The 72,089-nt window shown below is 45.5% G+C and overlaps 1 long non-coding RNA gene across 1 annotated transcript; it reads right to left on the bottom strand.

Annotated features, from left to right (window-relative positions):
- Positions 1–45,678: 45,678 nt before the first annotated feature.
- On the bottom strand, positions 45,679–49,065 carry LOC116782755. Its single transcript, XR_004355341.1, has 3 exons — positions 49,052–49,065; positions 47,847–48,186; positions 45,679–46,304 (listed from the first exon to the last, which is right to left on the bottom strand). It is a non-coding gene; the product is annotated as an uncharacterized LOC116782755 (long non-coding RNA).
- Positions 49,066–72,089: the final 23,024 nt, after the last annotated feature.

Below are 72,089 nucleotides of genomic sequence, written 5' to 3'. Positions count from 1 at the left end.
ATTTCTTTTAGTGAAATACAGATTTCAAAGGAGATCCTGATTACAAGGGAGAAGATCATGTTTCAGGTAACATGGGCTCCCTCTAATATCCTCTTTCATTCCCCTGTCTTCTGCAATCCTCTCTTCCATCCAGTTCTGGTTTTTTATATGTCCTCTGCCAATCTCTTCTCCCAGGGGGTCTGTTCCTGCTCCTGGGGAGTCAAATTTCAGTCTTTCCATTGACATGGATGACATTACATCGAGCCTCATGTCCTCTTTTGGGGGAGAAGGAGAGGCAGTAAAGCTCTCCTGTATTTAACAGGTTAAATGCTAACTCTGGTTTTCTGTAGCTGCCATTTCTGGCTTTCTGTTTCTTCAGGAGAGCTAGGGAGGGGCAGGGAAGGAAGAGACAGAATTACTGAAAAAACCCACGCACCAGACTTTTCAGCACAGTTTGGGAAGGAAAGGGGATGGAATAAGAGAGAGATCCTAATGTTAATATGCATTGGGTGCTCACAAGAGTGGTGGGTGTGGACTGGAGCACTCAGTAGCTGGTGAGATAATAGATTAGGCAGATTGTTTGCCTTGAGATGGATAGATGGAAAAGAGCAGAAAAGACTTAAGGAGGGGCTGGAGCAGAAGGGTGTGTGGTAAGCAATGGAAAGAAAAGTTCAAGTAAGTTGCAGAGAAGATGGAGGCAGGAGTTGGGATGAGGGGGGACAGACAGGGGATGCAGGGGAAAAAAATGGGAACAAAGCCATGGGACTTAATCCAGCTTCTATTAAAGTTGACAGTATTACTCTTTAGAGATAGTAGGCTTGGCTCATAGGAAGATTTTGAAATAGGACAGAAGGAGAAAAGGAGGACTGGTAGACAAAGGACAGACAAAAAGAAAGAGCAAGGAGAGAGAATATGCTAAAATGGAACTAGAAAATGAACACTGGAATGCATGCTTTGTATATTGGAGATATGCTGGAAAAGGGGAGGGAGATTGAAACCAGAGCAAAGAAAAATGCATGAGATCATTTTGTGATTTCAGATTTACATCCTGGGGGATAGGAGAGCCCTGGCTGTGGAGCTGAGGCCTTGAGAAAAACCTGTGGCAGATGTGAAGATGTGCAGGGGAGAACATAACTGCAAACTATAAAATTTATTATTTTATGCAGATACTTCCCTCTTAAGCTTTATGGCCCAGAAATGGAGAGGGCTAGCAGAGCATGCTGGGGGAATGAGTAGGGAAGATGTGAAGTAGCAAGTAAAAGAGCTAATGACCGGATGGTTTGCTACAGATCTGTATCTTGGTGTTGATTGACTTCGACATCTAAGGAAATGAAAGCTTCAGCTGAAGCTCTTCTTGAAGCTGGGGCACTATGAGGTCTGTCTCATAGTATTTTCTATGGCATAAGGGTTCCCTGCCAACAAAGCATGACCTCATGCTTCAGTCTTCTCCCTGGGGAGAGCACGAATACCCGTCTGCTTGTTCCCATGATACCTGCAGACGTCAGGTATCTCTGACTGTGCCTTGAATCCCTATGTGTTCTTGGGTCCCACAGATTTACTCTCACCTTGTATGAGGGTAAAACACAGCCAAATGCCAGTACCCCATCTCCTCCAGCCCCAGGTTCTGGTTTCCAGGAGAGGGAAATGTGCACATGGGACATGAGACAAGCTCCACCAGGTACCCTGCTGTGTGCCACCTCCAAGTTTGCTTAGCCCAGCAGGTGAGTGCAGTTGGAAATACCAACTCCTTGGTCAAACCTGGGTGAGCTGGACCGATGGATTCAAAACTGGGCAAGGGAGATCCAGGCATTCATACATGCACAGGGTAAAATCACATGGGCTTTTTTTCTCCTGGAAACCAGACTTGGAGCAAGATTCTTGATCAGGAATCCTTTCCAGAAAAAAAAGACATCAATGGGCTGTCAAGGGAGGGAAAGCTGCATGTGGGTCCCACACCTATACCTGAGAGAAAACAGGTCCCAAGACTCAGAGGGGTTCATGGTACGTGACTGCCTGAATATCCCCAGGGCAGGCACCAAGAGACCTGCCTGCTGCAGGGTTGGGGAGATTCTTGTAGTGAGCAAGTTAGGATGAGGCAAAATTGATTCAAAGTGAGCGAGACCCATGCCTAGGGGCAACCCACTGGGTTTGCTCCAGTGCTTCCCCACTCCCCAGGACTAAACCAGAACACCTGAGCATGAAGGCTCTGGCTTCTACTCACTGCAGTCATATACAGAGTCCCACAGGGAAAACTGCCGCTGGGGTGGGCCAGACCTCCTCAAACATCCACAGCTGGGCTGTCAATGAGAGAAATACCACCTCATCCCCTGGACCAGCAATGCAACCGGAGTCCCTGTGGGAGGAAACCTGTCGTAATGAGGTTTTCCATGTGCTCTGTCTTCTTGCCTGTGCATTTTCATGACATGAGCAGTGTCTGGTGAGATTATCTTATTTTTCTCCTCACCATGATAGCAGGCATTGATGAAGTGGTCTCTATGGCTTTACTGCCAGCGGTCCCTGTGCTCAGCCTGAAGCTTAAAGCACCTCTCCAGCCGAAAGAGAGGGTCTTAGACAAACAGAATCTCAAGATTTAAGGAACCTAGTAGGTTTATGGCAACACATTTTGAAGAAAGAAATACACTCAGATAAATATATTCCATTACATGTGTTGGTTGAAACCTTGGTGTGGTGCTGAGAGTGTTCAGTGTATACAAATCATGGTTATACACTTCCCAAAGCAAATTCCTAAGCCTCTTTTTCTTGTAATATCCCTTTCCCACCCCATCTGAAAGGCATAGCCCCTGAAAGTGGCAGAAAACGGCTACCCCCACTCTTTAGGGTTTGATACTGTGTCCAGTTCTGGGCTCCTCAGTACAAGACAGACAAGGAGCTACTGGAGAGAGTCCAATGAAGACCAAAAAGATAATGAGGGATCTGGAGTATTTCTCTTATGAGGAGAGACTGAGGAAACTGAGCCTGTTTAGTCTAGAGAAGAAAAGACAGAGAGAGGATCTCATCATCTCAAAGGCTGGTGTCAGAGGCTGGTGCTGGATTCTTTTCAGTGGTGCCCAGCTATAGGACAAGAAATAATGGCCATAAATTAAAACACAAGAAGTTTTACCTCAAGATGAGGAAGAACTTCTTCACTTTGAGGGTTGCAGAGCACTGGCACAGACTGCCTGGGGAGGTCATGGAGTCTCCCTCTCTGGAGACATTCCAAACCCACCTGCTCCAGGTGACCCTGCCTTGACAGGGGGGACTGGAGGATCTCCAGAGGTCCCTTCCAATCCCAACAATTCTGTAATTCTGTGATCTCAGCCCTAGAGAGTTTGCCATAAGGTAGGATATGGGAAATATCAGGTCTTTTTAAGTTGGGAATTAAAGATGCATGGGGTTTTGGCCACAGCCATCTACAGTTTTAGATCCCTTGATTTCTCTCTTCCTGGCCATTGCAACTGTATATGCAGCACAAATTCCCCGAGGCTGGAGGATTTTTTTTTTTTTTGTTTCATTTTCAATCCTGGTGCATTTTGTTCGCTGTTCCCCAGTCTGTTTATTGATTCTCAGGTTTTTTTCATGACTCTAAGTGCCTCTTACTTTGTACTGCTTCCTTTCCTCCCTCCCCCCAAAACATACCAGCCTGCATTCTCTTAGGCTGAATCTCAATTTATTTACTGCCTTTTGGGGAGCATTTTTCTCTTCCTAAGGCTTGCTGAAAGAGAGCTGTCCATTAAGGTTTTTTTCCCACTGCAGAGAAGCCTGTTTTCTCATGGTGTTTCTGGCAGATGTGAAACTGTTGAAGACAAAATGTACTTCTTTTTCATCAGTACACTTTTGAATCATTCAGGCTGAAGCAAATGAGAGCTGTGTGCAGGCAGATGGAGAAAGGGTCCCCGAGTTCTTTTCAACTGTGGGACGGGACATATCAGTTTAGCAAATTGTTGCTAGCGTCTGTTTCTGCATGGGGCAGTTCTCTAGCCCCAAATAATCCCCTCTGAATGCCAGGGCTGGCTGTGCTGTTTGGCTGCTGATCTGTCACTTCCCAGCACTTGAATAACTGCTACAAAGCAGCTATTCCAGAAGCAACATTGCTGAGAGATGAATGAATTTATTTAAGCTTTCTACATTATTGCTGAAAAAGTATGGGACTAATGCATGAAATTTGCTCTGTTTTGATACCCATGATAAGGAGTAAGAGAAACCTTTGCCAATATTTTACTTTCTTATCAAAAAAATCAATAAAAGTGCTTCCTGGTAAATAGCATGTTTGACATGTGGCCTGTCTGTCGGGGTATTGGAAAGGCTGATAAATACCCAGTATCCGGACTACTGTGCTTCCCTGGAAGATGAACAGCTTGGGGGACAGAAGGGGTTGTGCAGCTCTGCAGTGTGCTGTGTCTTTGTCCTCAGCATCTGCTGAGGTGCTGCAAGTCTTAAAACATTGATCCTGCTTCTCCCCCTGTACTCTCTCTGTTTCCATTCTTTGGATCAGTAAAGGGAACCCTGCACAACCCCAGCCATACTCAATGTGGTACTGACCCATCAAGGGCTTTTCTGAAGGCTAGTGCAGATCCTTAGTGCAGGACTAATAAATTATGATTTATTCATGATCCTAAATCTGTTTTCATATCCAGCTAACACTTCTCAGCCACCCTCCTTCAACCCCCTCCTCATCACTCCACCCATTTCCTACAAAGCCCTGTGTTACTTGCCCTGAAGTCAATGCAAACCTGAAGGTACAGCTCTGATGGCAGGGACCTACACTGTCATCACGCTTGGTTATGCAGGTCCAGGTATGTTCAGTATTACTTTACTCCTCTCATGTAGTGCTCTGCAATGTGTCTTCTTCTTTACTGTTTTTGATTAAGGTATGCTGAAAAAAACAGAAGTGATTGGATTGCTCTCCCCTGATTATCCTCCTGCTAACATAATTCATTGTCATTTAGAACATAATTTGCTGCTAGGGACGTGATTAGCTTGGATTAAGACACCATTAAATAAACAAGGCTGGGTAAGAGCAAGATGGCTGCAAAAAAAGACAGAGTTGCTGTGCATCAGCTCACATCTTGTAATGAGTCATGACTGAAAAAGAAACACCTGAAAATTTCTTAAAGGCGGAGGGATGTCCCAAAGCAATCTATCCATTATTTTAGAGTTACTTTGTGTGATCAGTGGTCTTAAAAACACTAAGTATATAGTGATGGACTGAGGAGTGCCTGCCTACCTCCCACACAATCTCCTTCTTGTCTTCCTCATCCTCCTAACCCGGTGAGTGCTGGTGCAGCGCTGACTGGATGTGAACACCCAAAAGCTTAGCTGAAGCCATGGTTCTCAGTCTTTGTCCTACATGTCCCATAAAATGTGAATGTTTAGGGAAATCCAAGTCTCATGCTTTTTGGCACCCTTCTCTAGGGTATGTAGAGGCTGAAGGGGAAATCTATTGACTGAACAACGCTGTGAAGTTAAGGAAGCCATTGCTTCCACCCACAAGTTGAAGGGTGAGTTCTGCTTCAAGAGCTTCTGGTATTCATGTTTCTATTATATCCAAGAAGAATATTAAAATTTGCATTTTTCCAGTGGCTGCAGAGATACCTTAAAACATCAAGGCAAAGGTACCATGGCTGCGACCACCAACAGAATACTGTTAACTAAACGTAGGACCAGATCTCTATGTTGCACATCAAATGAGAGTTATAACATTTTCTGTGTGTCCTTAGTAAGGCCTAAGGACAGATTTAGCCAGGAAGCAGAATGCATTACTGTAAAAACTAGTCTTTCAGTTCTTCTCAGCCTGAATCTCTCTGAGCCCAGCTCTGCCTCCCTTACAATAAAAAAAGTAACGTGGTTTTGAATTGTTAAGAACAGGTGCTTCCAAGTAAAATTGTCTGTGTCAAGAATAATATAAGTGGGCTCCCAAGCATTTATTTTGCAAGTTACCTGACCTGCTACCTTTTCTTTGCATTAATTTGGCTGTTAAATTTGATCCACAACTTCACTGAGAATAGATCTCTTGAAATTGCAACTCTGCCCAAAACTCAGGAGCTGCATAAGAAAGCATTTAAAAGCTACAGGTTCTGACTGTGGTCCATGAATTGTGACAGCTAAGCTTTCTTCAGCATGTGTAGAAATTCAGAAACTTAAACATAGAATTGGCTGATTTACCAACTTAGTACAGTTAACCGTGTGGATTAGTCTTTTTTGCAAATGTTTTTGTGGAGAAACATAACAAGCAGAGGAACTTTGTACTGTAATTTGGCAAAGCGTGCCTGAGCTGCAGTGAAATTTGCTCAGTATATATTTTCCCAGTTTGAAAAGTTCTGCTTTTAAAAAGCCTAAAAGAACTCAGTGGTATCGTTTGTTGACCCACGTGAAAGAGGTGACCTGCTGAGGTCTGTTGACTTTCCTGGAATAGCTGAAGTAGGCTGGCAGAGGGACAGTGACCTGTAGGCCAAGGCTTTTGGTGGAATATAATCTTTCTGTGTTGACTTTTGTGTGACATTAAAGGTGATAGTGACATTCATTTACATTCTTCTGTTAAGTAAGCAAACGGTTCTTGTGTTGCCTTAGCCCTGTGCAGCACAGCCACAGGTACTTTGGGTATGTGCAAGGATGTGAAAAGCATGACTACCATGCCTTGGAAGGACAAGGGATAGAGTGCTTATTAGGAGTTATAAAAAAACCCGGCAAAGTCTGGATCCCTCAAAACTTGAACAGGTGAAATTCTTTCCATACAACTGTGTCTACTTCCAACAGCAGCCTAGGGAATTAAATGCTAAAGGAAAAAAATCAAAATGTAATGTAATGAAAACCTTGAGAGGAAACTGTATCTGTGAAGCATATGGTAGACATTTGGTGTGACCCTTCACTTGTTAGCATTGCACAGGAGCCTTGTGAAGCACTCTAGCAACCCAGAAATGTAGCATTTTGTAGTACAAATCTATCCTGAAAAGGGTCTGGTTAACTTCACCCTCAATTGTTTTGCTTCCCAAGTGTACCCAAACTGGGTCAGCTGAATTTAATGATAGAATAAGGTGTTATGACTTCACTGCTCTTTCTCTAAACCAGATCCAGCTACACTTTGGAAATGTGAGCTGTGCTGGCCTTTGCTTTATAAACAGGAGCACTCAGTGGATTCTAGCTGTAACAACTTGACTTTTGGGGGAAGCGAGCCAGAAATCATCCATCCTGATGAAAGGGCCAGTAGGATTTGCAGCATCTAAACAGTGGGAACAGAGCACACTCAGCACGCTGTGAGAATGTGCAGGTCCACAGCAGTCCCTCCAGAGCCTTGGTTACATTAGAAGGAAACCTGCAGGCAAGCAGGGAGCCTTGGGATATACCAATCTGCTCCAAGCCTGGTAGGCTTGCTGTTCCAGTTTTTTCATACCCACTAATGCCTTTCATTAACAGCAAAAACAAAAGTCCAGAGAAGATCATGCATTTACATGGAAGTCCATATATGCCTATGTATCTCAGAACAGAGAGCCAGGGACCTGTACTTTCTCATTATGAAGTTTTCTGCAATATTGTAAATTGCTCTAATTTTCCTTCAGAATTATCCCTTAGAAGAGCAGAAGTGGCGACCGTAGAGAGGAAAACCAGAAAGCTTTGCAGAACTTTGCTCTCTGAGACTCTACTTTTTCACTCATATTCCCAGGTAGGGAAGTCTCAGGTTTTCTGAGCCACAAAGGTGGTGAAGTGTTTTATAGCAGCTTTTACCCAGCCCAGAACTGAAGCCCTGACTCACCTCTGATCCTCTGTAGCTGCAGAAACCAAAATATCAGATCCCACAGCACCAGGAATTCCAGGAGTTTGTCGTCTGGGTCAGAAATTAACCATCACAGTGTTGGCTCCTCTCATATTCAAAATCTTGTTATCTGATCCCGATCCAGTATACCTGTCACAAAAGAGAGCCACTAGCCAGAAAGCTAAGTGATTCACTTAAAATATCTGAGCCACTAAAGGGTGGGAGCTGGGAGGTGATGAGGGGTGGCTTTTTGAACCATTGCCCACCCCTAAGGATCAGGTTGCTGTTTCCAGTCCACTTCAGACCAAGAAATATTTCACATTTTTGTCACATGGGGAGTACGCTCTTCCCTTGTCATGCCCTTGAAACTAAAAGGGGTCCATCAGAGAACCAACACTTGGTCCCAGGTGAGAGGAAGCAAACTTCTGTGATTACTTGTTACTGGGTTTGATGCAAAGTCATACAGCAAAACTCAACAGCCCAGCGAAGGGCTCAGCTGCAGAGCCACGTACTCCACACCCAACCTCCAAACTTCACATACACCTTGAGGAGTTGTTACTATGTCTCACTATACAGAGAATGCTCCCCTCAGTGTCTTTGCTCACAGAACTGAATCCCACATGCATCGCCTCTATATGCCCCTATGGTAAATAAGTGCAACTTGCTTCTCTAACTTCTGAATTAAATGGGCTTCCTGGCCTGTGCTGCATCACAGCTCAGCGCTTTCCTGCATATCTGGGTGGCACAGTGCATATTTTGGGATGTGTTGCTTCTGTTAGAGTCAGATCCCTTTTCTCAATGGAGCATTTTAAGCTATTCCCCCCAGTGACATCATGACTTCTCCACTTCCACAGCCACAAAGGCGCATATTGATAGGCGTGACATTTTCCTTTAATGCTTTCATTGTTTCCAGTGGTTTATTTGGGTTGTTGTTGGAAGCCAGAAAAACAAGACAAAAGGCAAAGTATGTCAAGAAGGAGACCTGGCCTGCATGCAAGTATGTTGTGAGAGGGAATCTCTGGGGCAATTTTTAGGGAATTTGCTTTCCACGGGCTTCTCCCCAGTGACTCAGGATTACAGTGTCATCCAAGCCCCCTGGAGCTGCCACCTCCTTACTGCAGCTTGCTGCTGTCCGATGCTTGGGTTTCAGTGCACTGTGCAGGGATCTGAGATGGGGGTTTTAGAGCCTTTGAGGAAAGATTTGTGTCAGCTGCACAGAACATCGTACTTATGGGAGCTTCTGAAGTGGTGCCAATTTTGCTTTGTGAGCTGCTCAGGGCTGTGACAAAACGTCCTCGAGGGACATTCGTGCATGTGGTACAGGGCACAGCACAGGAGGGGAATGCTGCCCTCTGCGCCATGTACCTTCCTGAAGCGTTAGCAGAGGTCAAAGTGGACCCTGGTTTTGCTTCTTGAAATATTGATCCAAGTACCATATTGCTGTCCTTTCAGAGAAATTTGGCAGGGTAGGAGTATGGAGTCTCCTGAACATGTTAATTTTCAGGAATGAGGTGGCTGATTAGCGCAGTTGGTGGAGATGAGCTCTTGTGCTACATGTGAGGATCCTTGTAAGCTGCAACTCCTTCCACAGCGAGGTAAATTGTTTCCACATAGTAATGAGCACTTCTGTGCTTGAATCTTTTGGAGTTTTCTGACTGTCTTATTTGCCTCTTTCCTATTTGCTTCTTTAGATGCTTTTTTTTCCCCGAGAATTACCCACAGCACTTCCAGTTAGCTGTTGTCCAGAATGATGTGTTAGTTTATAGATAGATAAACTGACTGTTACATATTTCATTAAATATTCCTTAAGAGTTCCTTTGTGTCCAAGGGAGTTTGCAGACATCCATATAGACCCCTCTTAAAAGTTAATTTGTCTGGCAGTCTGGACAAAACAATACTCCAAGGGTTAATAAGCATGAAATGAATGGCTTGGTAAACCAAGGCTAAATGATCATTTGGAGAAAAGAGGAGCTACTATTCTATTACGTGCTGTTGATGTTAAACCTGAGCAAACCTGCTACCTAAGTGAAGAAGAGCCCAGAAGAGAGGGGCCCCTAGCTCTTGCTGCTCAACAGTCTCTGGCTTTGTCTCACATGAAGCTTGAACTGCTTGACAAAGTCGTGAGCTCTGCTAGCCCTTGTTCTCAGAGGAGCCCTGTGGGTTTTTTAATTTTTTTTTTAATTATTTATTTGGGGGTCTGTTTTGATTTTCTGTTTGTTTGGGGGTTTGTTTTGTTTTGTTTTGTTGTTGGAGGGATCGTGTGTTTTGAGCTTTTTTCCCCACAAATTAAGACCCAGGTAATTAAGATGTGGCTTTCAAGCACCATGAGGGCTTGCCAGTGCAATCTCTGGTGAACAGGGCAGACTGCAGAACACAGTGGAAGCTGCTCACCCAGGCTTACCAGAACCCAAGAGCCACTGGAAGTGCTGGGGAGACCACGGAATTCTTCTGGGGCTTTGCTTTGCCCTTTTCTTTAAATGTTGGGGGGCAGGGGGAGGAGGGGGTGTTCTCCTTTTTTGTTTTTTAGTTTTGGCTTTTCTTTTATTATCTGCAAAATGCATCTGAAGCCCTCCCCAGCCTGTTGGTCCCAGATGAGATGGAGGCAGGTCAGTGCCTCCCCACGTGCCTGCTGCAGAGAAATCACCTGTTGCTGCTGAGGATGAGGAGGCAGAAGCCCCTCTTTGCATCAGCCCAAATCTCACTCTCAGGCAGCAGCAGCGAGATCAGCAGCTCCAGGCAGAGTCTCTGTGCTGGCCCTGCTCATCTTTGATGGCTCTCTGTGCCAGGTGTGGATGGGCGAGTTGGGCAGCAGAGGGGACGAGGGTCAGGAAGAGTCAGTGTGCAGGCAGAGCATGCATCCTTCATTGCAGGTTGTGATTAGAGCTGACCCACTGCTCTGGGGTCCTTCCGTCCCTTGGCAGCTCCTGACACTGGGAAACTTGTTCAGCCTTTTCTGGCTCTCACTGGCCGTACGTGGCTGACAGATCTTCAAGTACCAAAAATCCAACTGCTACCCACACTCCTGCAGAGGCCAGGGTTCGTGTCCTGGTGACATAATAGCCTACTTCTGCAGAAATTATACTGATAATTTTAATGGCTTTTTCCTCCCCTGCAAGATTGACTCAGAAGTCAAATCAAACTCGTGACCATGTAGAGTCCCCTGTGCTTTACAGGGACCATTTACTCAATCTGAGTAAATGCAGAGGACGACTCGTTTTTGCCGGTAATCAGCACCATTGCTTTTACCATTGTGACCAGTAACCAGTCAGCCCATTGTTACCTGATTGTGTGGTGTTTATCAGGTGTAGATAGCATTGTCCTGGGCACAGCACATACCAGCATGGGACTGAGATTGGAGGAAGTGGTATGCCAGAAAAGGGGGAGAAGGCAGGGGGCATGGCTGATGTGAGAGGAGGAGATGAGAGGGGAAGATCTGGCAGCACAGTGAGGTGAGGCCAGGTCAAGCCAGGGCCTTTGTCACCTGGCAGCAACAATTCTACTTGCCCTTTTTATTTTACCTCTTCTGTTGAACTACTTTCAGCAAACAGAAGTGAACCAAAACAACCTTGCCTTTTGCACCAGGTTTGGCTCAGGGAACTGGCTCCTCTCTGGCAAGTCTCCACCAAGGCAGCTTGTGTCTGTGCCTGCATGTGTGCCCCAGGGGATCCTGCTCCTTACTGAGCCCTGGAGAAGTCTGTGGATGTTTTAATCTTAAATCCTAGCACTGGATAAGTCAGTTTTTCATGTGCATTGTCAGCTGTGTGGTGTCCCCACATGGAACAGCTTGTCTGGAGTGAGACTGTGTGGGCAAAGGTTTGGGTGGCTGGGGCTCTAGTCCTACCCTGCCACAGTGTAGCAGGTTAAAGGAGCCCACAAAACCAGTCTCATCTCCTCTTTTGGAGCATCTGGCCCCAGAAAGGTTCTTCAAGGCTTGCCAGTCTCAAGTCACAGCTCAGGGCCGAGTCCCCAGGACCTGAGAGCTGCACCTTGGCTGAGACCAGAGGTTTCAGGCTCTTGACCAAGAGGAACCAGATAATAACCCTGGAAAAGCTGCCACAGCAATTTCTTCTGAAATTGCAGGTCCCCATGGAAGGCTACCTGACAGCTCAGGATGCTGCTTGTTGATGAGGCTGCTGCTGGGCAGACCTAGGTGACATTGCTCAGGGCCTGGAGCATCTGCCCTGTGCCCACCTTGTTACAGGCTGTAAGTGCTGAGGGAGACCCTCCTCACATCCCCTGTGCCTGCCAGCAGCCAAGGGGACCAGCCAAAAGGAGCTGCCAAGCATCCCTGGAGCCCCGGGGATTTAAATAAAACACATCCAGACCTCCGAATTGACAGCTCTCTTCTCCTCCTGGCTCCTTTCATCTCAAGGGAAGGAAACCAATTTCCTTTGCAAAGTAATCTGAGCTCCAGGAGTTAAAAGTGCTATTTAAAGAGCTAGGTGATGTTGTTGCACAAGGAGCTTACAGGCTAGAGAAAGCTCTCTGCCTCAGAGTCTAAAAACTAGGCTAATAATGTTTTTCTGCCTCATGCAAGCTGGTGAAAGTTAATTAATTTTAAAAGCAATTTGAAACACAGCCACAACGTAGGTGCTAAGTTTTATTTATTAATATTCCATATTCAAAATACAAGACTAATTACTTATGTACATGGCAAAGAGTGCATTTCTGTGCTAGTAATTCAGTTTTAATGGTTTAGGTAGTACTTACATTGAGCTGTATTCAAAAAAAAGGGTTGCATTAGGTAAAAATTGTGTGTAGGTCTCTTTTAAAATGCTATCTTTATTATGCTGTTTTAAAATCATTTCATGCTGAACTTGTCAAGACCAAACACCTGGCTTTTGCTGTAGCACATGATGCCTCCTGAATTGCCAATTCCCAACCAAGAGGAAGGGTCTCAGGGGAGGTGCGTGGAGGTGGAGGGGTGGAATGGAACCAAATTTGCTCTCTGTAGTTTAGTTGTCAGTGTCAATGAGGCAGAAGGGGTTTCTGCTTGCTGTGGAGTGGATTGAGGAGCCTATGTAGGTCTAACCACACTCACAATGAAAAATTTCTTCCTAATATCTAAACTAAATTTCCCCTTTTTCAATTTGCAGCCATTACTCCTCATCTTTTCACTACAGTTCCTGATGAAGGGTCCCTCTCTGTCTTCTTTCTTAGGGAGTGATGTGCATTTTCTTCCTTGAAATTATGTTTTCCTTTTAATTCATGAGTTTTGTAGACTTCATTTTCACCTTGTATGCATATTGTGAGCTGGAAAAGGAACTTTTAAATTATTTGAAGCTGCCACTGACTGTAAGGTAACTAGAGCTGACCGTGGGCTTGCACATGCACAGAGCTGTAAATCAGTTAATCGTATTGCACAAAATTTCCTGGTGCCTGCTCTCCTTGGGAGCAGAGCCCTGCTGGGATGAATGTCATCACAGAGTGCAAGCTCCTGGATTTGATGTTCCTTTTGTTTGCAGCAAAAATGGGGCTCGGCTCTGCCAAGGCAAGGGGAATGGTACAGTCTGCCCCAGGGTCACCAGCCACCTGGCTTTGCTGTAGCCTTTCCCTCTTGCAGCCTTAAGGATCTTGTACTTCCTCTATCCCCCCAAATGCCCGGCACTGTTATTTCAGGTGTGCAGGATGTGTGGTAACTCCCTCCAGAAGTGCTGGTTCTTACAGGAGCAAATACCTGGGAAAAGAGTCTCTGAGTGAGTGAGGGCACAGTGTTAGTCTGTGTCTACTGGTAACTAGAGATGAAGCTCTTTATTTCATCCTGGAAATCTCTAGAAAAGATTTTTATTTTGGTACTTATGTTGGCTATTAAACAAAACTCCCATGCCCTTGCTAATGCATGCAGATCTGCATTTCACAGTTTGAAACACCAGAAAGCAGTTTCAGAAAATCTCAAAGCAATAATTTTTTGAGTCCTTTATCTGTTGAATCCTTTATCTTTTGAGTCCTTTATCACTGAAACTTCTGCTAAACCACTGGAGTGCCAGCAGCCACCTGGAGCAATGGGTGGCTATGATGGTTGTCACCGGAGAAGCAGCCATTGCCACTCCCAGTACTGTTGGACTGGGAGAAGCAAGGTGGAACCACTCCCTTCACATTGCGGGTGCTTACCGTGCCGTGCTTTCCTGTGAACCCAGTCCCACCTCGCTCCAAGAGCTGCCAGCAGATCTGGTTACCCTTGCGAACACAGCCTTTTTTTTATTATTTTTTTATTTTATTTTTTGAACTCAGGCATGTTATACAATTACAGTGTGTATTTATTTCTACTCTCGCTACTTCCCCTTGAAATTATGCAAGCTGTTTAAATCTCTCTGGCATTTTCATGGAAGGGTGGATTCTGCGGGGTGTGGGAGTGTGTGTAGCAGCTATATAATTTCCTGCTTCTGATTTCCCCTGGGGAAGGGGAACGAAGCACCAGCACCATCTGTGCATCTTGGGAGGCTTAAGAACTTGGCACCCTGAAAGTCGGCTAAGTGGGATGCAGCGCCCCAAAGGCTGGGCTGAGGTACCTCAAAAGGGAGCTAATTAGTCTCCGTTCTTTTGAACTAAAGAACTGGGACTGCTTGGCAGCGATTGCGACAGATTTCTGTCCTTCAGGAGCTGGGCATGGGAACAGTTGGGGCACGAGAGCCAGCAGATAAAAGAAATGCCTAACCCGGGTCAGTGCTTGCTCTTTGTATCCGCACCAAAAGGCTGATTCTTCTGCAAACACTCGTTTCACAAAACATCACAAACACTGCATTAGGAAACGCTGAAGAAAACCACAGAAATAACCTGGATGTGTATCTTGCACCTGCTGTGGAGTGACCCTGCCTGGTTGGTGCTGGGTGAGGCGGTGAGAGGCAAGGGCGAACTGGCGTCCCAAGTGCTTTGCCTCTTTGGTGGTAAAGTTGCATCAGCCCCCAGACTGACTGCCCTCAGCCTGCCTTCACGTGCCTCATGGGAGAAATCTGTCCATTCCTACCTGATAGCTGGTCTCCCCTAGGAAAAAATCTCATGAAAATTAGGATGAAAGTCCATCTGTTTTAGCGCTGAAGTTGCGAGGAAATTGAAGAGTTACTTGCTTATCCTAACTCTGCAAAAAAAAAAAAAAAAAAAAAAAAAAAGTACCTCTGTGACAAAAAAAGCTTCCAAATTTGGGCTCCTACAGGTAGGCTCCAAAATCCCTTTGCAGCTGGGCCCAGGGCAGCTGTATCCGATGTATCCATGGTATGACTGGGCAGAGGGACAGTTCCTGCATGGAACACAATTTGGGGAGCTCCTTCGGCACTGAGCTCAGTCTCACTGAGCCCTGGATGTTTCCACTGGCTCCACCAGGCCAGTAAGAGGTCTGTAAACAAAGTTTGCAGTATGGAGTTAGTGGGAAAGGGTTGTGTTGAGGCCCTTTCTTCCAAACCACACACCTTTGGTTGCTCTGGACAAAAAATTAGTAGTCCTTAGTGGGCTCCCTCACATCCACCCCAGTTTTCTTTCCTTCCATGGTTGCGTAGATGAAAATGAAGTTTGCTGGTGTTGGATTATTTTTTTCCCCCAAAGTGCCTGTGCTGATGAGCCTCTGCATATTTGCATCTTTTGGCCATGCCAGTGTGTTTGCAGCATAAGCAATCCAGGAAGACAGGTAGCACTGAGATCACTTCATATCCAGGACACATTTTGGCCTGTATCTTCTTTGCCATGCTCTATTCTTTCTCCTTTAGAAATTCAGCTCTGCCTTCAGAGTTTGTCATTACCCAGGACAAAAAGATACAAAATAATCATACTTTGGGGGCAAAAAGAAGAAAATAGGAAAAGAAATCCCAAGTAGTTTAGGGAAGCAGCATGGCAAAATTTTGATGGAGTTAACAGATTTCCTTGACAGTGTGTAACTGGTTCAGACAAGCAGAGAAATTCTTTTGGTCCCTGTGTTTGCAGTGCCAAACACAGCATTGCTGCTGGTCCCAGGACACAGTAGGTGGGTGTGCTGGAAAGACATCTGATGTTTGGGGATTGTGGAGTGTATTTAGTGTGTGATTCAGTTCTTTCTCCTCTCTCAGACCTTTTGCATGAATAAACCAAGTCTCTGTCTCATCATCCTCACAAGTGAAAGGGCTGAGGAGGGGGCAGGGCAAGAAGAAGGTGAGACCAAGGAGAAGAGTTCACTCCTCCTCCCTGCATAAGTCCTCTCCAGAAAGTTCTCCAGGATGTCCAAAGGTCCCTGCCATGATTGCTGCTGCACCTCCTTCTGCTGACTGGCAAACTCTTTTCTGTACTTTTGCCAAGCCAGATTTGGAGGGCAGGGGACAGGCAGTGTATTTCTTCCAACATCCTGATCTCTCGGGATGACTGGAGGGGGAAGGGGAGATGCCTCTTGGTCCCTATTAACACTTCCCTCCCCAGCATCCCTTTGGCTGCCTGTTTCTCCTAACTGGAACCTCCAGGTCTTAGTTATATGTCATGGTTATCTAAAAATATTTTAGTATTCCAGGCTGGGCTGCATTTGTAGGGAAAATACCATCCACCTTAGAACACACAAAACCCAACAACTCATTGCACCATTTTTGGTAAAAACAATTTCCATTTGGTCTCCCCTCACACTGTGCAGTTTTAAAACACTCAAGTAAAATGGAAGAGGACATGCTTCAGGCTACGTGCGTGTGCAATCATGGCGTGAAATGAAGGATGCACCGAACAACACAGGCTGTGCTGTACTTCCACAGGGATCAGGCCCTCACTGTTCTGCAAAGGGGTGCAAGCCCAGCGAGCTGCAAGAGCCACAAGTGTGGAGGTGGTGGGACGTGCAGGAGCTGCTGCATGGTCATTTGGGGTGCAGGTTGGGGTGCTGCCAGCTGCTGGGCACAGGTGGCATTGTCACTCTCCTCCAAGTGCCCGGGGCGGAGGGAACAACAGGCTGTGACCAAAGGTGCCTGAGGAAGCGAGACATGCCCTGCAAGTGCGCGTTGGTCTATAAAAGGTCAGTGAACAGCAGCAGCACCACCTGACTCGCCCGGTCACCTCGTGAACTGTAGACATGTAAAGCTCCCACTCCTGAGTGCAGACCTCCCTAATTCCTGCGGTCCCTTGCACAACTGTGAGGAGTTTCTTCAGGTCTGGGAGTCAAGCTCCTCGTCTGCAGTGGCCTCACCAGCTGGGAGTTCTCTCTGCCTTCTCTTTGCAGTACGTATTTCTTACTTCAGCCAGCTTGAGCAGGCTGGCTTCAGGTCTGCCAGGCTGCTGTCCCATGCCCACCCCCAAAGTGCCTGTTGTGGGGAAGAGTCCCCACCTGCCTGACATCCAGCACGGCCCCCTGGCCAATGGCTGTCAGATGGGAATAGGAATGGGCACTAATGCTGCTGTTTCCCAGCCCACTTGGAGACAGCTCTATTTATGTCTTATCTTTGATGACTATTCATTACACTTTAGATGCATCCTCCTGACACTCGTTTATTCTTTTTGGAAATAAGTTTAGTCTCCTGTGACTGAGTGAGTAGTGGTAAAAAGAAATAAAAACTCAAAGAAACTGAGCTGAGCATCTCTCATGCTCATGTGTAGAACACCTGTACCATCAGACCTAGGGTATTTCTGAAGGTCATGAGTCAATATGCTTACCTAAAAGTGAAGCCAGTGGGTTGTTAACACTGGTGTTACAAATGCTAAATGCTTCAGGTTCTGGACAAAGCCTACTGCTGAAGTCAGCAATGTAGTGAAGCACAGGAGTGTGACAGCGACCTCCTCACTCCTGCAACGCCCCTTGGCAGGTAAGGGCAGGGTGGTGTTATGTGCCCTGGATGGGAGGGTTAGGACTCAGAACAAGTGGCTTTTATTCCCCCTTCTCTGTTTAATGTGCTCCTTACTCCTGGACCATGTCAACAAACTTCTTTCTTCAGTTTTCAGTCATTGGGCTGGACTCCAATGGAGTGTTGTAATACTTAAAACAGCTGGACAAAGTGGCTGAAATATATTATCTACATGTAAAGTGCTCAGGTATTTTTCTAAGATAATAAAAGTGACTGGGTAAGCTGGGTTCCTGGAGCACTGAGAAATGATGACAAAATTAATGAAGGCCATATGGAGAGCCAGATAGGAGCAAACCCCACTTTAATACCGTTGGGAGGGCAGATATGATGTTTCTGGCAGAGGGGATATGGGTGTTCCCAGAGATTCTCAGTAGAAATAAATACTTTCAGGGTGAAACAAAATTTCTGGGTGAAAGCAAAAATGCAAAAATAAATTTCCATACCTCTATTGAGTATGAAGAAGGCTGAAGTGCTCTCCTGTGCAGAAGGCAAGGAGAAACCTGCGTACTTTCAGGTCAGGCTGTAAATCCACTGAAGCCAAAGGTTATTCACAGGAATTATGGGCTAACAGCACAGATCCTGTTGTAAAATTGAACTGTAGCTTTTACTCATTTCTTGGTAACTGTTCTGGATAATGGCCGTTTCTCAATATTCTCTAAAGTATTTTGTCTTGGAATAGAAATCTGGAGATCATTTCCATGTAGCTAAATATTTATTCTGAGGCTTTTCAATGATTAATGCGCATTTAATCCCCTACCTATGTGACTGAACATGAAAATGGAAATACCTCAGTAACTAGTTATATCCTTGAAATATGGTTCTCTTTTTACCCTTTCCCCCTCACCACTATTTTAGGGACATTTTTCCCAGAGCAAGTCTCTGTTATCTTGGCATTCCTTGCCGGCCCTATCAGCCCTTCCAGTTGTCTCTGAAAGCAAAGGAATGCTCTGGCTCTTGGATGTGCACTGACCAAGGGCTGATCCCCCAACGTAAAATTTCTCCTGCGAATGAGTCACTGGGTAGCAACCTCAGCAGTGTTTATTTTCCCTGCCCTGCATGATAAGGGATGACGTGTACTGCGAATCCTGAAGCCTCTAGTGCAGTTTAAAGCTGTTTATAACAAAGACCGGAGTATAATATCGAATTTCATTTCGGTACACTAAAGGGAGAAGGTACCATCTGTTCTTTATATTGCCATTAACGAATATGCAGAAGAGAGGGACCCGCTCACCACTGGAGTGGCACCATGCTGCCGTAGGAGCTCCAGCAAGACCAGCCCTCAAAGTGGTTTTCTTTCAGCACAGCAACCACCAGAGCATCAGGTATGGACACATCCCTGGCCTAGCCCACCCTGGGGGACTTGCTGTTAGTCAGACTCAGAGTTAGGATCTGTGTCCACCGCAATTCAGGAGACAGCTTTAAATAGGGAAAGGATGGAGAGGCATCCCAGCACGAACCAAAATTCTACAAACTGGGAGAGCAGCTGGAAGAGGCTCAGCTATGGCCATGTGCTACACACAAAAAACTGAGGACAGAAAAAGAGATCTTCTTCTCCTTGTAGCAAACGGCAGGTTCTTAATCATTTGCAGCTAACTCAGATTAGCTGTGAAAATGCATGGCAGAAGATTCTGCATGGGGTGTATTATGTCAACAGGAACAAAGGAGATGTACATACATCATTTTGAATGTGCAAGCAAGGGAGGAATGGTTGGCAAGGGTTCTCCAGCTGCAGAAATACCTTCATGATTTTAGGAGTGAAGTCTGTGCTAAGGTTGTGTTATAACAAAGGTTTGGACTGAGACCTTCTGGGAGAGATTAAAGGAAGGCACAGAATTACTGCGTGACAAAGAATGAAAGCTTGTCAGGAAAGAGAGGTAAATCATGGAAGGAGGAGGACAGTGTCTTGACAGAAGGGACAAAGTAAAAAATCAAGATGCTGCAGGTAAAGGCTTGATGCAAGGGGTCATGTGAAGTTCAAAGTCAGACTCTAGGAAAAAATGGCATGTGAAGAGGCACAGCCTGTGACAGCCAGCATAAACCAGCCCCTGTGTAGGTAAAGGTTGTGCAAAAGCATAATGCATTACACTGCTGCATGGAAGAATTTGCAAGAACCAGTGGACTATGCACAGCCTGAACAGAGAGAAAGAGAAAGATGCTCCTGCATCATGCAAATCCTCCAGAAAAACAAAACCAGTGCAGGCTGGCAGAAGTGAACCAACTGTCTGAAGGAAAAGGAATATCTATGGATTCCAAGCTGGACACATGCAAGAACAGTGCAGATGAACTGTGGTGGATGAAAAGTTCTGATTTCCAGTGACTGCAGGCAAAAATGCTGTCTGGGTTTCAGTGCTGTCATGCCTCTATTTCCCACCAGAAAGATGCCTTTATGCTGGGCCAGAGCAGTGAAGGAGGGATGAGAGGAATGCCTTCCAGGGCCATGGTAGCTCTGAACCCAAAGAAGAGGTGAGAGAACTCATGCAGCAGGGCTTTGTAGGTACACAGTGTTGGTACACAGTGTTAACAGGAGTTCAGAACATGAAGCACAGTCCTTGGTTCTGGATATTCCCTGAAGTACAGGGTATAACCCTTTTCCCTCTGCATATGAAACCCCCAGGAACCACAGGCTGTGTTTGTGGCAACACCCTCTGCCCCTCACTCCAGCCCTTCCCTCCCGTCTTCCAGGCAGCTGTGTTGGTCTCACTGGTCCAACATGAGCAATGTTCAACAATCAGAACACAGAGACTGTTTTTTCCTCAATACCAGCTTCCCAGGGATTTTTTTTCTTTTTCCCAGACTGTTTGTTTACTAAAATGCTTACTCCTAAAATGTCTCCTTAATTTATTGGTCCACTAGAGAAAACTTCATCATGTCTGAAATGCTTTAATAAGGATCTAAGGCAAGGGATGATCAAATAAATGATAATTACAGTGTCAGAGAGGCATTCCCAGATCCCCCACCCTCTTCAGATGTCAGTATGCTGCAATAAGCAAGCAGAAGCAGGAAGCGGGTGTTGAAAGCCTGTGTGATGCCCTTGATAGCCAGCCACCCTCAGCAGCTCTTCCCTGCCCTGCTGGGCACAGGTAGGACTTCTTATCACAACTTCTTATCATTCCAGCCTTTCTGGTGACTAACAGTTAATGAGTTAGAGCACCAGTGAACTCAACAGCACGTGTTGGTTTTCTAATAGACTTTTCCTAGGTACCCTTGGTCCTCACTGCATGTCGGTGGAAGATGAAAAGTTCATCTCTCTGGACAGTGGGGGCCCAGTTATGTCGTGAGCCAACACAGAAAGGAGCCAGGTCATCATTGGTAAGAGGAGTCTGATTCTGAGTATGTGGGCTGAGGGATCACAGGTGAGTTTTAAGGCGAGGGTCCCATACCCCTGTGCAGCACATGCTCCACTTTGGGGCATGTCCACATGCAAAGGGGAAGTGTTTTCCACTGATGCTTCAGTATACATGGAAAATCCCCTTTCAGTTCAGCTCTCCTCTCAGTTCCTCTCTTGCCAAGGTCACAGTCTTCATAGGAGTCACGTGTTGTCAGGGCTCTGTTAGGACCACATACCTCTTTTACACAAGGCTTTAGCACATTATATACCTTAAAGTGGCAATATTTGTAGTTGACCAATACAAATCTTAAAAACTAACTCCAGAAATGATGGATACATCCCTAGCTGCAGGTTTGGGTGTCTTCATGTCCTGAGAAGGAAAAACATGCCGGCTCTGAGCTTTGCCCTTGTGTCCAGTGGAGCACAGGGGTTATCCCTGTGGGGAGCAGAGGGGAAGACTCTTTGTCTAAGGTGCAATGGAGAAAACACGCAAAGTCCCTCAAGGTCCTCTCAGGGGGAGGAAGAGTGAAAAAAGTGGGCTAGGAGGTTGTGGAGAAGGCTAATCTTAGGATTTCTGGTGAAGCTGTTCCAAGAGGCTGAGCTGGAACCCTGTTGGTACCTTGCAGATAGAGAAGAGTGTCTTTCCACCATGGCTCACTCCAGTAGCCTGTCATCATACAGCCCAGCACTACATGTGCCCATGGGGGCCCAAGGGCCTCCCAGGCACCAGTGGCCTCAATCTCCACTGAGGATTGGGACACCTTCCCACATCTCAGCCCTTCTGAGTCCTCTGGGTGGCAAGATTTCTGGTGAATTCCCTCCATAAATAATTTCTTTGCCTTTACCTTACACTGAAAAATCCAGCAGTTACTTAATATTTATAATCTACCTTGGCCTAGATGCTATTACACAGTATAGCAAAACATGCATATTATTTTGTATCTATTCTAATGTTGCAAGGAATGTCAGCTCTTTCACCTGGCATTTTGTGCTACCCATGAGGAAAAATACTGCATTCAAACCTTTGTGGCATAGAGTTGATTTACACTAAGCTTCATGGGATGCTTTTTCGAAAAGGATTTAGTCCTTCTCAAGTGTTTCTGTTGTTGATTAGGATTGAAAATGTGTGTGGGAACGGCATGGGAAGAGCCCACAGCACTGGCAGTGACCAGAATCCACCTCAGTCACTCATTCTCACAACCCATGTCTAAGGCACCATGTTTTTTGAACACAGAGGAAGACTGGTCTCTGTCCTCTGCTCCTCAGGCACCCCAAACCATCACAGTGTGATTAGGACACTCAGAATCACAGTATGGGAGCTAAATGCTAAGACTGTCGACAGAATTGCTAATGAGAACCTAAAGATGACATGGTGAATGATAGTAGATCAGTAATTGCTTTTTCCCCACAGTGACTTAGCAATTAGAAATGGAAGAAGAAAATCAGGATGAAATTCGAGAGCTGTGCTGTTTGGAGTACCTCCTTTTATTTATTTTTAACCCTCTCTTTTATTCCACTAATCCCTCGCCCGATGTTTTCGCTCCCTCGCTCTGCTCAGCTCTGCATTATATTTGCAATGCCTTGTCACTCCCGTCATGTCTTCAAGCTGTCTTCTTCAGGCATGAGCCTATTTAGACAAGTTGTCAGGCTGAATGGGAAAAATCTTAAATCAATGCATTTCAGCATGCAATCATATATAGGCTAATTTATCTGCTGCCCTGTTCAGCCTGCCAGGTTAAAACGAGGTCTTTCAGTCATGGTTCCTCTGAAAGTCTCCTGATTAAGAGAGCCATTTTTATTGGTAGGGCAACAACATGATTGCTTTATGGTAATAGTTATCATTTGGACCTGTGTATATGCAAATGGGGGAGATTAAAGTAAATAAAATATAAAGATGATGAATATGCAGCACATAGCCAAGATGGCAGAGGGATAGAAATATTTGCTACATTGGTGTTCTCTGCCGTGGCTGGGATGGTGAAGAGCTGACTGCCACTCCAGGCACATGGAGATTCCCTTCCTACGGTGGCAGCCAGCAGGGCATCTGCCTGCAGGTGACAAAACTGTGTCCACTCTCAGTCCCATGTTTCTGTGTCTCAGTGTGCTGACACTGATCAAGGCGGCTGCCTCTCCTCCCTGGCAAAGGGATGGAAATTAGATAAATGGAAAAAAAGATGAAACAGTAGCACAGTCACATCAGTGCAAGCAAGACTTCTTGAGATGGACCCACTAGTCCTAAGGGTAAGTCCTTTTAGGCTGGGTTTAAATGTAATTCAGTTTCTCTTTTGCTGGCTTTTCTGCTCATTACTTCCTATGACTTTTATTTCTCTTTATTTCTCTACAGGCATGGACCTTTCTAGCCCTCACTGGCACAAAACCACACAGCAAGCCTACCCTACCAGTAAATCTAATCCCTCACTGGAGAAGAACTACCTTTGCAAATAAAGAATACTCCAGTCTCTATCCCGTCAGTTCTGCTGCTCCTGAAATCGAAAGTAAAATCTCAGTGGCTTCTCTGGGGAAGGTCTGGGCCCTCAGTGTCATGGCTTTCTTGAGGAAACCAGCAGCAGGCCAGGAGCACAGAGATGTTCACTTAGCCTGGATCTGCCCACTAAGAGCTGGACTGAGCTCAGCAACTCACTTTAGATAAAGCACCGAGCATGAGATCATACCCCTTTTTTTTCCTTGTTACATTACATTATTGAGGCTTACAGGAAGAGAAGCAAGACAGCAAATTTTGTCTTTATTAAAAACATGCCTGGCTTTTTCTGTTTTGTAATATATTTTAGTATCCATCTGGGAGAGCATCTCTGGCTGTTCCCTGCAGCTACAGCTGCACAGCCCGAGCCACTGCAGCCTTCCTTTTGCTCCATCTGCTGTAAACGTAGTCCCTCCATTCTTCTTCATGTGCCACCATCCTCAGCTATATATTCTTGCCTTGCAAGCCTTAGCTACTCATTCTCACTGCATCTCTCAGCTGCCAGTAGCTGCTATTTGCCTATTCCATCTGTTTCAGGAGAGCTGCTGGAGTGTGGACTGACTCTGCCCTGCCCAAAGCCCATGAGGAAGGGTGATGGCTGGCAAGAATCCATGCACAGCAAGCCTCATGCCCAAGCTCATAATGCATCCATGGATGGGACTGCTCCTCACTTTTGCAAAGTATAGCAAGTGATTTTACGAGTTGCTTACGTGTGACTGATGTGCCTGAGCAGATCAGGCACACAGTGCTCCGGTGTCAGAGATACTCTGTCTTTCACCAAGCATTGCTCAGGATTCTGGTCCAGTCCTCAAAGTTGGAAGGGCACATGGGAACATTGCACTGTTTTGGCTGGGAGAGAGCTAATTTTCTTCACAGTAGCTGGTATGGGGTTATGGTTTGTGTTTGTGCTTAAAATGGTGCTGATAATTCATGGATGTTTTAGTCACTGACTTGCACAGTCAAGGCCTTTTCTGCCCCTCTCCACAGCCCACCAGCAAGCAGGCTGGGGGTGCACAGGGAGCTGGGAGGGGACACAGCCAGGACAGCTGACCCAAATGGGCCACAAGGATATCCCAGGACAAATGGCACCATGCTAATCATATAGAGCTGGAGGAAGAGGAAAGAAGCAGGGTACAATTACAGTAATGGTGTTTGTCTTCCCAAATCTCCATTACTCATGATGGAGTCTTGCTGTCCTGGAGATGGCCTGCCCATGGGAAGCAGAGAATTAATTCCTTGTTTTGGTTGTCTGAATGCTGCTTTGGCTTTACCTGTTAAATTGTCTTTATCTCAACCCATGAATTTTCTCACTTTTACTCTTCCGATTCTCTTCCCCATCCCACTGGGAGAGAGTGATCAAGAGGCTGTGTGGGGTTTAGCTACTGGATGGGGTTAAACCAAAACATGCATATAATTCCTTAAAAGCTTAATTACTTCAGCTGCTTGAGTAGAGACCAGTACTTTCATAGTAGAGGTTTGTGAAACAGCTGAATACATAGAAGACACATTTCTCTCTGCTCTTTTGTCTTGTTTCACCCCTCTTTTCCTGTGTTTCCCAAGTATAACATCCTGTCTTGTATCAGCAATAGAGCAGGACCAGGGCAGTGATCTCAGCACTGTACTCGGCACTGGTGAGGCTGCACCTTGAATCCCATGTTCAGTTTTGGGCCCTTCACTACAACAGAGACATTGAGGTGCTGGAGTGTGTCCAGAGAAGGGTAACAGAGCTGGTGAAGGGTCTGGAGCACAGGTTTGATGAGGAGTGACTGAGGGAGCTGGAGGTCTTTAGCCTGAAGAAAAGGAGGCTCAGGGGAGACGTTATTGCTCTCTACAACTACCTGAAAGGAGTTGTAGCACAGTGAGTGTCAGTCTCTTCTCCCAAATAGCAAGAGATAGGACAGGAGAAAATGATCTCAAGCTGTACCAGGGAAAGTTTCAGTTGAATAGTAGGAAAAATTTCTTCTCTGAAAGGGTTGTCAGGCACTGGAACCGGATGCTCAGGGAAGTGGCTGTCACCATCTCTGGAGGTATATAAAGATGTGTAGATGTGGCACTAAGGGACATGGTTTAGGGGTGGCCTTGACAGTGCTGGGTTAATGGATGGACTCAATGATCCTAGAGGTCTTTTCCAACCTAAATGATCCTCTGATTCTGTGATTCTATTCTATATTTACAAATATTTCCTTGTGAGCCTCTGTTGTTCTATGCTATTGCCATTTCATTCACTATAACAGTGATTGTTTGGTTTGGCATTTTGTTCAGCTGCTGTGTGGGTTATGGACTCAACCATGGACCTGATGGAAGATATTCTCTTACCACTCCCTTCTCTCGCACTCCAGCTGGCACCACAGAGACTGAAAATCTCAAAGCATCTCCACTACACGGAAAGGGTGATAAAAGTGGTTTTCTATTGAGGGCTACCTCTGATTCTCTTCCATTTACCATGACTCAGGCCTTTCCTTGGAGGGTCTCACCCTAGATCAGCTGAGATGTGGTGCCTTGCTGCAGTTCCAGTGACTCCCATGCTTGAATAGCTCCACTGTATCCTACCCCTTAACTCAAGCTGCTTCTCTGCACTAGACAGTTCCATCTGGAAGACCTATCTCAAATCTCTTACTGCTCACACAGTTGATCCATTCGAGGTGTCTCCTCTAATTTAATCTGACAAAGCATGTCTTTGTTCTGCAGTTTCTCCACTTCTATTGCTTTCAGTAGTGTTTTCCCCAAGAATTCACCATGATAAAGCCACAGACACATTCCAACATGCTCCTCTCTTTGAGGAGCGTTGGCCAAGCATCTTCCATAAGGTACTTTCACTCATGAGTTATGTAGACCTGAAGACATGTCTCAGAGTTATCCCTTCCCCATGTCACTGGCAGGCATCAGCCTCAGGGATGAGGAAGCAGTCCTGTTCAGCTTTGTCTCAGCAAGGAGCTAACTGCAGCTCACAGTCCAGAAAGAATGATTTTTTAAAAACTGAAAGACAAATTACTGAAAAAAAAATCCTATCATTTGAAGTGGAAAATCTGTTCAGCTGGAGCTGGGCCACAGAAGAGGATGCATATCTCATTTTGTATGACACCAGCAAGTAATCTGATGCTTTTCTGTGACTAACACAATAGGTCATATTTGAATGGTTGATGGAGAGATGAGAGGTTTCATATTCTATTACCAAATCCCTGAGCCATCTGGTTCCTAATGGCTTCTTTCAAAACAAACAGAATAAAACTTCTGAATTGTGCAACGCAAACTGACATCCTCTCTTAGACAGAAGATGCCCATTGCTTCACATCAGCAAATGAGATCAATGCCTCCATCAATTACAGCTTCTGTGCACCCCTTTGAGGTATTTCTGATCATGCACTTAATGGCAAATATATCCTCCTTATTGCTCAATCTGGTATCCTCCATCACTGGGAACCAGAGGCTGGAAAGTAGAGGGCAGGGTCTGTGGCCATAGTGAGTGTTTGTTTCCAGTGAGGCAGTGGAGTTATGATGGCATGAAGAGAGGGAAAAGCCTGGCAGGGTGACCCACGTGAGTGGGAGCTGTAGGTGAGGAGCAAAGGCCTTTCCTATGTCACATCCTTTTTCTCTGATTAGGCTTTGACACCAAAATCATGTACAGAGTCTCCTTCATTCGTAGCTTGGCTTCTGCCACAGATTGGCACATCCTGGGGAGGATTCCTCAGAAAAACTCGGATGCTCACTGATGCTCACCTGCTCAAGGAGGGGCGCCCCATGCCAGTCCAAATCCTGGGCTGGGTGAAATGCGAAGTGCAGACAGAAAACCCTGAAGAAACAAAGTGTTCTAAATGGGAAGCTGGTGCCTTTGCTTCCCGAGGCCAAGCTCCCAGCACAGCCCTGAGATGCCATCACAGCCTGGGTAAGTCAGCCATGCTGGTGCCTCCTGAATTACTGATCTGAGCAGGGTATCTATGGCAGCGACAGCCACAGGGGCTCTCAGCAGCCCAGACAAAAGTCTGTGGTCATTGAAGACCATGCCACACTCACCAAACTGGTAAAATCACCTGAGCTGGTTTGCTTAAGTGATAGCTCAGTAATGTTTATTATTTGTGGTTGCAGTGCAAACCTGCCCCAGGGAAACCCAGAGTTTATCCATCCATGCTTTCACTGTTATGAAGCATTCAGTGATGTAGGGTTTTCATGTTATCAAGCAAAGGCCCTGAGCCCACTCTACATGCTACAACCTCTGCTCCAGGTGGTCTTGAGCCACAGCAGAGGTGCTGACGTGTTCTGCCTTTGGTCCTGCATATCCTTATAATTTGAGTTAAAACCATACCCAAATGAAAGGACATAAAATGTATATATTTATTATTCTGTATTTATCACTTATATAGTTTAGCAAAGAACATCATAACACTGTTTGTGAGATGTTATCTGGGATTACATATCAAATAAGTACGGTGTATTATCAGCATACTATAGCACCATTATGTATAATTATATATGTTTATAGATACCCCATCACAACCCAGCGTAGTTCTTGGTTACATTTGTGATGTGCTGCTTATTGCATCATGTTCACAAATGTTATGCTACCTCTAATTATGTACATTTATAGATATACACTGTATTTACTGCACAGTATCACATTTGCATCATCAATCAGAGTCATCCTGTTGATAGGCCAGCTGATGTTTATTTGCCTAACGTCTTTTAATTCTTTAAACATCTGTCTTTTAAGTGGTGGGTGCCTTATAATGGACTCATCCCATAGTTAGACCTGACTTCCACTACTGATTAAGTCAGTCAGTGAAATCCTGATTTTTCTATGACCCTCTGGACAACCACCCAGCCGTTTCACAGGGACCAGGGTTTCACTGCCTGTGCTGAGTTACGTATCTACCCAATTCAGCTCATTTAGGAAGAGCAATTCCTAATTTTGAAGGGGTTTGGAGTTCCTCAGTTCAGCTCTCAAGTGAAAGGCTGGATGAGAGCTGTAACAGCACCCAAAATGTGGGCTGCCAGCTGTAGCTCCTCTCTGTTGTTTGCTCAAGGGTAAGGATTCTTGGGTCTGCAAGTAACATTGGTCTGCTGTGTTCTTTTCCTAATGTCTATTGAATCGCTCCTCTCTTTGTACTATATAATTTAGGTCTGGTTGAATACAAAGTATTTTATTTATTTATGTATTCAAATTTTTAAAATGTATTTCTAGGCATCTTAGCAGTACACTGGGCGCCTACCACATAAATTAAAAATAACAGCATAAACTTAGACAAAGGACCTTCCATAAATAATTCCTCCTCAGCTTACACCCTTAGCAATAGCCTTATCTTGGAACAGGGAAATAGATTAGTTTTACAGCCTGTTGGGAAGGTTAATAAATCTGGGCGCTGATGGACCAAAGGGAAAAATTGGTTTCAAAATTGAGGCACACCCTTTCCATCCCCTTTGTGGAGACTCCTTGTCTTGAACTCTTCACCTATCCTGGTCCTCAGTGGGAGATCACATCCTACTGTACAACTTAGGGCTAGAAACACTGTGGTGCAAAGTAGCTGACCATGTTCTGATCTCATGAATACCTTATTTTTAAATAACTTTTGTCCACAGCTTCAAAAGTGATTTCATATATCACTATAATTAGGTATCCAGTCCAAGCCACATTGCAGATAGATGGGTAATCAGAATATGGCTATTCACCCTTTTCTAAAGATCAGGCACTTTTTACAGATGTCAGGTTGAGCACCAAAATCACTGCTTAGTTCTGAAAAGGTAAATCTGTTTGTGTGAGTGTGCAGGGGAAAATATCCTCTTTAGAAGTAATTTGCTGAAAACAGTTTTAGTATTTTGTTCCTGCCTGTGGCAATTTATGAAACACAAATGAGATATTGTACCAGTAGCAACACTGAAATAAATCACTCTAAAAACAGAACTGAAATTTTATTTCATTACTAAAGTAAATATAAAAGTGCTTTAGCACAGTTTCAAATTAGATTGGGGTTTGGTCAAGCTTGTTATAAATCCAATGATTGTAAAGCAAATGGCTGGAGATGAGCTCTCAGTAGAGCACAGTTGCGAACATGGCTAATGGGATGCTGTGCAGTGCAGAACAATAAACAGGGAATAGCAAAGGGGTGGATTTTGTGCCTGCAGGAATCAAAGGCAGTGATTCAGCATGCTGTGCCCAGGTCTGCTGCCCAGTTCTTAAAAGGATGCTGAGGAGATAGAGAGGGGGACAGAATATGCCCCTAAAACTGACTCATGGCCTGGACAAAATGCCTTCCTCTGAGTAAGCAGAGGGGAGAGGCAGCTGAGCTCAGCCTGGGGTTCTACAGCCTTGCTGTAAATGATGCTGGGAGACCATGGAGAAGGGCACACAACAAAACAGAAATATCTGCAGAAGATGGAGTCCTCTGTGCTGGCAAAAGCAAGTGGTAAGACAGGCAGCTCTGCCTCCTTGAGGGCAGGACTGGACCTCAACTTGGGATACCCTTACACTCGAAGTGCTCTACCTGCATCCACCCAGGGATCACTGGAAACTGATGGTACAGATGCACCTGTGCAAAGAGATGTTCTGGTACAACGGGTTCTTTCTAAGGACCAAAAGCATATAATAACATCAACCAGCTTCTGGGAGCTTCTGACGTTCACATCAGAAACATGTTGCAACCCATGACAAGAAAGTCAAAACTGGATGTGGGTGGAAGCTGAGTAAACTTCATCTGGATGGACTTTGGGAGAGGCCTGACTGTTGACTGTAACATTTAACATGGGTGCTCCTGCCCCAGTGCATTGATGGGCTCCAGGAACTGGGCTTTTCCCTTCAATCAACGTGCCTGTCATTGTCTTCTTGCTCTCATCTTGCAGAGCAACTGGTGAGGAGTGAGGAGTGACCATCTCATCCCTGAAGCCAGCAGCACCTCAGAGGGCTGGGTGTCCCACAGCCTTTCACCCAGAGGAAAAACCCCCATGTTGCCAATTAGTGATCAGTTCACCTCTGATTTCCCACTGGAGTTAGTTGCCGGTACACTGTCCAGCAACCTGGTGGCATCTGAGCCCACAGCAGCTGCCCTCGAAGGTACAACCCCTCCTTCACCTTCACAGGTGGGGCTCCTGCTGAAAAAACCCATGGAATAGCACTACCTTATCTCTAAAGCCCAAACACCAAACTGCCATTCAAGAAGGCAGGACTTGATCTCATCAGAGACCTCTGTTTAGCAACATGCTTTCCCTCCTCAACAAGAATATTTCCAAGCTGGTAAAGAGGGAGCTGCCTTGACATTATTAACCCACTTGGGGGTTGATTCAGAGATGTGAAAGTTATCGGAAAGATGCTCACTGATATGTAAAACCCTGCATCATAATGACCAAGAATCAAGGTCCAGTCCTGAAGAGGGAAAATTGAAAGTATAGTTTCAGGTCACTTCCTAGCAGGGCAGATGCTGCAATCTGTGTAGCACCCCAGAACTGATGTGTTTTCTATACACTTTGCTATCCCCTCCTGTCACAGCACCTGCACCACTGTAACTGAGCATTACGCATGTTCATCAGCTGAACAGTGAGCCCCCTGGAATGAATGATTCATTACAAAATGGTTTCTTTTGGAAGAGAAAGAAGGTTTTGTCTAGTTTTCAGAAGTACCACAGGAAAACTCTATTTATTTATGCCCGCTTTTGTTTGACAGTAGTTTCTTTGTTCCTCTCTGCTCTTGCTTTTCTAGTGCCAGTTAGCAGCAACGTTTGGCAATGGCAGTCAGGAAAAGAAAGGAGAGGCAGAATCATTGTCAGAAAGCGAAAAGAAATGTGTACCTAACAAAATAGAATTGAAGCAACACGTTTAAGCAAACCAAAAAGCATAAACACTTGAGGTTTTTCTCCCTATGTGTTTACATTTTCTAGTTATTGGAGCCTGTCGTTTCCCACAGCAGTTCTGATTTCTCCCTTCAGGTTGTCCCTGGCTCATTACCTTACTCTGGTCAGAGGAAGTCCATCCTAAAGAAACAGCTGATGTTTTGCTTTGCAGATACAATCTTGGAGATGTTCTTTAATGGGCACAAGCAGATTTGTATCTGTTAAGGCTTTACTGAATGTGCTGAGGAGTCACCAGTAGTGATTATCCGCTGACGTGAGTCTACAGATGCTTTAGCCCGTTGCTGGCTCTTAAATCTATGACCTGTCCCAGGAGGTCCTGTGCAAGTGGACACAAGCTCTGATATCCCATCACCTCCTGTGACTGAGGAGCCCCAGCTCTGGGAGCCCACGCTGACCACCTTCCACCACCTACCTTCATTTGTCCACAACACGAAATTCAGATGAACTTCTTATTCATTTCTAATATGCAGTGTATGTTCTGGATGAGGTGTCTGAGGAGAATTCATCAGAACTACTTGTGCTAAAATACTATCTACCTGCCTTTAGTAACTTATTTGTCCCATAGGACTTTACAAGCATTCCAACAGACAAGTTGTCTCTTCCCTGGGATTAATTGCGGTATTTAAAGGCATTGTCCAAGAAAGACATATCTAGGCCTGAAGATTTTTAAATATAGGATTAAGAGCATGTTTCCATGTTACAAGGCATTTTTCTTTTATGTAACAAGAAATCCATGGTAAAGAGTGCAGAAGTATCTAGAGAGAGTATGAGAGGACACATCAGCCCACTGATAAAATAAAAGGAAGGTGTTAGACATTAAAAAAAAGTTGTACACTTCCTCTTCAAGGCTTCCCTCTGTAAGTTCGTAAGGTATCTTCACTAATGGAAGCAATTTGTGGTGTATGGAAGAGGTAGGAAAGAGAACAGAAACACAGAGGGACTCAGGAGCATGCTAGAGTCTGGAAATTTGCCATTTGCTTTATAATTCAAGGCACAATAGGCATAAATAAAATGAGATGGGAAAAATCAATGCAGGTAAATAGTAAAGGATGCTTTGGGGGAGATTGGAGAGGAAAGGTGTAATTGCTGCTGAGGAATGTTTAGAAATAACTGAGATAAGAGGCATTAGGACAATGGTATATGGGACTGGTTCAGGGTGATTCAAATCAGAGGCCAACCCTAGCTCTTTCAACAGATTAAAGGATGACTTAAACAGATTTCTGGCTGGGATGGCTGAGATAAACCCAGCCCTGCCTGATCTCCAGAGGACAGAGCAGATTCACCACTTCACCCTTTCCTAGGTTTCTCTGCTTTCACAGCCCCTCTGGCACCCCTTTTGATTTAACCATGACATTTCCTGTGGCGCTGGGGAGAGCTCTGTGGTGACTCTGCTCCACTACACTCTTTTTTATGTCTGTCCAATCCCTCCAGCTTCAGTGTGGCATTGAGCCAGCCCACAGCCAGGCATCCACAACTGCTCTTGCCCTGCATCAAAAAGGCATTTGAATAATGTCCAAAATCACATCTGACCTCACCTGTATGTTTCACACAAAGGTCGGGTTAGGGATGGAGGCTCATCTGAGAGCCCACAATTTCCACTAATAGTGTCAGCTTGGGGCTGGGTACAGCAGCATTCCCAAAGGTCAGCACAGTTCTTGGACCAGCAGCTGGTGAGGAAAAGCCATGTTGTGCTCCCTGCAATGAAGAAGGGCTGGAGCACAGCTGGACTCAACCCACATCAGCCCACAAGGAGGGCTGGCAGGGGCCATCAGACAGCATGGCCCTGTGGAGCTGTGAGCTAAGTTTGGGGTCAGCCAAGTGCTTATGGTCCTTGGAGGTCTCAACTGAAGAGAGATAGAGCCTATGGTTCCACTAAACCATAAAACAAGGTGGAAACAGTTCCCAAACAGGGAGCAACAGAGATATCTCCTTCTAGTGCAACTGCTTAGTGGAAAACAAGAAGCACTGGTGAGTTTGAACCATGCAAGATAAAGGACATGAGGTGGGCTGGCAGAAGATGAAAAGCAGTGGCACATAAATCATGGCCCATCCACAGGTTTTATATGCCACACAGTAATAAATACCATGGGAGTTAAAACAGAGCACTGTGAATGAGTATGGAAGAACAGAAAATAATCAAGGATAAGAGAGAGACATTTGTGCAGTGTAAAATATTACCCCAGAGAAGGGAGGGAACTGTTACAGGGTACAGGGGAGCAAGTACAAGAAGTAACACGCACGTGTGCACATACATAGACAAACACACAAAAACAAAAATAAGCAATGAAAGAAATATTGTGCAAGAGATCAAGGTGAATATGAAACTCTTCAGACATGCAAGGGAAAAGGTCTCAAGAGGAGACAGCAAATTTACTTGCAAGACGTGGTAAGGATAATTTATTGATGTGAGCTGGCCACTGGTAAATGGGAAAAAAAATATAATTAACTGTTTTCCTTAATATTCCCAAAGGAAGGTAGCAGGAGAGAGAGGCCAAGGCACATCCTGCATTAATTTACATTGCAAGAGGACAAAAAACACTGGGAAAAGGCAAGGAGATCATGTCCTGACTATCAGAGCACTGAAGAAGTGACGAATCTCTGCGGGGAGGTCAATGAATTGCAGGAGGCCAGAGCTGACCCAAAGGCAGGGTGATGGGAGGTGGGGGTGCAGGGGTGAGAGGATGGGGAAGCCTCTGCTGAGGGCACTGTGGGGCTGGGACTGTGAGAGCTCCTGTGTGCCCCTCAACCACACCCCTCTTCTCCCCTTGCAGACGAGTCTGCTCAATGCCTTCTTGGAAATTATAGAGATGCCCACTTGTGGGAGGCACAGCAAAGATTGGGAAAGATTCCAAAGTGCAGGTTTGTCTTCAGGAATGCAAAATAAGTCATTTTGCATTAAAGCAGAGAGGACAGAGTGATAGTGGAAAAGTTATGACTGGACTCTAATCCATGAATTTTGAGTTTTTCTGACAAAGGATCCACTTCTCAAATGTGCTGCTGCTCCTGCAGGAGGGCTTGGGCATCACCAGACTGTATGAAACTAGACAGTAAGTGACTCTCTGACTTGAGACTGTACTTCAAAGCTTCAATAGTACCTGCAGCATCCCCAGGATGAGGTCCTACCCTAGGCACCCCCTTCATTCTCGTTGCCACCCCAGCTGCACATCAAGGGCTGCAGGACTCAGAGAAAATGTGGATCTGTGACAGCAGAGAGAGTGGCTATAGTGAGCTCCAGCAGCTCTGCCAACCAGTGGGTTGGCAGCATTAACCAGGGCCAGGGTAGGCCAGGGCAGGAATGGTGAGGCTCCTCCACTGAAAAGGACCAGGCAGCTGCTGGAAGTACGTTGTGGACAAGGGGAGACAGATGAAACGTGGCCTGGTAACTCAATCTGGAATGAAAATAACCCTGTTACACACAAGTTTAAGAATTAACAGGATCCAGTATTATGTGGCTTTTGTAAACAATTTGATGAGCTGTTTATCAGGCACTCTTAACCTTCCCCTCAAACCTGTGCTATCAGCCTATCAGTGCCAGGGTGCTTTTTTTAGCCTCCTCTTTTATGTCTGTGTAAGCTCCAAGGGCAGATACTGCATCCAGTAAAAAGGATTGTGTCCAGGAAACAGATAAGTAACCCTTGCCAAATGGAGGCAGCAACATCCCTCATTTGGTTTTGGAGGACAACTCCCAACTGCATCTCTGTGTTGGTGTCCTAAGTTGTTAAAAGTGTTGCTCAACTCTGCTCCGAATCTGGACGCTCACTCCTCAGGGAGCCCTGGGAACTGGGGCTGAGAACTGTGTCCTTGTGGCTTTCCCTTCTCTATGAGTCCCTATCAGTGGCAGCAACCAGCTACACGGTGCTCTGGTGGGTACTGGTAGCAGTATATCTACTACAAAAAGAGTATACTAAATTACTGGGGTATAAAACAGCTGCATTGAAATAAAGAACTGCAGCTCTTCTGAATGTTTATTCTCCAGGTCAGCTCCTCAGGTTTCCCTCTCATTACATCCAGCTAAATATATGTGTCCATCTGCTTGTGTAACCTTTGGTGGTAAGAGGCAATCTGCTGCTTCCCCCTGCCAGGATTCCCGCTTCTGGACAAGCCCTGCTCTTGAATGTGCATTTTCTCCTGAGAGGCCTATTTCCCCTGCAGTCTCCTGTGTTTCATAAACCTTATCCAGACACCAGTTTTCATTGCATGCCCTAAAGATTAATGGTGTCATGGTATCTCTTTGGAAATGCTTGGTACAGCCCTCTGCTTCACAGACAGGAAACTTTCTTCTCCCTGGGGCTGGGAGCTTAAAGACCATCCTGGCACTTGAGGGGACTGTGACCAACTCACACCCTCCCCACAAATTGATTGTTTCCTCCAGACTGGCAAAGCAGCTTTTGAGCTCTGCCTCATAACACTTCGTGTCCAGTTTTTCCCAGAAATAACTGAAGTAGTGGTCTGGACTCCAAGGGACAGAGGAGGAACCCACAGAAGGGTTAGGAGGGAAGGTTTTGAAGCTCCCAGGTGCCTAGAGACTGTGGAAAACTTTGAAAATCTTTCTTTTTATTCCTTATTATATGTTTTCTAGTCTGATACTGGTCCCTCAAGTCACTCAGCAACACCCTTCATTCTGTGCTCTGCACACAGGAGCTTGTTGATCTGCTGACATCCACAGAGCTCTGACCAGGATAATAGATTGCAGGGATTTCACCTTCCTCCTTTGTGGGAAAGCTTTTCTGGGTGCAGTCTGAGGTGTTAACACAGAGCAGCTACACTAACATACCGTTTTTATTTTTTTTCTTTTGTGGTTAAACTTGGGAAAGAAATGAACAGCAAATGAAGAAGGCAGTTATACAACAATAGTAGTGTCATCTCTGTTCCTGTGCTAGGGCATCTGGCAAAACTTTCCTGTCCAGGTAACATCTAGGGTAGTCAGTCATTCAGGATGGGGCCTGAGCTCATTGGGGATATTCAGACAGTTCCCATCAGACTCTTAGGTCTCATGAGAGAAAAAATAAACCAGAAAGTAAAGAGATGACCGATTTGAATAAAACAGAACAGTAAATGCCTGCACTTCCTCCCCACAAGATGCTGTCATTTTTCATTTTATTTGAAATTTTCTATTACAATTTATATTTTTACTTTAAAAAGATCTCATTGGGGAAAAGCATATTTTATGTCGTATTTCTCCTGCCTGGTTCAGAAGGCACAGAGAAGGAAAAATATTGGGGCCTCTCAGTTGTCCCCACTGAATAAATCTCACCTGGAGGACAGTGAGATGATGTGATTTCCTGTAGGAGCCATGCCATACCTGGGAGCACGTGTGGTTTACTCTATAAAAGCTGGCTTGATAGGAACCACATAGACATTCTGCTCTCTATGCTGACCTCCTGCATGCCTGATCTGTCTGACCCAAGGGGGGAATACTGGGGGTCTCCTAAATCCCAGCACCTTTTAAAGACCTGGGGATATCTGAGGAGGGCAGACTCGGCAAAGAACAAGCCAGAAACATCCACCCTCCCAAAGCAGCTGATGGGAATCAATCAGGATCCCCTAGGACGTTTTAAATGGCACTAGACACTGATATTTAGGCACCTGAATCCTACCTGGTGAGTCAGCAAAGCCCTTTCCCGGCAGATCCACTCCCTGGTGACAGGGTGGGGCAAGACTGATGAAGTGTGCCAGCACTTCTCTGCGTGTCACTGCTAAGCATACCCTGCAGGTAGCAGTCACAGGAAATTCCCCCGGAGCATGTGAGAGAGAGAGCCTTTCAACAAGTTTATTTTTAACCATTCTGCAGGGCTGTATCATTGCCTGGGAATACAACAGGCATGTCTGGGGACACTGCCACTCTCAAATGGGCTCTTCAAAAGAAAAAATAAATAGTTAACACACCCTTTTAAATCTTTGCTTCTTGTTAGACTTGTGTTGGATGTCATTTGTAAGCATGGTTCATTGTTAATTGTGCATGGAGTTATGAAGTCTGCCTGGGGTTTTGTGAGACAGGTATGGTAAAGAAAGGATCTGTCATCTCCAGTGGTGTGGCACACAGGCTACACAGGAGAGAAGTACACCCATTCAGAATGAAAGCTGACTGTCCTTGGTATAGGTTACCTTCTAGCCTCTGGATTCCTTGAGCATATAGCAGTGGGTTTTTTTTTTTTGTTCTAATTTTCTTTCTTTGAGATGCAAAAGTGAAGTGACTGAGCCCCACAGCGTCTTAACCCCAGGGAGCTGGTGGACTGCTTTAACCATGATTACACAGAAAAGTGAGGACCATTGAGACACTTGATGTGACTGGTCTCCGGTGCCTGAATCCTGGGTCAGCTTTTTAACTTGTGCTGCTGCTGACTCCTGCAGGATGGGAAAAACCTCTCATGGGGTTGGGTAGCCTAATCTCGAGAGTTTGGGGGTTTCACCTGAAATGCTCTGATGCATGTCCTTTCCTAGCTCTGTGAAGGATGAACACAACTTTTATTTCACCCTTGAGTGAAACAGAGAAGGCACCACTGACTTGTGTTTTATTAAAGCCAGGCCAACTGCTTGGGGCTTTTTTGTGACAGGAATTATCAATCTTAAATATATATAGTGGAGCAGGCTGGTTTGGCCAAAAGCCTGAAGGATAAGCTGGGCGCTACACTGCCGTGTATAAACACCCATTCTTTGGTGCCCCTACGTCTGGGACAAGGACAAGTTTCCTGGCCTAAATGCTGCCCCGTCACCAGGGACACTTTGCCAGACAAAAAGCGGCATATGACCCTAAAGACATCATTATGCTGATTAGAAGGAGGGGCTCAGGAGCTGTCACAGTTTGTTTTATCTGTTCCTAGGGTATTCCTGCATTCCCCTCATGTAGGCTGGCAGTGCCTCAGGAACTTGCACCTACCCTGAGATCCCCTTGAGCGTCCCTGGGTTTGAGAGCTCCCTGAGCATCCCCAGTTTCCCTGCTGTGCTGCCAAGGCATCTATCTGTGCCATGTGGGATCCCCTGGTGCCCAGCACAGGCTCCTCTATTCCCCTCTGGTGCTCAGGTGCACAGGAGATGGGGCTGTGATTCAGTGATGCTCTTTTGGCTTTGAGCCTCGGATCAAAGTGCTGCAGCACTTTACGTGGTTCCCAGAGCCCGGCAGTGCCGTGTCCTGCAAAGCCGGGATTCACTGGGAACTCACTCTGCCAGTTCAGCATCTCCAGGAGCTGTTTGAAGGCTGTGGGCTGCCAGGCATCCCATCAGCTCAGGTATTGTCTGTTCTCACACAACCCTCACAAAGGCAGCACAAAAGCAGAAAGGCGTGTTTTGCTCTTTGGCTACTTCATCAGAAATACCCACGCCTGCTGCCAGGCAAGTTCCTGGTGGAGGGGAGAGGAAGCACCTCATTTTTCTGCAGATGCACAGGGTCTATGTTCTTTTGTCCATGATGCTCAACAGGATCAGAGGGAGAAATTATTCTTAATGTTTCCCCCCATGAGAAGGCAGGATCTAATTCTGGCCTCCCCGAAAAAAAAGCAGGATAAGAAGGCGAGAATCCAGTTTTGTCTCATCTCAGATATGTGTTTCAGGATACAGGGCTTTAAGACCATTGTGCCTCGGCAGCTTCCAGCTAAGAGAATGACATCCAGAACAAACACCAAAACTGGTTAAAAAGATTGCTTAGAGAATAAAAGCAGGTTGGGGATGACTTCCCATCCCAGATGAAATTAACGTAATTGCTTCAGCCTTTTCCTCTCAAGACCAATTTGCTACGGGACAGTTTGTTTTGCTCCTCCTAACACACACCATGTGTTTTTTGGACTCATTCTCCAGTCACCACATGACCTGATGGCTGCTTTCCCCTCTGATGCACAGGCAGCTGTGAGCAGCTGCTTCCTCTGCCACACCCTCACCGAGTGCCTCCACAATCAGAGGAGATGAAAAGGGCCCTCACACTTCTGTCTCACTCCTTTTGATGGCTGTACAGCATTTTCCTACCTTGAAAGACAAGAGCAGAGAGGGCAGACTGAGTCCCCGGGCACCTCCCTCTTTGCCAGGGCAGTCCCTTTTCCTGCAGGACAGAGTTCAGCATCACACACCAAATTTCAGATGGAATTTTGGAGCAGTGCTTCCTTTCCGGCACTTGGGCTTTGTGTCCCCACCATCTCTTAATGCCACTGCTAATTGTCTGCCTCAACAGAAATTGCTGACTGTATTCCCAGAATTTCACAACTGCAACAAGTATAGATTGTGTCTAACTGTGGATTGAGTGGGCTGCCATGTTCCCTTTTGTTCATTTTGCTGTTTAGGAGGCACCTTTATTTATTTCTTTATTTATTTATTCTGTATTACAAAGTAAGAAATACTTAGCATTTATTTAATTATCTTGGCTACAATACAGACGTTCCACGATTACAAACCAAAGTCAGTAACTCCCTCATGTGAATGGTACTTTTTCATATCACTGGAAATTAAAAATCAGTTGCACTATGATTATATTGATTCCGGGTGGTTTCTTTTGAGTAATTATGTTCAAAAACTGTCTGCCAGTCCAATTTGCTATCAAATCTCACTCTATCACTAGCATTCCACTTGCAGGTGCATAGACAATATAAACTCAACATCCTACAAAATTATCATCCTTTTGTAGGAATGAAATGCTGATTGTTTATTATCTGATTTAATTTCTGGTGGTTAAATCTGAGCAGTCTGATTTAGCAACATTTTCAATCAACCTTACAAATATTTGAATGCGTTTATGCAACAATTAATGTGCAAAATAGTGTGGAACAAAGTCAGTTTTCCTTGCTTTTTAAATCAGGGCACCCATTTTCTGCCCCCTAGGGAGTGTGATGCCCCCATGGCAGGCTGGCATGGGACTTCACATGAAAGGAGCTGTGGTCCATGTGATGTCTGGACAGAGTCAGGTAGCCTGGTGTGTTGGTCCATTGCTCCCAGCAGTGCTGTCCTTCAGAGAAGGCCGCCATCAGGACACATCAGCCTCTTGCAGCCTCTCTGTGGGACCACCAGCAAGAGGGGCTGGAAACAGGGCATCTCTGGGATGAATTTGGGATCACAGCCCAGTCCTGGGTTTGTGCTGGTACACCTGAAAGCAGGATTGCACCCACTGGACTGTGCTGGCAACTGAGAGTGAAGCCTGAGGCTGGCTGCAGGGCAGGACCTGGGCTGCATGGGCCACAGTACTGCCACCCTTTTTGGGCATGTTGGAGCAAGGTCGTCAAAGGGAGTTCATTTGTGAATTCAACTGGGCACTAGAACAGCTCTAACATCGCACTATCTGACTTTATTTACCAGAGGCACTGCATGGATTCAATATTGCCCATAAGCTTTCAGTCATCCTTTCTAGGTGGAGGCATCTCCCACGGCAGTGGATTGGAGCTGTGCCAGTGGATGGAGCAGGGATGGGGACCCTCACCCTGCATAGCTCTCCAGCCTGGGCACTCTGAGCTTCACTTGTGGCACTTCCTGCTGTTAAAGGTGTCCAAGTGCAGACTGGGGTGGCACTGGTGTCATTTTTGCACAGCCACTGTTGTCCTGGATGCCCTACTTCCCCTCTACGCAGCACGCTGCAGTTGGTAGCAGTGCTGTTGACAAAGAGGTGACTCATTTCCACCACCAAATCTCTCTCTCACAATGCATCTATATCCTGTTTAATTTCACACCTATCCTGTTTGCTTAGTTACACAGCATTGCTGTTCTATTTGGTGAATTTTAGATCGGATTGTAAGGAGTGAATTTTTATATTATATTATGCTATATGATAATTGCTCATTTAATTTTAACTTGGTAATAGGTTTATTCTGCAAACAGTTAGGAAAATTACTTATGAGTGCTTTAACTAGATGTGTAATTTGAGGATACAAATTTAATATGCCATACAAAGCCTTCTGGGGCAAAATTGCTGTGCCCTTGCTCAGTTAGGTAAATGGGAGTTTACTTGAGCACAGAAGCATTCGTAACCCAGGGAGTATTTTGAGACCACTGCTTAATTATGATAATTACTACTCTTAAGTCACAAACTCGGATGTTGTGTATCACCAGATCTGCTCCTGGGTTTTCTGCAGATGGACAGTACAATGTTGAGCAAGGAACACACAACCTAGGCTGTGCACCTCTTACTCACCCCTGCAAGGAGCTACTTGTGCTGCTCATTTTGCCAAAGGATTAATGAGAAGATGAACACCTCTGTTTCCACCAAATGCTCAGGAGATCCTCAGGTGGATCCACAGGATGCTGTTGGAGCAGGAGCAACATTACTCCATTATACTGCTTATTTTTTTGGCCTGAGCTAATATGTTGCACCGAGCAGAGGCCTGATATCACAGCACTGGCAGTTTTGTGCGTCTCCCTGCCAGCACCCCAATCAACCTACCTGCTGAACATCCCTGCATGAGCCACAATCCTCCTAGGTGCACTCTCCTTATCTTTCCAGCCCTCTTCTGTTGATCTCACTGAACTAGCACTTTTCAATTACTCTTAGTACAATTTAATGGAGGAGCTGAGGGGGTGGACAGGGACAGGGGGGAAGATCAGAGGAAGATGCTTAAATGGCACTGCAGGTCTTGTCAGTCTACAAGAGGCCCCACGTTAGGCTGGACAACTTCCAGCTTTCCAGTCTGTGTCTACCCTATATAGACTAAAAAGTTGATCTCCTTCTGTCTCTGTTTCCACAGTGAATTTTACTATTGTAAATACTGATCGGACAAATGACAATGGAGGAGACTCCTCAGAGCACCTGGAGGTTTGATAGGTAATGTAATCTGGCTTGCTGTGAACACTTGCACTTGAAATTTCCAATTGCAGTGTGGAATTAAATTTTGACCTCATCAGCATACCTGACTTAGCACTACTGGCAGGTTTGCTAACCCTTTATTTAATGTTCTGATCTACTGTTTGTTTCAACTTTAGCAAAAACCTTCCTTTTCTTCAGCAAAGTGTAGCAGCCAAGCTAAACAAATATCAGAAAATCCTTTTAACTGTGTCCACTTCTTTTGTTTGAATGCCCAGAGCTCCCCACCCCACCATGGCACTGCTCCAGCTCTGCAGCATCACAGCAAAGGCACCTCATTTCTGCTGATCCTGCTGTTCATGAGCACCAAGAGACCCACTATCCCCAAATGTGGAGGAGTTTGACTTTCCCATTTCCCTTTACTAACAATGGAAGTAGAAGAAGAGCATTTTAACAGCTTAAAAACATGCTTAACTCTGCACTGACCACTTTCCTGCTTTCTCCTTGGGAGCTGCACAGCAGAGGGTCGAGTCTTTCTTTCAAGGTGCAGGGCTGCTGGGAGAAGCAAGTCCCTGGATGCAACAACACTCTGTCCACCCCAGGCCTGGCTCAGCTGCTCCCAGATCGGGCAACCTGCTGATGGACATGAGGAGCCAGGCAGGGAGATGCCCTCCAAGCAGCAGAAGCAAGCTTTTAGGGTAATGCCAGCTCTGCCTCTCTTTTTGGTGTCAGTTCCTCACTAAGGGTGTGTTTTGGGATAGCTTGGGAGCAATCACATATATGGGGCAGTAGGGGAATCCCTGCTGGGTTGCCTGTCTCCTTCACCCAAGGAATCTGGTGGAGCTCGATCCCCCTGTGCAGGCTGGAAAGCACTCTGGGAAGCCAGGGCAAGTCAAGGGACATGGGAGGGATGCACAGCACAATGTCCCAGCTGAGACAGGCTGCTGTTGAAAGGGGCCATCGAAAGACACTGACACCAAGCCAGAGGGATGTATTGCTCTGCATGTGGCTTGGGTGTAACCAGGAGGTAGGTGTCCTGGAAGTGAGCTTTCTACAGCACTTGAGAGTGGCCAAATTCTGTCCAAAGGTCTTCACCAAAACACATATTTCTCTACTCATAAACTGGAGGAGCACCTGAAAATGGCAATGTAACCCTGGAGAGAGCCAGCTGCGCTGGCCAATATCTAGGGCAGCCCCCATGCTGTAAAGACCATGGGCTGCCTGGCAAACAAGGCCAACACCCACTGCCCACACAGAGACACTTTGCTTTCAGCAGCTGGGTCCTGCCTGAGAACAGATGTCATGCCTTGGCCCCATGGGTTTCTGGCAGCTGCTCATTTCCCTATTTATTCCTGCTCTGCCAACCTTCTTGCTCGTGATCTTCTGGGGCTGCATCAGCACTCATCCCAGCAGCACAGGATCACACCCTCCTCCTAAGTCAAGTGCAAAGTCAGAGGCTAAGCAGAGATTAAGGATCAGGTATTTTAGCCAGTGGACATCCTAAGAACTTGATCCGAATGTCTTGGCTTAAAATAAATAACCTGTTTTCAATCAGGTTTTGCTTCTGACACACAGAGCTCCACGAGCAGAGGAGAGGAGAGGTGAGAGAGGGATGAAGCAAGGCTCTGGAGCAAATCCTCCGTGGTCATGCATGGCAGTAATATTGTAGCAAGCAACAGGGACTCACTAATACTCATGTTTAAGCAATATGTCCTGGTTTTCCATCTATGTAGCATGCAAGTAGCCAAGTTCCACTGGCAGCTTGGGTTCTTGTGGGACTATTCCCATAAGGCCAGTCTCAGAGGAGAAAACTCAAGGGAATAACTGAATTTTTCCCAGTGGTTTCATTGGCTTTCAAATCAGGCCTAAAGTGTTGTTGATACTAAAAAAAGTATATGCACTTTTGGCTGTGCTCAATTAGACATGGCCTTTAATAACCTGATCCAATCCCTTTGCAGTACCAACAATAACACCAGTGTTGGGGTGATGCCGGGGGTTGATGAGCCACCCTGGTTACACTTTAGTTGTTCAGGCAGTAAAACTTCTACCACTCCTGCCTAAGAAAAATTGGTTCCTTTTCACTCCAGTGACCAAATCCCACTCCCCCATAAGCTGTTGGGTACCTTCTCCCACAAGATTCTACCTTCCACAGTCTGTCCCCTGTACCGTGTGTCTGCGTTACCTGCACTTGCAGCCCAGCTATTAATTTTGTTTTTCCCCTGTCACGGTCTGTCTCATGAGCTGAAAGGGTCTGGAAAACATGCTGGCACTTCAGCCCCTGGATGCAAGCCACTTACACTGTGCTGAAGCCTCTGTTTTTGCCAGGCACATGACAAAGTTGGCCATCGTGTCATTGTGATGAAGAGGATCTGAATAAGAGCCTCTTCTGCAGACAGCCTCTGGTGCCAGTGCACAGGACCAGAGCTGCTGGGGCCCCACTGGAGGGAGAGCCTGGAGGATGAAAACAGGGAGAAGTCTCTCCTGCATTTGCAATGTGGAAAAGGAGCTTTGAAGGTATCTGCTCTAATCCTGCAAAAGCAAAGCCTCCTCACACGTGCACCTTTCCCTTGGTCCCGTTGTTCTCCCTCTCTCTTGGTGCCGATATTGATTCCTTCCCAATGAATTCTGTCTGGCAGGTGAGGGCTTGGCCTCAGTGTACTCACCTTTAGCCAGTGTTTTTTAAAATCAGCTACTGAACAACCTATTGTTCAGCCAGGTGACTGCTGAGGCCGTTTCTAAGTTTTAACTTCTCCAGATGCCCGGGACGCCTCTTTCACAGTAAGTTGCTTGTTCCCCCCCGCTGCCTGCTTCTGTGGGACACAGCATGCCAGTGCTGCCGGAGTGACTGAGCACGGCCAGCCTGGGCTGCAGGAAGGCACCCTGACCCTTGCTGGAGCCATCAGTGTGTAGTTTAAGTCATGACATCACCAGCGCAGCGCAGGCTTGAGCGATGACACAGTGGGGACAGGGGATCTTGGATGCCCAGGGTGGGGAGGGAGCAGGAAGAAAAAGAGAAGAAAAGAAAGAGAAGGAGGTTTGTTTTCTGTTTTCTTTGCTGCAAGTCTCAGCAATACACCCTTGCTGTGTTAGAGCAGCGTCTCTGCTTTCGGGACACTGTAAAATCCGCAGACTAAAAGGGAAACAATAACACTGCCTTACTCCCAGTCAAATCCTACTTTATCGTAGGTAGTGGGAGGCTTGAACTCATTCCTCGTCTTAGTTCGCATGCCCTGGTGCGGCACCAGCTTCTCTCCCCTCCGGCACCAGGAGGGAGTCTCCCCAGGGCTCTCCACCCCTGGGCACCGCGCCTGGGCTGTTGTGCCACGGTACATTAGAGCAGATCTAACCCTGTAAGCCCCACTAATCCCTCCAGGGCAGGAAAACGCTGTTTAACGGGAGGGATGCAGCGGAGCGCAGAGGCTGTGGAGCACGGAGACCACGGTGTCAGGGGCAACAGTGGGAGTCAGCGGGGATATGGCAGTGTTTACCAGAGGTACTCCAGACTCCCAGTCCCCGGGTGTTCGTTTCTGGGGGGTCCTAAGGATACCCCGGGCCGAGCTGAAGGACACAGATTTTAACCCGAGGCCTCCAGGGCTGCAGCCACAGCTCAGTCCCTGCTCAGTGTCCACACCTCATCCCAACCACCACATTTGAAAGGTCTCGAGCTGCTGTTTCCGTACGGAGGGTTTCTTTCTTTTTCACTGATTTATTGAAAAGAGTAGGGTCTTCTGGCATCCCTCAGGATTTCTAGGAAAGGTATTTAAAAGAAAAACCATTGGATCTGTAGGTTTCCATCAAAATAACGGCACCTATGATGACAGGCAAAGTATAAACGCTTAGGCAGACAAAGATAAGCATCGGTGCTGTGGCTGCCTATTTAAATCAGATCCCACAAATGCCGGTCTGGACAGGAAAGACCCAAAGCCTTTCTTGCTCGTTACGTGAGCCTAAGCAGAAGACCTTTATTTGAAGCTTATTTCTGCTTTCATATGTCACAGCAGCGGTATTCTCCAGCAGTGGAGGGCAGCTTTTCTCTAATTTTAGATCTTTCTCTCAAAAGATGGCAGCTGACAACAGAGACAGGCCTCTGAAAAGGATGGATTTGAAGGCTTGCCTTTTACTAAAGATGTACAAGCTGTGCAGCGCGGCAGTTCTTGTGAGATCAAACCGAGTGGATTTCAGATTCAAATCCCACCCTACTTTGAGGTCAGACTCCAGGCAATGTGTCCCAAGCTGCTCACCAACAGAAAGGCAGGCATCGCTTTTTTTAACACAAAAATACAAATTGTGAGAGTCAAGGAAGGGGAGCAGGAGAAGGGATAAATGATTTACACACAGCAAACCCGTTGAGGAAGTCAAACAGATGCTTTACTGTCTCCCCGTGCTCCAGGCTGGATATGTCCGTTTCTAAACAGAGCTTGTTGCATCTCAGTGGATCCTTTCAGGCAACAAATTGTCCTGCAAGATTCAAGGTAAAGGTTCTCTGTTTCCCTCAGGAACAGAATATTGCACCTACGAAAAGGCAGAGCCAACCCACCACATTGGCAGTGATAGGAAAAGCCTCACCAGGTCATCTGCAATCCCAGTTTTTGTGTCCTCTGTATGGTCTGATGGGCTTTCAACAGCAAGCTTAGGAGACACTTCAACAAGTTGCTTTACAGCATCTGTTTAAATTATTAAGAGACTTCAGTGAAAAGCTTTATGTATAAACAGAGCATTTTGACTTTGTAGCCTTGTGGCTTGTAATATTTTGCTATTGAAAGCAAAGTTTCCACAAATACTGAGTCAAAGTGGGCAAGGAGAAGCTACCAGCTGAGTTACTCATGGGGGTGACATAATTTTTTTTCCGTGGAGCTACTTTCTTATTACAGAAATGTCACCTTTTCTGTCCTCCCTTGGGGCAAGTGATGTGTTCTGCCCAGAGCCCTTTTTTTGTCATCAGAAGGAACGTAAAGCATCCATCTAATCCATCCATGTGTCTGCCTAATCTCATTCTGGCTGTTGCTGTGATGGTCAGATAACAGATATGAAAATTAGGGGTTGTCTAGCAAGGCACAGCTCTCCTTCTGAATGACTTCCTATAGGGAGTGATGAATCTCTATGGCTCAGAGGACTGCCCTGACAGACAGGCAGCAGCCTGGAGACCCAGATTCCAACTCCCATATATGTTTTGCATTCACTTCAATGTAATTTTTAAAAGGAATTTTGTATCGGATTTTGTTCAGGTGCACATTCATCATTTATCAATGTGTTGTGGAGTTAAAATTTTAAAGGGATGTTGTAAGGCTATAAACAATCTTGGCCTGTTTCCATTTTGCTAATCAGGTGCTGACAGTCACAGAAGTTGAGTGGGAAATGCCTGTCTCTGGCTTGCACTTATTTTGCACAGGAGAGGGAGACAGGGCAGAGCCCAGCATCTCACAGAGGGGTTCAGAACCGTGGACCTTGAGCATATTCTTTTTGGAGTGTTCAGCAACTACTTCCCTAACTTAACAGACTGAAATTTAAATATCTAATTTAGCTTTCAGCTGCATGTTATTAGCCTTTTTTCCCCCTTTCAGTTTGAATTGTAAAAGAGAGAAAAAAAGAAGACAGAAAAACCTAGGCTTTCCTCTGTAGCCAGGCCCCTGGTTTGTTTTCCTTTTCAGTCTGATGCACAAGGCTCCACTACAGATTTGCAAATGCTGCTGGAGAGTGTTCATTTACATCAGAACATGCTGTTTGCAACTGATTTTTAAAGCTCCACTCTCCTTCTCTATTAATTTTATGCTGTGAAATAAAATTGTGCAAAAAAAAAATACATGCAATGATTTTGACAGCAAACTAAATAAGGGGCTCTGCAGGAGATGCCATCACAGATTTAGCCCATTTTGTTTAGCCGAGAAGGAGCAGGGGAACACTTGCTTTAAGAAAAATCTCTCTCCAAAGAACAGCAGCTAGGGAGGTGGAGACTGGTAGGCAGTTGCTGACTGAGGAGTGCCTAAGCCTGGGAGTGCTTACCTACAGGCAGTTGTTTTCCCTTTGGAGAGCAGGGAGGTGTGTGTGTTACTCTGACATCCAAAGAGGAAGAGTCTCTCTTATCCTCCAAAGGGGTACTTTTCCAGTGGCTTGCTGTCCCCTGCCAGCAAAGAGCAAATATCTGTCTTCATCTTTTTCCTCCCCTTTGACTGTGAGTGCCTTAGTGCCAGCCTGTCTTTAAAATAACTTGGGGAGCATGCCTACAGACACATCTTGGCAAAGGAGGGAAAGGGAGGAGTGCAGTGCAACCAGTCAGGCAGAGACTCTTGTTTTCTACTCGGAGCAAAACGAAGCAAAGATCTTCATGCAGAAGAAATACCAACTGCAAAAAAAAAAAAAAAAAAAAAAAAAAGGCACAATCATTATAGAAATGTTACACTTGTCTGTACACTTGGATCTCCTGTGATGAGACCATACATGGACGAGAGACTGTTAATATTTTTCAGATAAACATGACATTCCTCTGTTTCTACTGGAAAAAACACCCCAAGGTCGTGGTGGAAAAGGTAGTTTTTCCAAGAGCTGGAGCACAACCCTTTCCAGCACCGATGAGGGGACACTTGGGTGACCTGTACACCCCCTCCCCATCTCACTTAACCTATTGGGAGGTGCCCACTCTGTGATCCCCAGGGAGCCCATATCCTGCTCAGCACCCCTGGGACGGCTCCACAGCGAGGGAATGCTGCCTGCTGCTAAAGCTGCTGCTTGTGATCTTTGCATCCATCAGTCGCCAGTGCCACCGGCTGGGGACTGGCACTGCTCTCCAGTCTCCTTAGCACCAAGCACATTACCGGCACTCACAAATCATTCTCACAATAATTAGCAGCAATTAGTGACTTAATGGAGAGTCTTTGGGGATTCCTAAGCGTGCCTCATGAGCGTGGGTTTTTTAGGACGCTGGAAGTTGAGAAAGCCCTGGGGAATGCTGATGGCACCTGGCAGTCCCTTATCTCTGTGCCTGCCCGGATGGGTTTGTTTGCGTGCGCCCTTCCCAGACATCGCCCCGCTGGGGGGAATTCCACCCGGCTGCGTGTGTTGGCTTTCCTGGCCAACCCCAGAGCAGCCCCAGTGAACCTCTTGGCTGCTGCCTCCGCCTCGCCCCCCTCCCACCCGTGAAACCCCTGTACGAGCCCGTGCGTGGCACAGGGGTAAACTCCGAAAGGAGAGGAACGAGCTCAGCTGCTTACCTCGCCCAACAAGGGGAAAACGCGGTGGGAACTACTTTAAAATCGATTAATTTCCTTTGCCCCAGTAGGTCCTCGGCTCTGCCAAGGCTCAGGCTCCCGGGTGGCGCTGGGCAGTCACAGAGGGTTTGCTTGTTGAGGGCGCAAGGCATGAACTCCTCTGCCAAAAAAAAACCTCGCCTAATTAAATTTCTCGTTCTGAAAACAAAAGGGGTTCTCAGAGGAGACAACGGGGTCTCCCTGAGGTTGTTACTGTTGGGCAGATTTTTGCAAGTCATTAACAACCTCGGGAAATTGTTGATCAAATGGCTGAAAATGCAGCTTTCCAGTTTTCCAGTAAACTGAGCGTAGTAAGCCCTGTGGCATAAGCATCTTCGTAATGATTTTTCCGAGTTAATAGGAGGGGCCTGGGGTGTTTTAATTGCCTTAGTTTCTAAATAAATGTAAAGAGATTTGTACACGTCCTGGATGCAAACGACCACTTGAAGAAAGGCTGCCTGGCTTTCCTTGCGGATTTTGTCTCTGAAAGAAGGGGGAAAAAATCCCATTAACGCTGGGCTGTGAGCAGGGTACAAACATGTGCCCAAGACTATAATTAATGCGGACACTTACCACTTCTCATCTTGAGATATAACCAACACCTTTATATCTGTGAACCCCTCTCAGCTGCTAACGCAGGTTGTTAAGCACTCTTTCGTCTGGCTGATTTTTTTCAAGATTTTTGTGCTGTTTCACCGGCAAATGACAAGTGAAATGGAGACACATCAATAGAAATAGCACAATTACAATAGATAGATAGATAGGTAGATAGACAGACAGATAGATAGATAGATAGATAGATAGATAGATAGATAGATAGATAGATAGATAGATTGTCAGTCCTCAGTTAATAACTATTTTTAGAAATTATACATTTTTGCCTTGCATGTGGGATCTCATTTTATCTTTCTGTAATTATGGGCATTCTGCTATATAATAGGGTCTACGGCTGTATGACAAGTTATCTTGTAACATGTTGGCAGCAGTTTCAGTTGCACAAATCAATGCAGGCATTGGAAATTTAAAACGGATTTTTTACCTTTATTACCTAGTTTAGTTTTTACCTGTTCTGTGCAGGTATATAGGGAGCATTAGTCTCAACTATGTCATTTCAGTCCAAATTCCAGATCACTATTTGCTTGAGGTAATTTTAATTGAGCTGGCTGAAGGTGAAACTCACCCCAATGAATAATAATACCTGCTCTTTTAGAAGAATGACAGAGATGAAAATAGAATTAATTCAGAGATCCAGTCCTGTGGTCTAGCTACTGGGCACACATCCTCCAAATTAGATAGGACAGAATGGGAGCTCCTTTGAAATTACCAGGCAAATGATTCAAAATGTACGCAAAAGAATGCTTTTCCATACCATACGTAATTGAACCGGGGAACTCACTGGCACCAGATAATGTGGAGGCCTCCAGTACAAACAGGTTTCAACAGGACTCAGCCAGAGTTGGGGAGATGGACTAACTGGTGCTGCAGGGCATAGAGGTTTGGCTGCAAGCTCCAGCTCAGGCAGTCCTTCAAGCCTCACATCTGCCAGAAGATGAGAATATGGCAATGAGATGGATTATCTTCTCACCAGGTTTCTCTTACTCCCCATTCACCCTTGGCTGCTTTTGGGAATGCACTACCGGGATGACCCAGAAACTTTGGTCTGACCCTGTGCACTGCTCTCGGTTTCTGTGTTGCAATGTGGTGCAGGTCAAGCCATGTGATCCCCAGGCACAGCAGATCACATGCATAAACATTCAATCCAGAGTTGATGTTTGCACCCTTACTCCAGAGACAAGACTGTTCTACACATCTCTCCTTTTCTAATTACTGAGGTTTGTGAAGAGAAAACCATATTTTCCTGGAAGGAGAATAGGCAAACCAGCTCATTCAACCCAGAGCTGGCTTTGCAGTGCCCCAGTGACCCTCCAAAGGAATTCAAGGCAGACTGCATTTTTTTGTATGTGCTTGTTATCTTATCTTTGATGTCCTTTGGGAAGCTGTGAGCTGCTTTCAACTGACCTGAACACAGTCTGACTGCAAATCTTTGTTTGAGGAAGCGCTTGTGTGACCCATATACCAGGTAGATGTAAAGAACCAGTCCAGTTCTGTCTTGTATTCAACACATGGCTCCATAGTACATAATGTTTTCATTAGCATCACTACCAAAGATGCCAGATCAGAGTTCAGCCCTCCATCTTCGGTGAGCCCGGCACAGTCAGTGCTCTCAGACCTCTCCTTTCCCTAATCCACCCACCCTGGGGCTCAGGAAACAGCTATTTTCCAGCTCTTCCAGAGAAAGCTAGGGGTGTGGGTTCCCCCCCTCCCCCCTGCCCCCATTCCTCCTTTCAGGATACTATTTTCCCCACATGCAATCATTCCCCTGTTCATTCTTCAGCAGGGAGCATACTGCCAGGGACTGGAAATGACCCTGTGGTTCACCGAGGTGCAAGACCTGCAGAGGAACACTTGTAGAGGTGGAGATGACAAGACTACTAACAAAATACTATTATCCTGATACAGCAGGCTGGCTGACTGGGTCCCACACGGTGGCTGCCTGCACAGCAATATCTCGTTCAAACATTTTCCCATTCATGCAATTCCGTAAACACTTGTGTGTATCAGCTTTCCATAAATACTATGGACAGACTCTAAGTGATTAAGGCATTTATTTTCTCTATAGGTGCCTACATTCCAAGGGTGTCACTGGGGGTGTGCTGGCTTTGCCTGTTTGCTGTGGCACCCAGGAGGCTGATTTCAATTTCTGCTCAGACCCCTTTCCACTCTCTGGCTGTGTAAAGGAGATATGAATTGCAGACTAAATGCAGTGGTTCTCCGTGAACTACCCGCAGTGGATAAAATCCACCCTGCCAGGCCTTGCTTCAGAAGCTGTGATGCAATTTAGACAGAAGGATGGTGGGAACAGCAGATCTGTTGTAATGCTCTGCCATGAGAAGTTTTTTCATGCTAGCCTGAGAGTCAAAATGGAAAACAACAGTCTAGGGGACAGATCAGAAGGTCTCAGAGGTCTGAGGCGGGTAAAGAGAAGGAACCCATAGGAATGTAAAACCAGTAAGCTTTCCTCTTCTTCATTATCTGTCTTTAGGTAGCAGGGCTTTTGGAAAAGATTTTTTTTTGAGATTTTCATGGCAGATCTTGACACTGACTGACACAATGGTAATTCCCATCCGCTTGGTTCCTTCTGCGCCTGTGGAAGTCAAGGAAGAACTTCCCAGAGCGTGAAAGGGGTTTGGATCAGACCCTGTAGTGTCAGCAGATTATCTCTGTCATAACTTATCCCTGATGTTTACCTGAGCTACTGCAAATTCTCACCTCACTAAGAGGAAGCACTTCTAACTTACTACAAAGTGATCTTGTTTGCCTCAGAGTTTTTCAAATATAACAGTATCCCTTGTGACATAACTTTACCCATTCACCTGGCTATTTTTAATTGAGAAATACTTAGCAGCACCTGTTGTGGAAGTACAACTGACTGATGCCAGAAGAAACAGTTCCTATAATGGACAGGAGTTCATCTACAGATCCTTTACTTACAGAGGCACAATTATATGATTAGGATTAATCTAATTGTATTGAGTATGATGGATTTAGGTCTACCATTCTCTTGGAGGAACTGTGATATTTGGAGAATCCACAAAACAGGAGGTATGGATGTAGATGAGCCTGTTACATGGCAGACTGGTGTCCTCAAAGATTCTTTTTTTTTTTTTTTTTTTGTAGCAAGGACTTCTTTCTAAGCTGAGCTTTATTTGTCCTAATCTACAGCCACTTTAAGTTTCATCTGTAAATGCAAAACTCACAATGGTGCTCTGAAGACAAAAAATTCAGGAAGAGACTGTTCCAAAAGCCACCAAAATGCAATGGAGCGACCCACCAAGATTTGGGTAATGCCCAGACAGCTGGACAGTGGACAACTCAGTTTGCTCTGGGATAGCAAAGAAGCTGGATACCAATGGCACAGGTTCACATGGGACTCCATTGCCAACATGGTATCTATGAAGTGTATCTGTGCCCTAAGCATCCCACAAAAAGACTGAGGAAGGTCAGAGAGGCATGATCGTTATTTCTCTGATTGGACTCTGCTTACCTATTTATCTATTTACAATACTCTGTGTCTCTCCAGCCTCCCATGGGCACTCCCTTGTTTTCTTTTCCCACTGCCAACAAATAGTAGAATGTTTAGCAAGAGCTGGCTGGGAGCACCCACTGCCCAGGACAGCTGGAAAGCAGAGGATAAAGAGACTCCTTGTAAAAGGCAAGAGCAGTGGATCACATTCCCTTGGGCAGAGTGGAAGTTTAGCCTTGGTCTCCCACATCCCGGTCACTTCCTGCTCTGCTCATTGGCACATAAAAAAGAAAGATTGTAAAAATACAAGCCACATATTCATACAGTGTCATATAAATTGGCCTTGCTCCAAATTTGGATTCCTACTTTGAGCAGGAAGGGCATAGTTAATAATTTTTAAGATATTAACACCTTTTGTTCCAAGATACTTCACTTTTTGAAAAAGGGTGTGTGTGGTTTTTTGTTTATCCTGTAAATTGTACTAAGTGAAACAGGCGCTTTTTATCAGCAGAGGTAATCACAATGACTTAGGAGAGGAAGTAGAGAAGAGGCACATGTCTCATTGGAACTGCAAAGGGAATTTAAGGAAATAAAATTGATAACTTGTGGTGGAATCAGGACATGATGCAGATCTGGAATCAGTCTGGTACTGCTGAACTGAATCTGGGACAATTAACACCACGATTTGTTTTATTAGAGTCATAAAATGCCCCATCTGAATTAGTGTTCAGGATTTAGGAGTGGGTTGATATTGAAAAAAAATCATTAATTGATTATGGTGTTTTTCAAACTTTCTGAACTGCCAGCACTGTTGTGTTCACTCAGCATATCTGCAGAGAGAGGCTGTTTGCAGAATGGGTGACTCTTTTAAACTTTCTTCCTCACTAACACATTTTTTATGCAGTGAAGTTCTAAAAACGCCATGTGAGTTCAGCCACACTCTGCGAGTGGCAAATTTGCCACAGCTGCCCCACTGATGAGTCCTAGGAAATAGTTTGCAAGGCCTGCCTATGCTAAACTTTGTTCAGAGGAACTGGTGTCAAAATATGAGAAGAAAACCCCACCTAACCTTGTGGAAGGTTAGAGGAAGAATCCAACCAGGGATTTGCACGCCCTTTTTACTCCTGTGGATTTGCCTGTCTTGGCCGTCGACTGATGTCTTCTAGAAACATGATGCTTTACCTCCAGCAGCACAGGGCATCAGAATCACTCCAATTCAATCCTACCACAGAATCACCCCAACCCAATGTCACCAACACTCTCTGCTTCCCCCTACAGCCGGGTCTTTCACGAAAACACCCCCTGAAAGCCTTGATTTGGCCTCGTTCTCTGCCTGAACTTCACGAGAACAGCACGAGGTAGTACAGCTGGAGGTGATGTTTGGAAAACGTCGTTGGTGAAATGTAAATACTTGTAGGTGATTGCATAGATAATACGGTCTCATGAAGGAACCACTTGATATGTCAGTGTTAATACCTGCGACCCTCCATTCCCCCGGTGTTTGTATGTGCAGTACATATTTTGCTTATAGAGTACAGAGCAGGGTTGTAATAGAGATGTCTTCAAGCTACATTTATTTGATCTATTTGTTTTTACATTATTTTTATGCTACTAGTGAATGGGCTGTTTGGGAATCAAAATGCCAAAGCTGAGGTATGAACAGGATCGCTCATCTCCATCCCCCATCATCCGTGATAAAGAAATCAGAGTGGTATTGATTGTGGCAGAAAGGGGAACAGAGTACAATAAGTATGCAAGTCCATGCTAGTCACTTAACACCTTGGAAAAGGTGATATTTTTGCTTTACCTTCCTGGCAGTTCAGAGCTGTGCTGTGTACTGTGGGACAGCATCATGTCTTTTGGGTAGACACAGGGGGAAACACCTTTTGGTAAACATCATTAACGAGTAGCTTCAGCAAATATTGGTGATTATACATCATTCAAGGTTGAAAAATGGCAAGGGAAAGATGTCTTTCTTTAACCAGCACACCACAGGCATTCACACCTCTCTGCAAAGAAGGATCCTGGCAGGGCTAGTCCCAGGCTGTCAGTTCCTGAACTGTCAGTGTCTCACTGTGTCCCAAGGGCATTTCTCCCTGGTCCTGATGACTTCGGCAGGTTTGCTGGCTGTACCTTTTGCAATTGCAGCCCCACTGAGAAGCTGCCCCTACAATTGTCCTCACCTGCAGGCACATTAACACCCCAGGGGTGCTGAGATGCACATCCCAGGGCTGACTTCTGTTTTGGAGGTACCCGGGGTGAGTGCTAATGCTCAGCTGGCTTCAATGGACCCACCAAAAAAGTGTTATTTCAACTAAGATAAATGTGCAGTCTGCCACTAGCATGCTTTTGGCCAAATTGCTACCAGGCAGTGTGACCTGTCTTCCCCCCATGATGACTGTGGCAAGGGCAGCCCCGTGTCTCTTAAGATCCTGGAACCCAAACACCTCTTCCTCTTTCTGCCATAGCTACTGCTTCCTACAGTTTCTTGTCTTTTTGTCTTCTGTGCTCCTGGACGAGGTCAGTCAGACTGTAACTCTCTTTCTGCTGAAGCTGAAGACCCATTACCCCTGTTGTGCAGAGCCTGAGGGATTTGCATTTATCACTGCCCCATGTGTTTATACCTTACTGAAAGTGCTCCTTACCTTTCTCACCCATTGAGCAAGGGATGTAATAACTTCCAAGCCCTTACCAATACTCAGGATATGAACACTGCCACTTCCAAACAGCCTGTGACACTGCGTCCATCACCTTGCATCTGTCATATCTCAGCCCTGTGGGAGCTCTGCTCAGACCAGCTCCAGGCAGATACACATGGATTATGTATCTCTGCTTTGAAGCAGAAGATTTTATTACTTTCTCAATGGTTATAAAATACACTCTTAGGTCTGTGCGTGCTTTATCCCCCTCTCCTTCTGGGAAGTGTGAAAAACAAGGTCTGAGATTTTAAGAGCAAAGGTCTTTTTTTTCTTGGTGTAGAGAGGGGGTCAAGGTCAACGTGTGAAAAACTTACCTCCAGCTCCTAAAAGAAGCTATAGAGGTATCACTGGCCTGTGACATACAGCTACCCGAGGGACAAGCTTATTTGCACAGGAGAGGGTGCATGTTAATTGATTTGTGCATGTACAAATGAGCGTGTCCATATGTGGACAGACTGGTAGATACCAAACAGACAAGAAAGGGAAAGCTGAAATACAAATGGACAATGGCATTTCAAAAATGGAAACCTTTGTTTTTATGGTGCATTTATAACAGGCTATGCAGAAGTATGTACCCCTGTGTGTTAAAGCAAAACGAGATCTGCAGGGAGAAGTAACACCTTTTATCAGACCAGCTGAAAACAGCCTGAAAAAATCATATATATTGGGACACACAAACAGTTGCTCAAGCCAGAGCAGAGGTTTCTCTTAAGATCTGACAGAAAGCCCATGTATCTGTTAAACTTGTCTGTTTTTCATGACTTTGAGTGGTTGCAATTGCTGTCAGGCCAAGGGATGCAGCTGCCAGGAACAGCTGGGAGCTGGCAAGGGACTCTGCATCCCCAGGGATCCCTGCATGCTGTGCTCTCCTCCCCTGCTGCACTACTCACTCCTTCAGCCAGCAGCTCCTTGCCAAGGGTCTCTCTGATGCACAGTCTGAAACCAGGGCTGCCTGGAATATCTTTTCCATGGAAAATGTGTATTTGTGTTGTTAAACATACTCCACAGGGGTATAACCAGGACATCAATGGACTCCAGCAGACTCCTCAGACTCCATTTGCCTCCCAGAGCTTGGACCTACATTCTGGAGATGCCCAGTTTCCCCACTTTGCCCAGTTTACCAGGATGGAAGTGGTCAAGAAGGGTTGGGAGCCTTGAGGGTTTCACAGAGTTTGTAGCACTTCCTGTGGTTGGACCCAGACCAATCTGCTAAGAAAGGTGCATTTGGGGGATCCTGAACTGGAGGATAGAATAGAACAGAATGGAATCATTTAGCTTGAACGAGACCTCTAAGGTCATTGAGTCCAACCATTAATCCAGCTTTTCAAGTCCATCCCTGGACCATGTTCCTGAGTGCCACATCTGCACATCTTTTAAATAGCTCCAGGGCTGGTGACTTCACCACCTCTCTGGGCCTCCTGTTCCAATGCTTGGCAACCCTTTCAGAGAAGACATTTTCCTAATATCCAATCTAAACCTCCCCTGCAGCAACTTGAGACCATTTCTTCTCATACTTTCCTTTGTTATACTTCCTTTCCTTTGTTATACTTTCCTTTGTTATCCTTCTCATACTCTCCTTGGGAGAAGAGACTGACGCCCACCTGGCTACAACCTCCCTTCAGGTAGTCGTAGAGAGCAATAAGGTCCCCCCCCCGACCCTCCTTTTCTTCAGGCTAAACAACGCCAGCTGCCTCAGCTGCTGCTCATATGACTTACTCTCTAGACATTTCCCCAGCTCCATTGTCCTTTTCTTCTCCAGCATCTCAATGTCTTTGTTGTTGTGAAGGGCCCAAAACTGAACACAGGATTTGAGGTGCAGCCTCAGCAGTGTCAGGTACAGGGGGATGATCACTGCTCTGGTCCTGCTGGCCACACTATTGCTGACACAAGCCAAGATACTGATCTTGAAGTTAGTGCTTAACTCAGGGGTGTTCACCCTTTGGGGTTTCCTGGTGCACCTCCTGTGATCCGCATAGCCTCAAAATAGGTTTGAAAATGTCAAAATAGGTTTTAAAAGGTCAAAATAAATTGTTTTGACCTTCCAGCTTGTGGAGGAGAAACTGTTACTTCTATTTTGTACCCCATTTTTGTTCCACAGTGGAATGAGAGGTTTTGCATCTTTGGCTGAAATTTGGGAACGTCTTGTAAACTCACCATTCCTTGACCAGTTCCTTCCACAGCCCTTCCTTAATAGCAGCTCTGCAGACTCCTCTGGGTGTGTTGCCAAATGGAAGGGATGCTTTCGCAGGAGCACAGGAGAGAGGTTAAGAGAGGCTGTTTGATTCCCTCCTATCTCTATATTTGCACCAACAGAAGCTAAAAAAAGAAGTGATTCTGTACCTACAGTTGCACTAAATATAACCACCTGGCTGGTTCTATATATATATATGCATCTTTAAAAGCGTGACATGCGATACTTGCGAAGAGTTGAGCCTGGAAAATAAATTACGGTGCCAGAGGGCCAGACCTGTCAGTCACTCCCTGCAAGGTAAACCTCTGATTGATTTGGTCCTAGAGAATGGCTGACTTTTCTCTTTGTCGTCCTCTGGCATAACAAACTTACCGCATTTTCTGGTTTAAAAAAAAAAAAAAAAAGCTCAAAAATAACAACTGATACAATCTGAAAACCTAGGGAGAGCTAAGGATCTAGTGTAGAGATTTTGGTTCATTTAGGGTTAAAACCTCCAGCCCGCAGCACCAGCAGTATCAGTCACTAATAGTAACCTTGCGTAGCCGCATGCATTAAGGTGGTATTGGATGATAAGGCAGAAGAGCAAAGCAATCTGTTGGGCTACAGCTGAAAATAGAGTCGCTGCTGCACAGGGAAAAGCTTCCTTCCCTCCCTGGCTCCTTCTTCAGAAATGAGAATGCAGGGAGTCACGCCGAGGGAAGGAAAAATCTGATTTCCCACTGCCAAGAGACAGGGTGGCACTTGTGAGAAGGATTTCAAGGTCACGGTGGCGATACTATCAGTGGTGATGAGGGAGCCCAGCAGACAACAGGTGAAGGCTTCCCGGAGGTGGCGGTGCACTGCCGAGGGAGATCATCCGATAGCTTTGGCAAGCTGCCTGCTGGGGGGGCACCTTCAACCCTCGTTTCCCAGGCAGATGCAAGGGAGTGTGGCCATCAAGGTGACAATGAGGAGAAGTGAGAGGTAAAGGAGCCTTATGTGTCTGTAGATAACTGGGTCTCTGGTCGTGCTGCATGAAAGGACTTTACTCAGTTTTTTACACCTTCCCCCTTTGTCCCTGGGTACCTCCCTGTCTGCGGTTGCACTCTGACATACAGGAACCACACTAGCTGGTGTAGAATAGATAGTATATGCAACAGCATGGCTCTGAGGTAGGGGCCATCCTCATACCCGGGTGGTTGCACCCAAGGATGGGCACAGTCCCCTCTGCATGGCTGCAGACACCCACCATCACACCTACCAGGCAGTCCTCAATTATTCCCTTCCCCCTTCACTGCCCACTGTCCTGGTAAACCTTCTCCTACTATGGGCAGCTCCTGAGATGTCAGGAGGGCAAAGTCAATCTGGAACAAACACGTTTTTCCTTTAATCACACGTATTCAAAGGCAAATAAATGAAATGGCAGGGAATTGGGAGGCTTGGCCAAGACCAAATGAACTCTGGTGGTGTTTTAAAGGTAGTGAGGTCTCAAAATCAGAGCTCTGTCAGTAAAAGGCAAGGATTTGAAAGCAGCACCCTGTATTTCCACTGATACCCTTAGTTTCAATTGTGTTCCACCTACAACTCTAATCTTGGACAAACCACTTACCAGCTTGGCACCTCTGTTTATTCCTCTTCATGTGACAAAGAAAAGTCATGAACCACTTCACAGGCTTACATTAGAGTTTCATAATTAAAGTTTATGTGGGTCTTGGAGATCCCTGCCTGAGAGGTACAGGGGACATCTACATCAAAGGTGCAAACATGCACAAAACCGGTTCGGCAGTACAAGAACTGGCTTTTGCAGAGGGGCTGATGAACTGAGGGCAGCAGTGTGAGCAAAGGTTGCACAGCCCAGTCAGGATGGGTTCCAAGGTGATACTGAGACCTTACTAGAGGGCAATGGAAATTTCACCCTTTTAAGAACTGCTACAAGGCAATCAGGATGTCATAAGCTTAATCCGGACCACATCTCCTAAATCATCTGTTTTGGGTGGAGAATTAAAAAATGCCACTTAGCATAGCAACAAGCACTCTGACCTACCGCTTTGTTTTTTCACCAGTCTTTTTTGTCCTTGTATGCTCTTGCTCTCCAAACTCCAGAGCTGATCTGGACACTTGAAAGCCTGCAGTCAAGGGTTTCCCTGATTATGCCAACACTCATCAGTCCCACTGGCAGAAATACTTACAGATCCTTGGTGCTCTTTTGTAATTAGGGAACAAGTATATTCTTGCAGATTAAGCACTGGGGAGGTATGTGGGAGATCTGGATTAAATTACCTCTAACAAAACCTTCTTGCAGAAACTTCCAGAGTGCTGAATATTTCTGTAATTGCTTGTACTCCTGAATACCACACTCCTATTCCATATTCAGTGAATTTCCCCTGTGAAACCTATATAAACATTTCTGGTAGTACTGGCTACCTGATCTGATCTGTGCCCTGAAATCTTATCTACCTTGTGTGTGTATATATGTATATATATACCTCTTGTCATAACCATAGGACTATGAAGCTATGGGGACCTAAGTAAAATTACAATGCAAGGGAGCTAGGACCCATCTTATAGGATATTCTGTTTTGCTGTTTGTTTTTCTTCTAGCACTTCTCTCCATTTCTCAGTTTTCCTTTGCCCCTCACTGGGAAATTGAGGGCTGCCAGGGGTTGGCACCCAGGTGTTTTCCTGGCTGCTAATTTGTAGCTTTAAATAAAAAGGAAAGTGGAGCTTTCCTTTCCTACAAGAGTGACTTGTAAGGCCAGGTAGAGCTGACGCTGTTCCAGTAGGGATCAGTGGGAATGAGAAGGTGCTGCTTACCCCACACTGGCCCTGAGCAGTGGGAAATTGAGCAAACAGCTGCCATCACTGCACGCCAAAGCTGCACCCTACAGATCTGAAACACCCTGTCTAGTGAGGCGGGTAACAACTCCTCTCACCCAGAGAGCGAAAATGAACCAAAAAAGAATTGCAACCAAGTCAAAGACAGCTGGAAAAATCCTGCTCTTTTGCCTTCTTTTGCCCATTTTCTAGAGTAAGGTACAAAGGCTGCATTCTGAGTGGGGGGAGCCCAGTGCAACTTCACTGGGACAATAGCACTATGCTAGCTGCTGCCACTGCTTGTGTGCATGAGAACTGGGGGGGATAAAAGGCTATTGCTGGTGTAGGACCAAGGAGAATCAGAGGAATCATCTAGGAATCAGCGTGGGTGCAGCTGCCTGCACTTCACTTGGACCAAGAGCCCTAGTTGCAATGGACAGGACATAAATACTTAAAATAGTCCCCTGTTGGACACTGAACTGTGTCTATGCATTGCCAAATAGAGTTATTACAGCTGTACTACTTTACTGTTGCCTGCCTCATGCAAAACTTTCCTTGTAGCGTGAGTCAAAACCTTTTGCCATTGCGGGGCTTTCCAGCCAACACCATTATGGCATTAGACAGTCAGCATCACATTTAAACACTGAAAATAGGGTTTTTTAGCTTCTGAGCTTGGTCAGAGAAAGAAAGACAGCACACCATTACTTCAATACAAAAAAAAATATTTCAAACAGAACTTTAAATTATTGTCTAAAGTCCCTGTTTTAAGAAATGTCACATCATGGCTTTCCATGTTGGCAAATCATGCAGGCTACTCTTTGTAAAAGAAAGATAGGAGTGAATCTTTTCCCAAGCAGACACACTGCTCAGTGTGTAGGGGTCTGCTGTTGGCCGTGCCAGGCTGTGGCTTGCATATCATTAGTGACCTGTGAGGCCAGGGGACAAGATCTCCAGCCAGGCTGCATATTGTGTCAGGACCCCTACCCAAAGAAAGCCTTGTAAGTGGCACGTGACATGGCCCCAGTGCAGGGACTTGGCTTGTCTCTGAGTACAGTGACAGGTATGCCCCAGCACATGGCAGTGGCCCACATGCCACGGTCTGTTTTGCATGGTGAGCAGTAATAAACAGGCCTTGCTCTACATTATTATGGCCTCAAACTGGGCTGTGCTCCCAGCCCTCCTTGCAGCATGCATGCAGAAGACATTCAGGAAGGACAGACAACTTTAGGATCAGAGTATGAGACAAGAAATAAGGAGAATTGATTGCCTTTGGGGATCAGCCATAAACTCCTTATGTGAGAGGGAAACATCTCCCTGCTTCACAGTCACGCAGAAGAAAACCTTCCCCCTAACACAGACCAGGGCCGTAGAAAATACCCAAGCAAAGCCAGGTCCTGCCATTCTTACTTCTGTACTATCCCTTTCTGCCCTCCAAAAGGGATGTAGTGCTGTAATATAAAATGAGGTCCAGCATTTAATCCAGCTGCACACAAAGAGACATGAAGAATGCTTGTGGCACCCACTGTTTCCCTTACTCCACCATTTCCATTTCTAATTTTGTATCCAGATTTTGTGTTTATCTTTCTTGAAGCCATTCAGTGCATGCTGGGATTTTAATGCCTGGAAGATGTATTAAGTAATGAGCCTCTTAAGTACAGCTGCATCCCCTCAGGTGTCTCCTGGGTCTCCTGTGGGATCAGGCTCTTTCCTACTTTTGTCACTGGTATAAGGCTGTGCCAGTGGGGTGACTGCCGCAAGGATTAAACTAGGGTCAGAATTATCTCAAGATTTTGATTACTGAGGCCAGGCCTTAAGGAAAGTGGCAGAAATATAGAAAGGAGATTGTACCCAAGCAGCACAGTGGGTATCCTGGGCTATCATGGGTCCTGAAGGTGTGCTGCACCTCACTGCCCAGCACTGCACAGATAACCCAAAGCTGAAACTGCAGCAGAGCTGTGCTATCTCTGTTTTTCCTATGTTTTGTTTTATGCAAAACCAACTCAAAAATCTCAAGGTTTTATTCTTTGGCAGGGTTTGGAAGGAAGAGGAGAGAAGCAATGCTATGGGTAACCCAGAGCCTCAGGCTGATGTTGTCAAATCCCAGAGGAAAGGAGCCAGGAAAGGGTAAAAGGGAAGTGGGAGGAGAACTGGGGTTCCAGGAATTGTTAGCTGCACATACAGGAAAAACAAAATTGCCCTCCCTTTCTCAGTAGCAGCAGCAATGGAGATACTTTCTTGTAAATACTAAGAACATGCATGTCTTCAGTCGTGTGCCTACATGTGTCCATGCTTGCAGCAGTGACCAAGGAAAAGGCTGAATTCTCTTAAATCTGAATTGCTTGCCAAGCTGCACGTTTGATAGGGAGTTGATAGCTGTTGATAAGCACTTCCCTCCCCCATCCTCTCCTCTGCGCCTAAAATATTAACCATGGTGGAGCCTCACAGCCTCAGCAGTTTTCAGACAGTTCCAGCGCCTCTGTGTCTCACAGAAAGCCTGAAGCTCCTGGGGCACACTGCAGCGAGCAGTCAGCAGTGCTCCACCCAACACTGCTGCCTGCTTCCTAAAAATGGAGATGTTCAGGAATAACAGCAGTGATTCCGGATGATTTACTAATGAACAGAAGTATGACAGGAACGTTGCCTACCTTTTATTAAAAATCATTTCTAGATAAGAAATAAAGGACAGGAGGGTTCTTTCTTCCCAAATTACGTTTTGCAGGATGGAAAATGCAACTTGGCAAAACAGTTCTTTCGGTTAACACACTAATTTTAAAATTTCTCATTCCTGATTTCTTTGCAATCTCCCTTTCTGTCCCTGCACCTTGGGGTTCAATTTTGGTCAGTTTCAAAGCAAAAATGAGTGTCTACCTTGCAACACTTTATGAGGACGCCAAAGACAATCTGTACTTATGTCATCAGTCTTAATCTTATCTTCTCCAGGCACTTAGCAGAAGTGTCTAAGCTAGCAGACTAAATCTTTTGCATAGGCCGTGGAGAAACACAGGTATCAAAGAAGGGTAATTTATTCAGACTCTCAGCTCCCTTCACCGGCCCCCAAGGCAACACAACTTCCTAAGGTAGACCATGCTCCTTTCATAGGGACTTCCAGTGATATAGCAAGAACTAGCTGCAATAGATCCAGACCTAAGTGACTTATCTAGTGTCATACTGGGATCCTGTGGCAGATTAAAATCTAAAATCGTGTTTCCCTGGGTCCTAAAATATTCCATTATAATCAAATTATTTTGTTCTTTTGACTCTTACTTCAACAAGGTGACAGATAAGCTCCTTTTGGAGATTTAGATTTGTCCAAGTTAAAATCTGCAAGAAAGAAGCAGGTGAAAATTTCGTAGAATTGCCCCCCTTGTCTGATGAAGAAATGCAAGGCCAAGAGCAGAAGCAATCATTCCAGATCCCTCAAAGCAGCCTAATCCTGGTCATCAAACATCCTGTTAGATATACTGGGTCAAATTTAGTCCTGCTGTAAACTAATGCAATAACGTTTAGAGGAGTCTGGCTTACATCCATTGATGAATATCTATTTGTCTCTGTTTGCTTACATAAATGACCTCAGGAAAAATAATATTATTCATTTGGGTGATTTCTTTATAAAAGCAACCAATTGTATTTCATATGGGCCTCATAGGTTTAACTCCAAGTCTATTGTGCTTAACACAAGTTCCCTCATTTCCATGGGCTATGCAAGAGGACTCTTATGGACACTGTGACTGTCATTTGTCACAGTATTCACCTGCTTCTTTCTTTCAGATTTTTAACTTGGACAAACCTAAATCTCCAAGGGGAATTTATCTGCTACCTTGCTGATGCAAGAGTCAAAACAACAAAATAATTTGATTATAATGGAATATTTTAGGACCCAGGCAAACACGATTTTAAATTTTGATCTACCTCAGGCTCCCAGTATGACACCAGATAAGTCACTTAAATCTGGGTCTATTGCAGCTAATTCTTGCTATATCACTGGAAGTCCCTATGAAAGGAGCATGGTCTTCCTTAGGAAACTGTTTTGCCTTGGAGGCCGGTGAAGGGAGCTGGGAGTCTGAATAAATTACCCTTCTTTGATGCCTGTGTTTCTCCACGGCCTATGCAAAAGATTTAGTCTGCTAGCTTAGACAATTCTGCTAAGTGCTTAAAGAAACCCAGGAATAGTCCAGGCTTTGACCTTTGCATGGGTTTGTTTCAGATGTGCAGAGATACTTAGCATTTAGTCCACACAGTAGCACTACCAAGAAAAATATTAAATATAGTGAAGTAATGAGATCCATCCTTCTATTCCTGATAGAGAGGTGGATGGGTATGCAGGCTCTAGAGGAAAATCTGAAGGTTGTTTTGAAAGATGACACAGAAGTTGACCTGGATCTTTTAAATCTGCACAGGATCTCCTTCGGTTTCAGAATATTAATAAGCCTCTAGAATAATGGCATAATTGAGTTTTGTAGCCAAGATGATTGAAGGTCAGAAGAGAGAATATTGCCTCTTTCTACAAGCCTCGCCTTGGTTCATAAAAACAGAGTTTAAGATTGAAGCTTGAGATTAAATCCCAAAGTCCACATTTGGGATGATTTGTGAAATTCAATGTGAGCATTTGCAAAATGCTCATGTTTACATTTCTCCTTGCCTCTTGTTGTTATCTTCCATCATGAGGTGCAGGTGTTAGAGCACAACTACAACCTCACTGCACTCTCTGTGCTGTTATGAGCTTTTGATCACTTTAATCACTGTACTTAAGAGTAGCTTGATCTATTTTTTTCCAACTAATTTGACATTCTACAAGGTAAGAAGGTAATTAGTTGCGCCTGCTCTACTGAAAGAATATGGTATTTCACTTATTCCCCCAAGAGCATTATAGTTTGGATATAGCCACTGTTAGATAGAAAACAATGCTTCTTTCTTAAAGAACGAGAAGTAAAAGACAACTTTGAATAACCTCATTATGCAGTTTGTTCATGTTTTATTTTAGCTCTGTCTTTGATTCAATGCAAGCAATGAATTTTACCTTTCCTTTGCCCTCATAGGTCGAGCTGCTGGAGTAGTCAGTGCTAGTTACCTACATGTCTCCCTCTCATGTATGTTTGCTGACTTCATTTGGCAATAGGCTCAGGTATATGGCTGAAAACTAGGTTTTCTTGTTTGGGACATGGTTTTGCATCCCTAGGATGTTTTAAGCAGGAGGTTCTGCGACTTTTACTGCCTGATCTTATCTGAGCCACTTAGAAGGTACCAGCTGTCTGAGTATTAGCTAATTGCACAAACTGTGTGTGCTGTGCATGCTTTCATAAAAGATAGGAATGGCATCAGAGGAGTAATGCTTTCACCTTCCCAAGGGGACTCTCTGCTGTGTGACCTGACAGTGTTACATGGCTCATTGCAGAACAACACTGGTCTGCTGCCTCTTGAACAGCAAGTCTGACCTTTGTTTAGACAAACCATCTGCTTTCTCTGCTCTCTCTCACTCTCTCTGATCTACAGTGACAAAGGAAAAGGGATGGTCAGCAAAACTTCAAACACTGAGAAACATTTCAGCCTGGATTTGCTGAGGTGCCTGGGATCCCAGCATCCCCTGGGAGGTGGTGGCTGTATCAGAGCTCTCCAGTGTGTTCACAAGGAGAAGATCCTTTTGTAGCCAGCCAGGCAGTTTCTTTGCTCTGAAAACTAGGCATGATGCACTGCTAGGGGCGGGCTGAATGGAAACAGAGGTTGCTTCAGAAGCTCCTTTCCAGGTTTTGATGATCAGCATACTTTCCAGTGCCAGCAGCACTCTGAAACCTACTTCAGGACTACAGTGTTGGTAAAGCATTTGCAATCTCTCACACACGTGCCCTCTCACCCTTCCCTTTTGCAGAGGTCCAGGTAGTCCATCCCTCCCCATCATCCCACAGTTGCACTGCTGGGAAATGAGATGCTGTTAGGTCAGTGCTGTACCACTGAGCAGTCCCCTGCACTGCTTTGTGTTTCTAAGTGTAACAATGGGAAGGCATTGAGTGTATTTGGATTTCCCTTTCCCTGGGTTGCTCTGCAAGGAAGGAGCTGTTGTGTGTCACTGCCAGTTAAAAATGGCCAGGTTTCACTGGGTAGATTCAACTGAGCTCACAACAGTACAGTCGGAGGCAGGGGATCCTCAGCTCACCAGGACAGACTGGCCACTGTTGTTCTGCTCCCCTCAGCTTCCTTCTCTCCATGGAGGTGGGCTGCTATAGCTGAGAAAGCGAAGAGGTGAGAGGACTCAGGTCAATCTCAAGACACCTCAAGGTCTGTCTGAGGGCAGGGCAAATGTGCACCACTTCATTAAACTTCCGAACTTTAGTTTCTTTTTAGAATTGGAATATGTGCTCCTGCTTGTGTAAATTCTGCAGCCTCCCTAGCAGGAGCAAAGAACTCGTGTGTAGCACACACAGCTCTTTGGAGCATCCCAGGGCTTTACTAATTCTTTGCACCTATGTTACAGTAGTGTGCAGAGTTCCCAATGAGTTCCCCAGGCCTCACTGTGCAGATGCTGGACTGCAGCCAAACCCGGCCCTAGAGGGGTTGGTGATGGTTCCAAGTCTTCCAGCTGCTCTCAACAGCCGGGGAGTGACACCTTTAATGTTTCTGGAACCAGATGCTGATGCCAGTAGGGACTGAGCTGAGAAGCCCAGAGCTGTTCACACCACTGTGACCTGTAGTCCCTATTTAGCTTGTACATTAAGGAACAAAATGAGGGTTACCTGTTAGTGCACAGGGTTTTATCAAAGTTCTGGTCTCTATCAGTCATGGGATGAACTGCTCATTATACAATAAATTTTGTAGTAAATGAATGGTCAAATCCCCAATGCTCCTCAGGTAATAGGATTTCTTCCACCAGCATATCCTAAGTGAAACCATTAGCCTGTCCATTAGAATGACAGGACAGATGGCTGCCTGTGGATGGACAGTTGTTAGAGGAGCAGTGTGGGATTCTTCTTAATCAAGAGCTGCTGAGATGTTTGATCTTATACTACAGAAACCACATACTTCAAAGGCAACAGGATCTAGGCCTTAAGGAAGCCAAGATGGGAAAAAATCAATCCACTTTGTCAAATACACTTATGTCTGGAAGCACGTGCCTAAGATAGTGATGTGTTCTTTGCATGCATAAAAATTAACAGTCTGGTGAGAATCAGTATTTTTTCAGTATGATAAAGTCCTGGGGAGCTCATGTACTGCATATTATCAGAGAGTCCAGGCCCAAAACTGGTGCCTGTGGTGCCCTGAGGATCCTTCACTGTGGCCACAGAATGAGATCTTTGTTACAGTCACCTCTCTGCCTTCTCTCCCCTACCTCTCTTTGCTCTGACAGTCAGGCTGCAGTGAGGGTCACATCCACAGCACACCCCCTGTGCCCACCCCCTGAATATCTTAAATGTTATGTAAAGAGCACAGAGGGGTTTTTTTACAAAGAGACAGCTTTGCATTTCCTGGCTTCTTGCTGCAATAAATTGGCAGATGATGCTCTAATGAGAACAATAATGCACCCACCCTACCGCCTTCAATCACTTACTGGCTCTTTTGCAGCTTGTGAAAGGCTCTAAAAGCTTTCACCAGACAGGTTGTCTGATTTTTAGGGAGTGACACTAGCGCTGTTTACCCTAGGCAGGCAGAAGCCTGTTTTTACAGTGCGTGGCTGCTGGAACAATTAATGTCACAGTAAGTGACCAATATCTAGTCTGACCCAAGAAGTGCCTGATTCCAAGGATTTTACAGCAACTCAGCAGTGGAGGCTGCCTCAAAGCAGCCTATCTAAACCAAGCACTTCAATAAACTTCTTAATGGGTGGTGTGCTGGGGTGCAACCAGCTCACATCAGATGTGCTGTGCCATTTTGCACCAGCACTAGTGACTGTCTGTGTGCTGGTACGAGCTGTATTCTCATGACAGTGATCTATGTTCTCAAGTTTTTTCTGCTCAGATACACATGCAAGGGAGAGATCAGTACTTCAATTTGCACAATTGTTTCCACTTGTTCAGCTCTCCAGCTTCAGACTCAGGACCATCTTTACTCTTTGTTAAAAAAGTTACTTGGTAGCTCAAATGAACTCCCGTGGGAGGTTATCACCAGTTTGTGATTAAAATTATCCACCAAACAGCTGTTTCTTTGGAAGAAATGTGTTTTATTAATCTGTAAACCCACAGCAATTAAAATTGGGTTTTGAAACAACAACAGCAAAAAGCTGTATGCATCCTATCTCACTGTTCAGCGTGCCATTTCCCATGTGCTCTGCTTGTCTCCTTTTCCTGCAGCATCTCAATCTGAGCCACTGAACTGAGAGGTGATCTTTTACGACTTTCAGTTTACCTTTGTCTGCTTTAGGACCCAAAGCCAGTCTCTACTTATTTATGCATCTTTATCTGAAGGGGAATCGACTCTATTTTAATTGCACAAGAATGGGATGATAATAAAATGTTAATTGCTTTTTTTACCCGTGCACTGATCTATATCTGGCAGAATTTGCCCTTGATGATCCTAGAATGTCAGCACCACTGCAAACAAATAAACATAGACATGCCACTCGCATTAGAATCCAGGTATCTCTCCCATTGTTCCCAGGCTGTTCAATGCTTTTTCACTTCAGCAGCTGCATGCAGCACCACTGATGTGGAACAGCTCAGCACATATGGTAATATCATATATCCGCTATACTGGCCATCACTACTTGGGAAGTAACATGGGATTTCTTTTGGAAGAAGGTGATGTCTTTCTTTTGCAGGACTTAAATCTTCTCATTGATTCAACCACCTAGAAATGGCCCACTCAATTACCTCAGAGGAATCTTCGGTTTGCAATACCCTGTTAAAAAGGGGAGCTGCTCAAACTATGTATCCGTCATCCATAGCCTATGTCCTGCAACATACCTACTGCTGTGATAACTGAGCACCTGTCAAGTTACTGTATTGCTAGCCATGAAGTCCTCTTGAATTTATCAACAGAGAAGCTTACACTGCTGCCTGGCAAGCTTTTGTGACTCAACCTTGACCTCCAAGGGTCTTCTTCTTAGGGCGAGAAAGCATCAAATTCTCCTTGCAGATTTAATCACTGTTTCCTCTGCTGCGGGCTCTGACTGACAAGATGGTAGAGATATCTTTAGCTCAAACAAAATCATCCAAAAGCAGTCACTGCTACAAGACACAGACCACACACTTGTGCCATATGTTGTGTTTGGCATCCCAGGTTCCCAAACAACACACACAGCAAAGTGGAAAACTGCCCACAGCCTGAGGCCACCAATGATCATCAATGTCAGTCAGCCACCTTCCACATGCTAAGACTTTGGGCCATGTTTGAACTGCTCGCCCAAGTGCAAGACACTCTTTATACCCTCACTGTCCTTTGAGCTTCAGAAGGATACTTATCATCATCATGGCTAGGCTTCGCGAACGAAGATTTGGGAAGGCACTATCCACTTTTGCTACAGGCACGCTGGTGGCTTATGAGGCCAATACGTGACAGACATATCCGATTGCAAAAGGCGCAGCAGAAAGACTCCTTAGATGGTGTATTTTGCAAGATACGGTTCTTTCTGCGTTGCCTTTTTTCCTCGAGAGTGATCCTGCGTGTGTTCTCGAAGGAGACAGCTGCATTATAGATGGTGTGTCTCCAGGCCTCCCGATTTGAGGCCAGAGTAGACCAGTTATGGTGATCAATATGGCCAAGGCTGAGATGTTGTTTCAGGGAGTCCTTGTATCTTTTCTTCGGGGCTCCTCTCATGCGGCAGCCAGTGGCAAGTTCACCATAGAGCAGGATCTTAGGAAGGCGGTGGTCCTTCATCCTTGAGACGTGCCCTGCCCATCGCAGCTGCGTTCTCAGTAACATGGCCTCAATACTAGTGACAGCTGCTTGCTCTAGTACAGATGTATTGGTCACATAATCAGACCAGCGGATGTTAAGGATTGTACGGAGGCAGCGCTGATGGAAGCGTTCTAGGAGACACAGGTGGTGGCGGTAGATGACCCATGATTCGGAACCATATAGGAGAGTAGACAACACTATGGCTTTGTAAACACCGATCTTGGTGCTTTTCTTCAAGTGTTTATTACGCCATACTCTTTTGTGGAGTTTTCCAAAGGCACTATATGCCTTAGCTAACCTGTTGTCTGTCTCTCCGTCGATCTTACCATCTGAGGAGATGAGGCTACCAAGGTAGTTATAACCTTGTAAAAAAAGGAATGAAAAAAAAACCATGTCAATGAGGCCTCAAGTGATACTAGACTGTAACTAGAAACCATCAGAGGAGAGTGCTGAAAGGTTCCCGTCTCTTAACACTAAATAGTTCCATTATAACTTCTAGTAAAAGCACATGTGATTTGTCCTATGCATTGATGTCTTTCTCAAGTAATGCTTTCCACAGAGGTTCCAGTTTAAGGCATCTCCCTTTCTTCTTCTGGATGCTCCCTGTTTCCCAGAATGTGTCCCAGAGTTGGAGACAATTCTGTTGCTGAAGATGCTGCATTTCTCGCCTGCTGATTGTAATTAGCCATGGCCAGCTGGGGCCTGGAGAGCTGCTGAAGAGCTAACAAGAAGAGGAGACCAGCATGAGGCCTCAGCAGCACATATGCTGTGAATAAACAAGAAATGCAAGGCTGTGTTCCTGAGGTGGTTCCTCTGCAAAACAAGGTTTCCAAGGCCCCACACGTGTGGAGGCTCAGCTTTTGGAGGCTCAGCTTGATCCTCATGTTCTTTCATGTTGTCATTACTTGTTTGCCAGAAAGAAAACGTGGGGAAATAAAGGTTGTTGCAAAAAACAAATGCAATCATGGTCTTGTTAAGAAATCCTCACAATCACCCTTATGCTGAGGCAGCATCAATCGTCACAGTGGATAAGTTACCTCTGACATGGTGGTTGCCACACCAGGGGTATACCAGGTGAGCTCTGGAGGTGGGCAGGGTCACCCCTGTCCCCTGCCCAGCCTGCTGTGATTGAGGCATCCACATGGGCTCTGAAGAACAGTTCCCAGTAATCTACCCCATTCTTCACCTACTTGTAAAGAAGCCTATAGCAGTGCTGACTTATCTGCTGGGGCCAGGTAGGTTTTCATCTCAGATCTCCAAGTGAAATTCCCCTGAAGTCAGAGAAGGTAAGTCAACCTTTCCTGTGTGTGCCCCAGGAAACTATCTCAGCATTCTCTCAGAGGTTCATAAACTGCCCAGTGCAGAAGATGATGCATGATGGTCATGCACCTTGTCATTCCTGAAAACACCAGA

Source organism: Chiroxiphia lanceolata, chromosome 2 (assembly GCF_009829145.1).
Source record: "Chiroxiphia lanceolata isolate bChiLan1 chromosome 2, bChiLan1.pri, whole genome shotgun sequence".
Taxonomy (NCBI): domain Eukaryota; kingdom Metazoa; phylum Chordata; class Aves; order Passeriformes; family Pipridae; genus Chiroxiphia; species Chiroxiphia lanceolata.
This window is presented reverse-complemented; position numbering and strand designations above follow the sequence as displayed.